The sequence below is a fragment of the Lutjanus erythropterus genome, chromosome 22 (assembly GCF_056507025.1).
Source record: "Lutjanus erythropterus isolate fLutEry1 chromosome 22, fLutEry1.hap2, whole genome shotgun sequence".
Classification (NCBI taxonomy): Eukaryota; Metazoa; Chordata; class Actinopteri; order Lutjaniformes; family Lutjanidae; genus Lutjanus; species Lutjanus erythropterus.
This window is the reverse complement of record NC_139338.1, coordinates 3,082,268-3,140,599: the sequence shown is the minus strand read 5'-3', so window position 1 is coordinate 3,140,599 and position 58,332 is coordinate 3,082,268. Positions and strand designations below refer to the sequence as shown.

The 58,332-nt window shown below is 39.5% G+C and overlaps 1 protein-coding gene across 1 annotated transcript; it reads left to right on the top strand.

Moving 5' to 3' along the window:
- The first annotated feature begins 1,661 nt into the window (after positions 1-1,661).
- LOC146306398 (protein bicaudal D homolog 1-like) lies at positions 1,662-57,356 on the top strand. The gene is made up of 11 exons (XM_084711021.1): positions 1,662-1,945; positions 41,137-41,349; positions 41,477-41,629; positions 42,790-43,094; positions 46,249-46,423; positions 48,986-49,483; positions 49,960-50,138; positions 51,296-51,686; positions 51,942-52,136; positions 54,280-54,431; positions 55,488-57,356. The coding sequence occupies exons 1-11, from the start codon at positions 1,721-1,723 to the stop codon at positions 56,521-56,523; spliced, it is 3,522 nt and encodes a 1,173-aa protein (XP_084567147.1). The 5' UTR covers positions 1,662-1,720; the 3' UTR covers positions 56,524-57,356.
- Positions 57,357-58,332: the final 976 nt, after the last annotated feature.

The following is a 58,332-nucleotide window of genomic DNA, read 5'->3' as shown; positions in this document are numbered from 1 at the left end:
TTTGTCAGGACAGGATTATATACTAACCCTGTTAAATTGTTTTGAAGCATACTACAAAGATTTCATAACAAGTTAACAATCACTTGTACTTTATGTACATATGTGTATGTATGTGTTTTGTGTTAGTCATGTTTATTGTAAATTTGTGGTTATATTTTATGTTTGTAAAGCAAGATACACTTGCTACTTATCTTGTGTTCAATAATAAAAAAAAAACATTTCACGACAAAATGCATCTGTAGAGATACTGTAGAGGTCTACTATGATAGAGGATTAAAACATTTTTTTTTTTTTCATTTTAAAACAGAGATGATTACAACAGCACATTTTTATACCTGTGTCATCCGTATTGTTAGTTTTAGATTTTGAAGATTTTTAACACATTTTTAAATTGTTTGAAGTTGTGAATTCTTGTCTCAGATAATATAGCTGTGATTGGCCAATATGGGCCAATAATATCAACTGATCAGGCTTTAGAGATAATCCAATCATTAATTGAGTGGTTTATTACAGGCCATTTCGCCAAAGACTGTTTTTCATCGTTGGTGTAAGGCAGTAGATATAATATCATAATCAACTTTTTTATATTTGTTATCAGTATTGTTAGTTTTAGATTTTGAAGACTTTAAACACATTTTTTAATTGTTTGAAGTTGTAAATTCTTGTCTTAGGCAAATGTGTTTTCTGGCACAGAGCAGGTTTAGACTTTTTCAAAAAATTAAACTAACCAAAACATTTCATAAACTGCATATATTTTATATACATAAATAATAAAATAATACATTTTCTACAAAAAAAACAAAAAAAAAAACAAACTAGAGTGTTGGTATTAATCCTTTAAAAATTGTTTTTGGGGTGATAAATATACTTTATTTTTGCATTACACCAAAGAAAAGTATCACGTTATAACGTGAAAAGTTCGTTGTTATAATGAGACGTTTTTTATGTCATAACAAGACATACTAAACTATAATGAAAATAATGGTTAATCGTGTCCCGTGTGAGACCAAAAGTCAATGTTGACTTAATGTTTTAAAGGGACAGTTCACCCCAAAATCAAATTCAATAGGACATCCAATCCTCAAAACTGGCTGAAATGGTTAAATGTTAAAAACTTTGAAACACTTTAAAAATATATTTTTGTGAATGTTTTAGAATAAAGTAAAGAGCAGAGTGTAGGAGATGTTGTGAGTAGTGATGGGAGTGTGATCTCCAGAGGGCGCAGACTGCAGCTCTGTGGACTCAGTAAGTGATGCGGAGCAGAGCTGCTCTCTCATCACACTGACGAGGATCCACCGTGTGAGAGAGGAGGCTGCAGCAGCAGGATGACAGAGAGCCTGCTCGGACAGGCTGCCTTGCTTCACGGCTGCGGGCAGAGATGGCGTCCTGATGCCGGTGAATAAGCAGAAAAACAAGAAGCAGCAGCAGCAGCAGAGGGAGGGGAGAGGAAGAAGAGAAGCTGCATCACTGACACCATCACATGGCTGAAGATGATGACACATCTGTGGATCTATTTTACGGATGTTTCTTCTTGTTGTTTGTTCCATGAGATTTAAAGCAGCAGAGATTTAAAGATTCCTCGGTGGAGGAGAAGAGGAGGAGGTGGTGGTGGTGGGGGTTTGTTGTCTACCTCAGCTGTTTCTCCCTCCGGCCGGCGGGGCTCGGCGCTCGGCCGACGCAGGGCGGAGGAGGAGAGGGCAGAGGGAGGGACAGAGGGGCGATGGCCGCCGGCGGAGGCGCAGCAGGGTGCGGGGACACGGTGGAGCAGTACCGGCTGGAGGTGGAGCGCCTGACCCGGGAGCTGGCGGAGGCCAACCGGGAGAAGGTCCGAGCGGCGGAGTGCGGGCTGGTGGTGCTGGAGGAGAACCAGAGCCTGAAGCAGCAGTACGCGGACCTGGAGGCCGAGCAGGAGGCGCTGAGGCTGGAGCTGGAGCAGCTGCAGGAGGTGGGCTCAGCAGGGGTAGGGCTCATTACTCCACAAAGTAAAGCTGTACTTTGGTATGAGTCATGTCACAAGTAGGTTAATGTCATTACTGACGCCTGGACCAACAGTTTGTTTCTGTTCTGTCAGGACACGAGATGTTCTCACCACACAAACAAGTTCTGATCATATAAATACATCACTTCATACTGTTTTCCTGCACCTCTGTGCTGTAATGATTCACCAGGTTACCTGTAGTTCCACCTGCTGGACAAAGAACAATACACAGAGCCGTCATAACATGACATAGAGCCAGTGCAGCCACTTTATAAATGTTATAACATATGCTGAGGCTACTTACCATAACTGTCATAAAAATATCTTCCTACAGTCAGGTTTACAGGGCGACTTTAAAAATGTATTCTGATACTGTTACTAATTACCTGTTAAAAATGTAACTACTTATGTAACTGCTCAATATAAAATACTGTTTTTAGGACTGCAACTAACGATTATTTTCATCATCAATTAATGTTTATCGATTATTTTCTAATAAATCTATCAGTGGTTTGGTCCATAGAATGTCAGAAAATGGTGAAACATGTTGATCCAGTCTCAAGATGACGTCCTCAAATGTCTTGTTTTGTTCACAACTCAAAGATATTCAGTTTACTGTCAGAGAGGAGGAAAGAAACCAGAAAATATTCATATTTAAGAAACAGAAATCAGAGAATTTGGGATTTTTGTTCTGAAAAAAGACTCTAAACAATTATTTGATCATCAAAATAGATGCAGATTAATTTAATAGTCAATTAACAATAAATTAATCATTGCAGGTTTAAGTGTTTTGTTTGCTGTTAGATTTGTCCAGCTGTTCCTTCCTTTGTTGTGATCAAGACAAAAAAAGTTGAAATTTCCACCCACTGAAGGATGTTTTTTCACTAGAGGTCATGATAATGAATTGGCAGTAAGTGTATCTGTAATCTGATTACTTCCTTTTTATCTGTAACTGTACCTTTTTGTATCCAGATGACATAATCCTGTTACATGTAATTCATTACATTGGTTGTAATGATTCTGTAGTTCCACCTGCAGGACAGAGAACAATAGACAGACATAGAGCCAATACAGACACTTTATAAAGATTATATTATTTACTGAGGCTACTGTGGAAAACCATACTGTCTCAAAACAAACTACAGATGGTTGTTTTTACTGTCCTCTTCCTCAGCCTAGGGCAGTGGTTCTCAACCTGGGGGTTGGGGTCCCCAAAAGGGTCGCAAAATATTTTCTGTCGCCTGATGGTTGCGGAGAATAAAATAAATAGAATATTGTGGCAAGCAGGACAGAATGAGAGCCAGGAATCAGCTCTCAGCAGCGGCAGCCGCTGACGTTGCCCTTACGTGGCATAAAGGAGTGTTTCTGCAATTATACAGACATCCTTAAAGGGATAGCTCACCCCAAAATAAAAACTGAGTCATTATCTACTCACCCTCATGCCAATTAAAGTATGGCTTGATGATTTTTAAGAAATATTTAATTGCATAACTCAGTCTATGTTTGTAATACTATAATAAGTCTTAAAAAAAACTCATAAGGCCTTTATTGTCATTCTTATAAGGGCTTATAAATATTTTATAATCTAAATATCATTCATTCTGTCTCCTTGTGTGGACGTCCCCTCTGACACTCGCCTTGCTGCTCTCTTTAGACCATAGATTCTCAAACTGTGGTAGCTCCCTCTAGTGGTACACCGAGGAATCTCTTAAATTTTTTAAAAGGAAATCAATTAATTTAAAACATATTATCAAAATCTGACAAAATTTCAAATGAAAATACTTAAACTAATTGTGATTAAAAAGTTTTGTCTTTCCTGTAATATTTTAGTTTCAGTATCAGCCTGCTTCACAGTCACATTCACGTGAGTGTACGCATGCTTCATCCTCGACCACTTACAAGCTAAACTGTGGTGGAAATATAGTAAGCAGAGGTAAAACTGAATGTGTAAACTGAATGTGTGTGTGTGTGTGAGTGTGTGTGTGTGAGGGGCTTGTCATGCTTCTCCATATTACAGTGTGTGTCTGTGTCTGATAACAGTCAACAATAAATATGAGCGATAAAACCGTCTGCTGTGTGAACAGGGCAGATCTACACTGCTGTATTTTAACATCAGTCATAATGATGGTACTTAGAGAGCTTAATATGTTCTGAGGTGGAACACAGTGTACAAAGAGAAACCCTGCTGTAGACCATGTGAGGAAGCTGAGCCTATATTTGTCTTTCTGTTGCACTGCTTTGCCACCTTGTCTTGACTAGAATAAACAAACTTTAATTAAGATACAGGACTGATAACTTTAACAATGCAGTTTTCCCTCTGGTTTGTTTCTCCCCTACGTGATATGGTCTATGGTGGTCTATCTTGTTATATTTATAAATTGCATATGTTCTCATTAGAACTTATAATAGTAACGTGTCCTAGGGCTGGGCGATATATCAATATTATATTGTATGGCAATATGATACTAGATATGGTGATGTTGGATATTGTTATATCAACTTTTCTAACTGTTTTATTATTAATCTGAAGATTATTTATAAAGAAATCTTGCTGGGTAATATTTTGTGAAAGCACCAAACATCCTTACAATATTGTCACAACATTGAGGCATTTGCTCAAAAATCTAAATATTGGGATTTTTACTAAGTTGATCACCACAGCTGCTTCCAGCCCTTGTAGTATACAACATGTAGTCAGTCACAATCTACATGATCAATAATTATCAATATCGAACAGTATGAACCTTCACTATCGTGATAGGTTTTTCTGCTATATCGCTCAGGCCTAATTTGTCTTTTCTTAGAAAATAGCATATGAATAATAAAACACAGGTCCTGTGACCAATGTCATGATTATGAGACACCAGTAAGAACTGTAGTTTCTTTGGCTTTCACAAGTCCCTTTGTTGGGAATAGACTTCTCCCTTTTGGTTAAACATCATGAAGAAGTCTTGGTTTTCATTACTCTAAAAAGTCACGCTATGATTCATTTAAAAGTAACATCAGTTCATCAGAGTTTAGGGCCGTCCACACCAAGAACTATACCTGTAACTACAGTGTAACTAAAACTAAGTGGATGATGGAGTCCAAACCATAGCTACAGTAGAAATCTACAGTCCTAACACCTTCATCTACTTAAGTTAGAACAATTGTCAGACAGTGCTGTCATTTTGAGAATTTACCAGACTGTTCCAGCTGATCTATTATTTGCCTTTACTCACTTAGGCATTATATCCACATTACTGATGATTATTTATCAAATAATCTCACACTTTGTGAAAGCACCAATAGTCAACCCTGTAATATATAATACAACAAACTTATTTTATCCCCTCAGCCACTTCCACCCTTTGGAGTACACAACATCTTACATGATCAATAATTATCGATATCGACCGAAATGAAACTTCACTATCAGTATGTTCACCAGCTAGTCTCTGACTGTCTGCCTGCTGTTTAGGACTGAACAGGTAGTGTACAGGGGATTTATCAGACCTCTTTCATTGAAAACAGCTGCGTTGATTATAGCAGAGTTTCTGGTCCAAACACTAAAAGAATGAGCTGAAACTATGAACAGGTTCTATTATATTACACATAGAGTCATTTGATCCACTGTTCATCTAAACGTTAAAGATGTGCTGATCCACTTTTATCCAGATAATTTCTCTGGAATCCTTTTTGTCTTCCTGTTGTCTGCCTCAAATTATTGTGTCTCTGAAAAGCATCAGTGAGTGTCTGCTGTCTGGAGTTGTCTTCTTGGTTGTTGGCTGATGTTCACTCACACAGATCTTTAATTCTGTTGGTAATGCTTCCTTTTATATGTTTTCAAGACTAAAATATTTCGAATGTTTGGGCACTACGGGGTAAAAAATTGACTTGGGCAAGTAGATTTCTGCACTTTTCCAACTAGGCAAGTAAAAAAATCATTAACATTGAATGGTGTATTAGATATCTATTATTCATAAAAACAGACTATGGAATATGGATCGACACATGGATCAGTGACATCAGTCTGACATCCAAAAATAAGTGGATTATGTCAGTACTGGTACCCTATACTGTTATCTGATCAGCTCAGTCCCGTCTCTAATAAAAGTATTGATCAGTGCAGCTTTAAGCACCAGTCATTCATACAGAGATGTACAGTCACCACACACACTGTGTGTTCATGTATGTTAGGATGGTTGCTTGATGTTTGGTCACTATTTGTAGCTGTTGTGAGCTGGTTTATGACACAGCACTTTAACAGCATTAAACTCTTGATTCTTATAAGTAAAAGCAACATAATGAAAGCTTGGCTGTGTTCATAAGCCCTCCACACATATAGCATATTCTACTGTATGTGGTGACGTCGTTCATCTAAATCTGCACAGTATTCTGTTTCACCTCTGGCCTGAGGAGGTGATTTATCTCCAGTCTGATACTCAATCTGAGCTAATGAGCTGCTTCAGCCTCACTTGTGATCAACTCATTTTTCTGATCGATATGAATCAGAGCAGCGTTTTCCAGCATGTCAGCTGATGTACGGCAGCACTCACCCACCAGTTTGTTAGCTGTAATACACATAGATCGGGGGGGTGGTGAATGCTGACTGTGCAGTTCCACCCTGAAGGTCAGTGTGTGTGTATGTGTGTGTGTGTGTGTGCGAAGCAGGCAGGAGTACCAGTTCATCCATATGATGTGTCAACAGTATGTTATTTTTAACACTTATTTAAAGAGTCATTTATGAACAGGTTTTTTATTGACAGCAGTGCTTTGTGGGAGTTGGTGGCAGCCAGAACAAACTCACAGTTGGAAGCTTCCCAGTAACCACAGTGCTGTTGGCCTCTGGCAGCTCAGGTGGAGAAGTTACGTGTTCAGTGATCAGTCCCTCCAGGATTTCAAAGGCCTTTTTGGGATTGTTGTGGCCTGAAATGCCTGATTTCACTGCAGCTTTTCTAATAAATTGTGATGCATGTTGCAATGCTTTTAGACATTTTTTGCAATGAAATTGCAGGACCAAGTGAAAATTGACATTCACATAGGTAACTTGCTTCAAGAAGAACAAAACTGCACTCTGTTCTTAGTGTTCTAAGTAGCCTCACCAAAAAGGCTCAGAGGTACAAAAACTATAAAAAAAATCTTTGTAAATGAAGAAGTGCAGAAGTGTGGTATGCAACAAAGAAGCAGAATCTTTGAGAATATCAAATTCAGTCAAAACAGCACAAACTGATAAAATAAAAGCTCACAGAGGATTGATAAATGTCAATAACAATGACAAATGTTCTTTTCAGCACCTGTGACAAAATAAAAAAAATCGTGAATAATAAAATAAAACATTGAGTTGGTTCATGTACGACGTTGGCACAGGGGGCTGCTGTGATTGGTGGAAATCGCAGATGACTGGTCAAATTTGCTGAAAAGTTGCAGAGTTTGGACAAAATCACAAGGTTGCACAGAATTGACAGGGATTGGTTGAATTTGTGTGATTTTTTGTGATCACAACATCACAACTTCCTGGAGGATATGACTTACTGATTGACATATTGTAATTCTGCTTTATTACATTTCAGGTCTTATATTTTTAGTCATGAACATCAGTTCTATCAGTAATTATAACATTGTACTCACTGTGCTAATCTCTGAGATTTGGGGACACATCAGCATCACTACAGCAAAGTCTGATGAGGCCCAGAGGCCAAAGACAATCTTGTTTTATCATTTTATTCTATTTTTACCTCAAGATAAAGTGATTTAAATAATCTGTCTGAGCAGCTGGCTCGTTGAGGGCTGCAAGTAATATTGTTGTTACAGATTAATGTACGGCATGTCGCTGGCAATCGACCTGTTCTGTTGCTTAAGCCAGTGAGCCCTGGACTGACCTCTCTGTCTCTGTCTCTGCTTGATGACCACATGTTGACACTGACAGACAAGTGATGCTACAACAACAGAAGTGGCTACATGGATGGTGTTACACCATGGAGGAATTAAAAGAACAGAATCATGTCCATGTTGGATTTGTGTAAAGAAATATAGTGCTAGCTTCAGGCCCCCAAGAGCAAATAATAAGGACAAATGTAGTGTAAAGTGAGCCTTTTACACAGGAGACCAGGTTTCACTTCCTGTGTGAGACCAATGGTCAGTTTTGATTGTTTTTAAGGAATAGTTATTATAATCCAAACTGTGACCTTTCCTAAACCTAACCAAGTACAACCTCAATTCCTGAAAAAGATGGGACATTGTGTGAAATCTAAATAAAAACTGAATACAAATATGTGCAAAAACTTTTTGACCTACATCCAATTGCATAGAGTATAAAGACAAGATATCTAATGTTCAAACTGATTAACTTCCTTGTTTTTGATTAATTTGATATCTGCATATATGACTTCAGATGCTCAACAGTCCGGGGTCTCTGTTGTTGTATTTTGTGCTTCATATTGTACCACACATTTTCATTGGGAGACAGGTCTGGACTGTAGGCAGGTCACTCTAGTACCTGAACTCTTTTACTATGAAGACACTGTGGAACATGTGTCTTTGCATTGTCTCACTGAAATAAGCAATGTGTGAGTGAAAAAGACGTCGTCTGGATGGCAGCGTATGTTGCACCAAAACCTTTATGTACCTTTCAGCATTAATAGGGCCTTCACAGATGAGACAGTTACCCATGATGCTATGGGTGCTAACACACCCCCATACCATTGTGAGGCATAAGTGAACTAAGCACCAGGGGGCCCCCAAAAAAAGCTTGAATTGTTGTTTTGTTGTGGTGTAGTATTGTCTGTGGTAATCATACAAAAAATTATAGAAAAACACAACACCTGGCTAGTTAATAATAGCTAATACTGTCACATTCTTGACCACAGTGAAGGCCTGTTACTGTGAGTATTAAAGTGCAAATCAACACCAGTCCTGTGAGTTTGCTCCTTTTTAAGATTAAAAACCATAAAACGGTAAAAACATTTGTGTGATGTAAAAAACAGAGCTACAAGGAATAAAACTGATCATGGGTGTGTTACATTTACAGCAGGTGTGTGAATGATCAAATATTAACAATAGTCAATAGTAGTGGCAGCATTGAGGCAGTGGGGGGCCCATAAATGAAAGACTGCTCAGGGCCCCATAAAAGCTTGGGCCGGCCCTGACAAAGATGCCTAAATCCTGTGTTGAATCATAATTGTAGGTGCTCTCTGTGGAACACTGAGCTGCTCTGAACCTTCTTACTCCCAGCAGAGTGGAGAAGAGGCTCACTGTACAAATCAGTGTGATGGACTCCTGTTGAGCTAATTAGCAAAGAACTGTGGCGACTTCTTTACAGCCTGCTGATGCAGTCATCTGAGGCCTCGTCCTGCTGTTAGAGCCATGATTATTACATTAAAGCAGACACACCACATCACCCAATTACATAACACACATGACAACCACTAAACAACTGAGAGTGAAAACATATGACCTTATTTACTGCGTTTTAGCTGTCCTATATTTATAAATCTTGCCATTGAGACTGGCTGGCATCTTGGACTAGCACTGATCAACATTTTTCACCATTTCCAGACAGTTTATGGAGCAAACATTTAACTGATTAATAGAGGAAATGCTCAGATTAATCAATACTAAAATAATCATTACAGGAAAGACCTGTCTGGACCTATGATGTCTGGAAGTTTGTGATCATTTTTATTTGCCAAAAACTGAATCAGTCCTGATAAAAACTACAGTCTGAGTGTCAGTGTGCAGTTCTGACTGTCACACTGTATTTTAATGCTACTTCAACAAGCCACAGTATCAGACATTTGTAATCCTTTTTTATATTGTATATAGTGATGATGCACTAATCCTTATTTGAACAGTGGATCTAGTGAGTGTGTGTAATGTGATAAGTGTCTCTTGTAGTGATGAGCCCACAGAGCCAAAATTAGAAGATGAATACACTGTAAAACTGCATGCTCAGACTAATGAGTTGATTCATAAGCAGTGAAAACTTGAAATTAGTTTGGAAATCCTAATCTAACTTAAAGATGTTGAGCTCCAGAAGCATTTTCTTTTTTGTGGTTATTAAACTAACATTTTTGATTGATATGAAATATAATATACTTAACTGAACAGGAAATAATGAGTTTTTATACTTAAAATTATTAAGTTCTGAACGAGGGCTGAGCCATTTTGAAGAAATATCTAATTGTGATTATTTTGGCTGATTATGATATGATTTGCAGTATTAGAAGAATTGCATTATTGTACAGCCTTATTCTGCACTGCAAAAAAAAGTTTAAAGAAACTCTCCAGAGGCAATTTAAAGCCAAATGTGTTCACTAGATTTTTGAGTTTTAAATCAAACTCAAACTCCAGTTTTGCTATGCTATAATCTTTTGTTGAAATAGTTAACTTTTCTTTTTTAAACTTGAATTCTTGAGTTTGAGAAACTGTTCACAGTGAGCTGTGACCTTGATTTGTCATTATTCGTCTGCCTGAAAATAAAATGGTTGCATGTGAAAATTAATGGTTGAAATAAGTATTCACTTTTACTTAGTTTACTCAAACTTTTTGACAAGTGTAGGGGGGTTGTAAAACTCAACAGTTTGAGTTGGGCTTAAAACTCAAAAATCTATTGAAGTAATTAACTGTTGAGTGTTTAAAGTGTGTTAACTTGTTGCAGTGAGAGAGATAAATTAAAATTCTGAGTTACATGAACTAAAGATATTTGAGTTGGCTTTATCAATCATTTTAATTGAACTGTAATGAAAAAGTACATCTAACACTAACTATATTTACTCTCTGACAGCCTCCAATGTTTGAGTTTATCAGCTCAAAAATATTGTGTCAACTGATTGACTCAGTTTTTTTTTCTGAGTTATTCAGTTTTACAGTGTATGTGACCCCTGGAGCTACACCACAGCTGATGTGCAGCTCCTTAAAAATGTATCTAGATTGAAGCTACAGCAGCTATGGAGATTTGTTGGACCGCTGGTGTTTCCTGTTCTGTTGACCACTATCTATCACAAGGACAAGAAAGAAAGAACGTCATGAACAGAGACTGTCTCACATACAGTAGTGAGACTTATTGGTTGTTGGACACAGTGACTGACACAGACAGTAGGTCCACATTAGATTGTGAATAGTTCTTGAGTTGCTTGCATGTCCATGAAATAGTAATGTTTCTGTGGAGCAAACGCTCAGCCAGTGTAGAAAGCATGCAACAGTGAATCATTTATAGAAGAAACCGTTTATATAACCTTAGATCTGCACTCCATGACCTAACAGTCAACTGTGCTCAGAGTCAAGATTGTGCTCTGATGAAACAGAAAATCATTTCTGGTTTCTTATTTTCACTTCAAATGTAAATCCAAGGTAGAAAAACTCTCAAAACTTGAAATGTTGGTTTTAATCTGCGTTTGAATTGGAACATAACAGTTGCAGGTACTGTCTGAACCAGCAGCTACAGCATGTGGTGTTTATTTAGAGCACATAACCTACTATGTCTTCTGTACAAACCATTTCTGTAGTACTGTTGTACTCTGAGTTTGAACTTTAATGTATACTGTAATATATGCTCATATGCAGTGTTCCTGTGTACACAGATGTATTTTGAGTTATACAGGTGTACAGGCTCTGGAGATGACAGTGTTGGTCAGTCCACATCTTTATTTCTAGAAAAATATTTTTCTAAAGTTTTACAAAAATACCCATGAGTAAAAGTACAAAGTATTCTTCTAAAAAACTACTCAGAGTATTAGTTGCTTTTTAACTGTGATATTTAAAGCATTATCAATAGTAGCATTGCATGTCCAAATCTTCTGTCTAAATTACTCTCAAATTTTGTGCATTTTCCTTGACTGATGAAAACACTAACAATCAATCAATTATTCATATTTCTTTTAGATAAAAGAAAAAAATGCATGTTTTTTTTTTGTAATTCTCTTTTTCAGTTTTTTTTTTTTTTTTGTAATTTTCAAAGTTTAAGTTTCTTTATTCAACAAATGGCTCCTTCAGAAAAAAACAATGATAAATGAGGTACAATTACTGCCATTTCCAGTATATTGATTAAATATCAATTAATACATTAATACATTAATAATACAGTTCTTAATGGCTTTTAATTGATTAATAATTAATCATTAACATCCTTACTCCAAACCTGTGCTGCTGAAGCTAAGCCTGTTTTTTTTTTTTTTATCCATATGTCCTGGTTTTCATTGGCCTGTTTATGATCAGATCACCTTATTTGGACAAGTACAAGTAAAAGTACAAAGTTGAAAATCTACTCATAAAAGTACAAGTACCCCCAAAAAGTACTTTATTACAATAATTTGAATTTTTGTAATTAGTTACTTCCACCCCTGCCCCTCATGATATGATTTGATAAGGGCTGATTATATTTTTTACACTTTTACGTAGTTATATGAAAGCACAACAAAAGAGGAAAGTAAGAGAGATATGAGACATGTCAGTGCAAACTAATGTAAAAAACCAGCAAGGACACACAAGGGAAGATATACCAAAATAAAAGAGGAAGTGACTATGAAAAACACAAACTACTACATTAAGAGTTCTACATTGTTATAGAAGAATAAATAAAGAAAATGAAGAGATAGAGCCACTGGTGTAGCTCCATCATCAGGTCAACATTGGAATGTGTCCATTACTTTGGTTTATGTCCAAATACCTGCAAAACTGGTGACATTGTTTAGTGCTAATTAGCTATTTTAATTGTTTCATTTGGCATGCTGGATTCATTATTAGGACATTTTCCCCCGTGTTGATATTAATTTGTTAATTTTTTTTTGTCAAACACATCAACTGTAGTACCCCAGCAGCAGTAACAGTGATTTGAATTTCCCCATTAAAGGAGCTATATGTAGCAATTAATGTGCAAAAATGAGTACAGCATCCAAACAGTGAGTTGGAGTCATAGACTGTATATTAAATAATCCTATTTAATATACGATCTGTGGTTGAAGTGAGCTGTTTCCCCCCACCTCCTCCTCTCCAGACTCAGGGAAGCTCTGCAGGCTGCAGGAGCTCTGCAGGAGTTCTGCAGGAGTTCTGCAGGATGTAAGCAACATTGTGAAGTGACAATAACATGTGAGGACGAGTCCTCCACTGTAAGTTGATTAGCTGTTTATAACTGGCACTTGTCTGTCAATGTAAATTAAGCCTGTTTTCCTGAAAACAAAAACCCACTGTTCAGAAATAACACACTCTGGACTTGGAGTTAAGTCCAGTTAGGCTGTTTATCTCACTGCTGCCAAACTCCATTAACATTTTGCTCAATTTATCTATTATAAAAATCTACACCTTCTTCAAGATCATTAATGATTTCTTATCACTCATAAACGGACAGTTATTCATTCTGCAAACATACAGCATTAATTTGAACTTTGATTAATGTGAAACAGGCAAATCAAAAATTATTCAAAGTAGAAATTTCAAAGGGGGGGCATTGTTGTCAGAGTAGTGAGTATTTCATGTTTCCTCAATCTCTGATGATACATCATGGTCATTTTATGATTTATTACAGTAACTGTATGACAGATTTCACCTTTAAAAACAGCTGGCATTGGTCAATCCATCACAGAGAGGTAGGAGCAAAGACTGGTGGGCGTGTCAACCCACTGTTACCTGCATCATTAATAAAAATCAAAAGCACAATATTGTGCAAAGTTGACAGTTTCACTTTTGAAGAGGCTGCACTTTGGTGTCCTACACAAGGTGCTGTGCAAATGACTGCACACTGTAGGAACATCTTCAAGTGTAAATGATATGCCAGAGTACACACACACACACACACACACACGCACTCATGCACGTGCACGCACGCACACACACACACACACACACACACACACACACACACACACACACACACACACACACACACACACACACACACAGAGGATGTTCATTTTCAGCCTTTTAATTAATCCCATTTACTTTTTCTTCAGTTCATTCTCAGTACAGGCTGATATGTCAGATAGTTTCTCTGTTCAGACTGTCACAGTTCACATCAAAGTGTCATACAGATTATAATTCTGCCATTTGTCTTTCACAGAAACTAATAATGAGAAAAAAACTAATAATAAATGAGGTATTAGTCCTGTCACATCACAGAGCTGTTTTCCTCAGGCAGTCGGCCTCTGACAGAGAGGATCGATATCAGTCCAATGAGCTGAAATGAGCTGGAATGAGATGAAATGAGAGGTATTGAGTTAGGGGGGCTGGATGGAGACTAGATGAAGACTAGTGCTGATGGATGCAGTGTGTGGGAGAGAGTTTATTAAAGGTGAAGATGGTCAAGGATGGAGGGGATCTTCTGGAAACACAATTCCTGCTGTGTTAGCCTCAAAATGTGCCACCGTATTAAGCTGAGATGACCTCAGTAAGGACTGATATTAGGACACGAAGCAACAACAGCCTGATGTTAGAGAGACAAGAGGTCACTGGTCAAATTTTGTTAGTGGTGTGGAGCCTCAGTGAAGCCTCTGTGATGACCAATCACTTCATTCAGATGAAATGAAATGATTGGAAGGTGTCATGTCACCATGTGCACCTTTACTTTAAAATTGTCCACAGGACACAGGAATTCATCATTCCAGGATCCCTCTTTCTTCTTGATTCTTTCTTTCTTGATTCTTCCTCTTCATTCCTCTCACACATGAGATGTGAGGATGAGTGTATTAGGGGGAACCCGATATTAAGTTATCCTCTCCTGTGTTATGTTCAGCTGTGTTGTTGTAAAGCAAGAAACAGTTTGTGATCATGAACAACAGGTGTGCAAATTTGTCCAAATAGGGAGGAAAACTGGACAAGTGTGACCCTGAGAGGAAAATGGGAGAGATCGATGAAAAATGGGTCTCCCCTGGGAAAACTGTGAGGGTTGTCATACATGTGTCATGTTTGTTACATGAGTCATGTGACATAAACTCTTATACACTGTGACACAGTGACAGTGTGATTAGTTTTAGACAACAGTATTACATGGTTGGGTTGAAGATAAGATCAGTGTTTGCACTTAGATAGGTATGTTACATTACATAACAACAACTCACATTAAAACCATCTAGATGGATAAATAGTACAGGTAAGATGAAATATATGTATTAAATAAGTCAACACTGACTTTTGGTTTCAGACAGGACAGGAACAAGGCTGCAACTAATTTTCATTACAGTTTAATCAATAGTCTCTTGTCATAACATGAAAAATGTCACATTATAACAATAAAACTTTTCATGTTATAAGTTGATACTTTTTTGGTGTAGCATAAATATAAACATATAAACATATCTATCATTTTTAGAATTTGGACAAATCATGTCCTACCAAAAAACTTAAAATAATATATAAATTTCAGTACTTTAACTCTAATTATGAAATGTTTTGGTTTGCTTTATTTTCTAAACTTGCTCTATGCCAGACAGCCCCTTATCCCTGACAAGATTTTTTTTTTAAATTGCAACAATTTAAAAAAGTGTTAAAAACCTGCAAAATCTAAAATGAATAATAATTAACTAAAGATAACATAGGTATGAAAATGTGTTATTATAATTATCTTTGTGTTAAAATCACTTTTGTTATTGAAAACACTGGTCTTTTAAAAGTTGTGCCCGGTTTCTGTCAACTCTGTCAGATTTGTACAAAAAACATGATTTAATCAGGCATAAAAAGGGTTAGCTATACTTTAAAGACCCCTGTCTCACTTCCTGGTTTAGAAAAGTCAGGGATACTGCTCAAGCACTGGTAAATTTTCTATTTTTAGACAAATTCATTCAACAATATTGCAATCAGATGTGTCTCAACCATAACATGTCAACTCTGTAGCCTTTCTAAGTCAAAAATAAAATGGCTGCTCTCTACGACTATGCTGTGAAATGAAAAATAAATAAATAAATAAATAAATATATAATAATATATATATTAAAATATATTTATACTGTATTTTTTTTCCAGCATAATTGAAGAGTAAACATCCCCCTCAAAATACAGTTTTGTCCCAATTCTCAAGAATGAATGTTATATATGAAATAACAGGGCTAGAAGGAAAAAGTGGATAAAAATAAATGTCAAATGTCATGTTCAAATGACGGAGTGAATCATGAATCATAATGTTGCTAACAGTTACAAAATTCCTAACACTGAATTAACTGCACACAGAGCAGAGAGAATCGTGTGTGTATGTATGTGTGTGTGATGACAGTGATGAAAAATGCAGTGAGAGCATCAGAGCAGCCGCCGAGGCTAAAAACAGAGCGGGACCGAGCGCCCCCCGGGGACGCTCTGTTACTCCTCTGTGATGTCACTCAACCAATGGGGCGCCTCCCTCGTCCTGTTGTTGTCACCGGACACCGACTGCCAGTCAGCCTCCTGCCTCCATCACCACCAGGGCTTAGGATGGAGCAGGTTCACGGAAAACAAACGTTAAGCAGAGGTTCAGCTCTGATTTTAAAGGTTGTTTTCAGCTTGTTGATTCAGTTTCATGGTGATTGTTGATGCTGTAGTGTGTATTTGTGTTATGTAAGTTGTATCAGATATCTGGTGCACTCCCTACAGTCTGTGAGCTTCAGACGAACTCTGGGTCTCTGCTCTCTGTTAGTTCTGAATGTGACAGCCACATGCTTAAAAGCACTTAAGAGCAGACCGGAGGCCTAAAAGATGCATGTCTGGAAAAGTGTGTATGTGCGCCCACACAAACACATACACACACACACACACATACACACACAGGCACACAGAGCAGAGAGGACGTGGTAAATTATTCATTAGCCATGAGGTCATGATGATTTCATGATGATTCCTGAACACAGAGCTCCATTTTTCACTGTTTCCTGTCTGTGAATGGAGCTTTTAATGAAGAGGAGGAAGCACAATTAAGCACAATTACAAATTTGTTGACCACCAGTGATTGGATGATGGGTTGGTGACTTCTGTGCCTCCATCAGATGACATGACATTATGTAAAATTTGGCATTTTTTGTGATTTAGCACCCCCTACAGTTTGAGCACAATTCTCTTACACCACTGTGATAAAAATACAACAACACAGGAAACAGCAAGAAGCTAATATTACGAACAGCAAAATGGGCAGCTCGCCATCTGTCTGTCAGACTTATTTCACCAAGCTCTCACCAACAATGCAAAAGCCACGCCCACACTCACTCTCTTTTTCTCCTCGTCAACATCGTCTTAAGTCTCTTCACGTCTGATATGATGTCAGCTAGGATCTGCTTTGTCAGTTGCACTCCAAAATTTCCATCTTTCCTGCTGGTGTTCCTGATTGGTGTATCATAGATTGGCTGGTTTGTGTGAAGGTTGATTAAATAAAGGAGAAATCTGTAATATATTTACTGTTAGAAAATGAACATGATGTGTCATCAGAGATCAAAGAAGTTGAAATATTCGCCTCACTTGACATGAATGCTGCAGCCGCGGTGTACTCCTTTCAAATTTGCATTCTGGACCCAAATACCTGTTCTGTATGTCTGTTTCACATGAATCAGAGTTCAAATCACTGCTGAATTTTCACAGAATGAGTAAGTGTGTGTTTATGAGTTGTAAGAAATGTTTGATAAGCTTGTAGAAGGTGCAGATGTTCATAACCGTTAATTTGCTGTTAATGGAGTTTGGCGGCAGTGAAACAGGAAGCCACTTAGCTCATCATCCAGAGTGTGTATTTTCAGAGCAGCTGGCTTTTGTTTTCAGGATAACAGGCTTAACTTTACATTGACAGACAACTGACAGTTATAAACAGCTGATCAACTTACAGTGGAGGGCTCCTTGTTGCTTGTTGTTTTCAGTTTACAAGGTTGTGCGCATCCTGCAGAGCTCCTGCAGAGCTCCTGCAGAGCTCCTGCAGAGCTCCTGCAGCCTGCTTGTCTCTGCTATGTCTGGGGAGGAGGGTGCAGGGGGAAACAAGTCACTTGAACCACAGATGGTATAGTTAACAGGATTACAACCTATTCAATATACAGTTTATGGCTCCAACTCACTATTTGGACTGCTATACTTATTTTTGCATGTGAAATGGCTACATATTGCTCCTTTAATTTAATTTCCATTGTGGATCAATCTGCTCATTATTGGAGAAGCGGATACCAGAGAATGTTTGGAAAGTGTCTAAAATGTTTAATTGATTATCAAAGTAGTTGCTTATTAAATTCCTGTTTCTTAAACAATTAATAGACTAGTCATTACACTTGTAGTACATGAAACCCTGTGACCCAGGAGACCAGGTTTCATGTTCCATGTGAAACCAAAAGTCAGTGTTGACCTATTTTTAACTTTGTAAATGACTACTAGTAATCAACCAATTAATCGACTATGACAGTAATTGTTAGTTGCAGCCCTACTCTGATGTAAATAAATAACACTGTTTACAAGGTGAAATCTAACTCTGGAAGGAAGGAAGGAAGTGAATAAGCTTATTTCCCAAAATGTTGTAATATTCCTGAAAAACTTAAGGTAGCTGAATACTAGAAATTATATTGTTTGTTGCCTTTCTGACCAGAAATACAGACGCTCAAACTATGTAGCAGTTTGATATAATGAAATTTATGGTTGTGTGATTTAGATTCTTTGTGATTCTTTTAATTTCGTTTTGATGTCTATAATACATAATTCACTGACAGGGTACTTTGTTTTTCCTGTCATTCTTTTCTTGGATGCAGTTGTGATGGATGTAAAGGTGGAGTCATAGAAGGAGGCAGCAGTGTAAATAAGAGAGGGATGAAATGATTGGATCAAAGTAAAACATAGGACCAGTGCCAAGGGAGTGGTACAGTACGAGGCACTATAAATGTGATTATCCCTCCTCCCTGTCCTCCGTCTCCTCCCCTCCCCCTCTCCTTCTCCTTCTTTTACTACATCCATCCATCCATCTCTCCCTTGGCAAGCTCTGTTGTTCTTTTCTACATCCTAAAATGAACAGATTGTAAAAGGAGGAGAGGAGAGGTTGTTGGACAGCTGCGTCGATGGGGTGAGAGAGGAAGGCATGGATGCAGCAGTCTGGCTATTTATTTCATTTCTTCTGTCCTGCTCTTCCCACAAGGATTACACAATCTTTACTGCATATGTGACGAGCGCTGCCACTCCCCACAGCTAACACACACACACACACACACACACACACACACACACACCTCTCACCTCGGCTGTGTTGACTAGAGAACAAAGAGGTGCAGAGTGAACTGAAGGAAGCCAGAGAGTAATATTGTGTTTCATTCCTTCTGCACTACAACACGACGCTGAACGCTGATCATTATGTTCTTTGCACATGTTGTCATAGAAGCTGCACTATACAGTAAATTTAGTAAAGAAGTATAGCTGCCTTCTTCTAGGATTCTTTGTATTTACTGAAGATTTGAGATATTTTCTTATCAGGACATCTTTTTCTGTTCTCCATAAAATCCCCTTTCAGACTATAGTTCTATATATCAGATATATAAAATATATATGTAGACCACTTCTAACTGTTTGGTTTAGCTGCCTGAGGTAGTTCCATTTAACAGGTGCAGAGAAGAAGCAGCAGAATGGTAACTTAGAGGACTGGGAAAAATCTTGTACAGTTTTGGGCTGCATCTTAGTGTTGTCACTGATACTGGATTTTGATATCTGACACCATTTTTGATACCACACGGAAAATCAACAAAATCAAAGGCATAAAATTTTTGATTCTCACAGGTCTGTGAGTAACAGCTGGTTCACACACTTGAGCAGCATGTGTGTGTGTGGCGTTACCTGTTGGTTTTCATTTTGGCGCCCGTATTAACTAGTTAGATCGTCCACACAGCCCACTTGAGCAGTGCGACTCATGCACTGGTCAGGCGCTGCTCTCGCCACACTTCATCTAGAGATCAGGAGGTTAGCACAAAGTCTCTTTACAATTTCAAAAATGTATTACAAAAGCAATTGATGAGATATGTTAATCAGATTTGTTCTATGTACTCAGTGGTCATCAGAGTTTTTAATCACATTCATGTTTCACACATGAAGCAAAAGGTCACTGATGCCATTGCAACCATTGATGAGGTGATGCTACAACGAACATGGCAAGAAATCGAGTACCGTCTTGATGTGCTTCGTGCAACTAATGGTGCCCATATAAAGGTGAATGAGGCAAAAAACGTCAGTATCTACTTTTCATTTTGTAATAATTTCCACAGATTTGTCTATTCATTTGCTTTTGTAATAAATTTGTTAAATTGTAAAGAGACTTTATGATGTATTATAGACCGAAGATTAAAACCGACAGAAGAGTGGGATGGAGAAAAAAGGTCGGTGTTAGAAATCAGTCTGCTACTTAAACACCCTGAACAGCTCCATGGATTTATCAACACAGCACAGTTAGTCTGCTGATATTTCAGAGCCACAGTCGGAACCTCAGATTCTAACTGTCACAAACCTCAGTCAGATACACAATCAATAAGTCAGACAGACTAGAGAGCCCCTGCACTCTCTCTTCTACTAGAGGATTGAGGGGGGTGGCTGGTTAACAAGGCAGATGCCCCCTCATCCTCCCTCAAATCACTGCTTGGCTAACAATGTTAAGCCTGTGTGCAGGCTGACAGATGGATGCACTCACACTTTCAGGCTGTCAACACATGCAAACACACATGCTGGACAGGTCACAAATCTAACTAGATTAAAGGCTCTCTCGTGTTTTCACTTAATCATTAGTTTTCCTGCTTAGTCATCAACCTCAAATAATCTGATCAGATAAAGTAAAGTTAAAATGGCTGTGACAAAATTATCCAGTAAACTTGATTAGGATTACAACAAATGATCACATGGCATGGTGGTGGACTGAGGCATGAAACAAAGAGGTGCAGTTCATTGTTGTGGCGGTTGGATGAAGATCAGGTTGGCTTTATGAACTGACAGACTATGCAGACATGGATAGAAATGTCGGCGTGGTATAAAAAACTTTGGTTGATCAAGCAGCATGCAGACTGGAGATTGTGTTACAGTAATAAACAGACTGATAGATCCCTGTTATATTCACTCTTCTCCTCCATCTCATCTCCCTCTTCATCTCTCTGCAGTTCTCATGTATTATGGGGCGTTCAATTTGCGCTGAAAAGTCAGAATTTCGAGTTCCCAAATGGAAATTTCAACAGTATGTTGATGGTCAAGTTTGCTGTGTTCTGTAATGTAAAACATTCAACATTGTTTGTGAACTGCTGTTAATAACTATAGATATGAGTAATTAAAACATTAATTAAAACATGAATATCATGCACCACTTAGTTTGTCATTATTATAAACCAGCATCCCTGGTAGAATGAGGCTCTACTTAAATTCAAATGTGAAAAACAACAACAACAACAACAAAAACAGAGGAAATGAACAGAAATTAGTTCATTTTTGGAACTGTGACCTTGGATCAAAATTCAAAAATGTGAAGTATGAATGTGAACTACATCATTTCAGTCTTTGTGAACTGAACTTTGAGCCAGAAATTGTGAAGTGTGAATTTGCACAGTAGTGTCAGCCCAGTGATTATCAGACAGGGCAGGAGGACGCAGAGAGACAGTGTGACTGAAGAGTCCTTGTAGGATGTGAAGTTACTTTTTCAACAACTTGAATGTATTTTTGTCAGAGCTGTGTCAGCTTAAAGCTCAGCAACGTTTTCCTCTTTGAGGTGGGCAACTCTGCCACATTTACTGTAACTCCTGGGCTTAAAATGAGACCCACTGCACCCCTGCTGAAAAGCATACAGCCACTAGCAAACCATTGCAGTAGAATGGATTGTACTGAAGAGCTCACTGACTGTAGTATGATTTGGTGATAAGTCAGTTTGTCAAATTTCTGCCCGTTTGCCCAGTCAACTGTGTGAGCTGGCATTAAGTACGTATTTAGAAGAATGCCACCTGTCTGAATGCAGAGTGCCAACTGTAAATATTGGTGGAGTAATGACTGATAGTCTGGGGCTGTTTGCCATGTGTTGGCCTTGGTTCCTTTGGTTCCAGTCCAAGTGGATTCTTACAATACTGCTATGATAGACAATAGTGCACATCCAGCACCTTTTGGGTGAACTGGAACACCAGCTGAGAACCAGACCTTATCGGTGTTGGAACTCACTAATGGGGCTTTTCCATTATCACTTTTGGCTGCAGTGAGTCAAACTGTGCCGTCCTGATTTGCATTTCCATTACCACTTTTAACGCACCGAGCTGTGCCAAGTCACACCTGAGATGGATCTTCTCTGTACTGGGGCCAAAAAACAAGCCCAGCCCATCTCCAAGTGGACTGTAGTGATGTCTCACTGACTGTGGCCAACCTGTGACGGATGTGTGTGCAGAAGAACAGAGAGAAAGATGTTTAGTTTAAGTTTCAAGTTTAGTTTCCTTTGTCGCTGTTTGTACTTTCAGATATCTGCTTTATTTTACTGCTTTATGTCCACTTTCAGCCGTACAGGAATTCGTATAGGACATTACTGCTGAGGAAAACCAAACATGTCCTGATTTAGCTGCTTTTGAAGAACAAAATAACAAGGAACTTTTACTGTGATGAATTTATAGGAAATTAAGTGTTTGACTCGAGCTAACTTGGCTTAGGTTAAAAGACACACCTTCAAGTGGGTAGCCCTTTTGGGTAAACACTCAAACATTCAACACTCAAGTGGATGACATGACTGCCAGATCGTCTGCAAAGTCAAGGTCTTCCATGTGTGTGAACAAGGTCCACTGGATTCCAGAAGGTGTATTGTTGTCTGATGCTTCACCCAGTCAATGGTGATCAGAAACAGGATTCCATAGCATGTTATTTTTGACATTGGGAGTAAAAAGTGATGACTGATCAGCCACAACACTGAGTCCTGACAACATCTGGATGACAGCATTTTAATTTTCTACATGTCTGGGTTAAACCTGTCTAACAGCAAGTGATGCAATGAATGTTTTGAATAACCTGAAGCCAAACTGGACAGTAAGCAGGATCTGTGAAAGCTTAGCAGATAAAGAAGGCGGTCCTACCATGGAAACTACATCAGACCATCTAAAGGAAAGCACTGACACGGAACAAAATATATTGCATATATCAGCTCTTCTTGGGTTTACGTAGATCCTCACTTCTATAAACTGAAATCTTTATCCACAAGTACACCTGTCTTGTACCTAGAATCTTATATCATGTCCTTTTCTCTCTGTCTTTCCTTGGCTCTCCTTCCCTCTCTGCAGCTGCCTTTGTCTGTCTTTGTCTCTTGGTCCCACATTAAAGCGGACAGTTCTCCCACGGCTGCAGGGCTTATATTGATCCATGCGTCTTCAAGCTGTTCACACAGATAACAGCTAATGTGGAAAGAAAGAGAAAAAGGATGGAGAGAAAGAAAGATCCTCGCTTGCAAATTAATGCTATAATTCTGCTTTTTTTCTTCAGGGGCTCACTGAGAAATCACACCACACAGGCTTCAATTATGTCATTTTGAAACAGAATTGCGAATATGCAGGACAACAAGGAGGAATTTTCATTTCATACTTTCATACACTCAAATAACCAAGAGGTGTATTTGTCAAAAGCAATCTGTCTTTAGGTATTTCACACAGGAATGGAGTGAGCCTTTCTTTTCAGGCTCAAGAGAGCAGGTATTCATAGCAAAGTTGTGAATATCTATGCAAGACAGCAGATAATTGTAACAAAGTTGTGAATATCTATACATAGGGAAAGAACTGGGGTCTCTCTGCACAGGTTCAGATCCTGCAGACAATGCCAAATTTCTGAAGTAAAATGTGTACTTCTGGTCACTTTTGTTCACTTTTATGAACAAAAGAATAAACTACTGGAGCCTCATTTGATCTTATTTGAATATATGAGTTTAATACAACACATATCGACGACAAAGATCTTGGAACAGTGTGTACACATGGATACAGTTCATACCAAAAGCTTAAGGATACAATAGAAACACTCAATTTTATACAATGTCTCACATCATACAGAATTATGTATCACCACAACTCAACTGGAGGGTATTATTTTAAGCTACAATGTCAATGTCACAAAAGCTATTAGGAATTTATCCAAGGCTCAAGATTTCTGTTACTCCAGACACCCAGAGTCTGCCATGAGTGAAGGACAGTAAAATTCTTCAACATACAGGTACAGCAAAAGCCGTAACAATTTCATGGATCATGATTGTAGTTTCTGGTTCAGGGCTGTAGTCTTTCTCTGTGGGACAAAGTCTGAAAGTCTGAAACTATGACTCATTGTGAATCATTGAACATACAGCAGTTCTACCAAGTGTATGTTCATGTAGTCCAAAAACAGGCAGACCTGGTTCTGTTTACACTAAATTTGGTGCATACACATGAGTTCACATGTTTGTCTGTATACACTTGGTCACAGGGCAGGGCAGATGAAAAATCTGTGTCAGGCAGACCTCTGTGGGCACACACATACGGAAAGTATCATTTGGGTTTTAGATCATATGTTGTCAGTATTTAAGCAGATTTTGGGAGATTATTTTTGAGCCTTTTCACACATATTGTGTGTGGGAAGCCAACTTAAGTCAGTCCCTGTATAGCTGTTTTTAGAATGCCTCTGCTAAAGGACAAAGTCACTACTCATCACCGTCTCCCAGTGGAGACTGGCTGGTTCTGTCTGGGACAATGCAACCTCATTGGACTGTTGGGCAGAGGACCAAGTCATTGTGTGCAAGTCACAAATAGGTCTCAGGTCTTTGCACATCAAGACATGCAAGTCCCAAGTCATAAACTTTTGGAGTTTTGAGTCCTGAACAAGTCATAATGTCTCCTCACCAGATGTAATACCATTTTAAGAACAGAACCTCAACTTAACATTCTTTATGCAACTTTAAATGTTGAATGAAGCTGGAAGTGTCTCTGTAATTTCTGACCTACACGTTTTGCATATTGCAGTTAGTTTATTTTTTTTATTTAGTTTTTTTTCTTTTGGTCTTTGTACACAAATAAAATGACCTTTGGTATAATTTTAATTGAACTGTGGAGTTAGACCATTAAGCTCTTGTTCATGATTTCAGTGTTCAGGATTTTTTGGGCGGACCTGAAACATGGCTTGGTGATGCGTCAGAGCAATGGTCCCCCACAAACCAACACATGAATGACACTGCCTTGCTCTCCCAAACAGTCAGTTACAAATGTACCTTCAATGACTCTCTCAGTCCAAATCAGCCCAGCAGTTCACTTCAGCTCACTTCAGTTCTAAGAACCTGACACAGAAGAAAAAAATACCATCCTGTCACCGTCCTCTGGCTCTGGTGGCTCAAACATGTGTAGACAATAAAGCTGCTAGACAGAGCATCCATGTCTCAGGTTGTTTTCAGGCTATAGTGGTGTTTGACACTGTGACAGTGAAGTGGACACACCCCCAGAGTTTCAGAGAAGAGAATACCAAATTTTAATACATAGCAATTTTTTTAATCATTCAAATTCGGCTGGGTTGTTAATAACACATGTTTCTGTGGCATGACAAACTTAGAACATACATTTATTGTTGCTCTACCATTTTTGTGTCATTGGTCCAAGTGAAATTGCACATTATTTAAAATTTTGTGAAATTGCATCTAAAGTCATCAACTTTGTGACTGGACTTGGAGTCATGTGACACGAGTCCACACCTCATCTGGGTGGATGAGTTGTAAAAATGTGCATACTTTTAAAATTTGCATTCTGTAGAAAAGTTGAATTAGAACAATAATGTGTTTCTCCTTTAACCTTGGGTCACCAAAGTACAACTTTTTGATTGTGTGAAAACCTGTTGGTGGAGGTGCCCGTGTGCGCAGTGTGTTCAGATGACAAAAAGAGGTGATAAAGGTCAGGAACGCTAGCTGTCTGCCTGCTTTTTAAATCAGACTCTCTGCATGGAGGCTGAGGCTTTAAATAATGTGTGCGTGTGTGTGAATATGTGTGTTTCACTTGCTTCTATTGCAGTATAATTGGCAGTGAACTGACCTTGATTCACAATACTGGCAGCATGTCTGCATTTACTCACCCAGCAGGGGTTGGACACACACATACACACACACACACACACACTGGCATCAACACAGTCCATAGTTACAGTAATCCAGCTGCCTGGCGGTGATATTTAGCATGCACTGACTATTGATCTGAGCAGACTCATGGTGGGATGACACAGCAGACTGCAGGAGAAAACACCTACACTCCTCCAACACATCGGTGTCGGGGTTTAGTCTGTGTTACTGTTGTCTCCGTCACATCTACACTGGTTATTATAAACAGGTACATAATCAGAGTGTGGAGCTGGACTGTTTGATTCTCCAGGCGGCTCATCTGCAGCTTCCACTGCTGCTACACTCTTGTGCCAAATACAACCATAAAGGGAGGTTTCACACAGAACCCGTGATAAGAAGCTCTAAAGAGAACCGATCTATGGTGTGCTGGTTCTATCCAGAACCTTTCCACCTTATAAGGATGCTAACAAGAACCCGCCCAAGCTGCTCTACCACAAACTTTTTAACATTCTCAAGATTTTATCTAGGCCTCACCAAGGGGCATCTAGGTTTTATCTAGAATCCACTAAGGGGTTCTACTGGGAACCTTTTTATCTTTTTTCCAACGGTTTTATCTAGAACCTATGATGGGGGTTCTACAGAGAACCTTGTTATATTCCAATAGTTAACCTAGAGCTCACCTAGGGGGTTCTAAGGGTTTTGTCTAGACCCGTTTCCAGACTTTTTTTTGACTGGGTGACCCAAATGGGCACTGACTTATTTTTATTTTATTTTTTTAAATTAAATTGAAAAAGTACTAATTTTGAACGCATTATTTAATTATAAAGGAGAACTGCGAGTTCTGTCACATCTGTCAGCACAGATGTTAACTCCAAATGGAGATGGCCTCTTACGGAGTTGATAAAATGTTACATTTTTTCATTTCACAGCATAGTTGTAGTTCTGTTTAGTCACGTTCACCAACTTCTGTCCTCACTCTGACATATACGATGTATCCTGTGTTTTTCTATAAGCTATAGCAAATACCAAGCAACACCTTGACACACCGTTATTTGATATGCATCTGGCATTTTTAGACATTTTCATGTGGAAATGTTACATAACATAGCTTTAAGTTAACATCAAGCACTACATGAGTAGAAGGCTGGTGGTTCTTCTGTTTCAGTATCTTCTCTTTCTTAGCTCCATCACCTTTAAGACAGTACACTTCTATCAGGAACAGAGCACACCCTCAGCCACATGAATATGACACCGTGGCTGGTATACATTCAACAGTTCATTGACCATTAAGTAAATGAATTTATAGTTGTGCAGGAGTCTACATACACAGCTGCCGTTGTTAAGTTGCAGACTACATTACTTCATATCACAAAGTGAATGGAATAATGTAAACACAGTTAGGGATCAACTAATCAACTTATGCCAACAGTGCTCTGCCTGAATGAACTCAGTGCTCCGTTTAATCCTCAATTCATTTCTTTGTTTGTGGCTGTTGTTTATGTTGTAAAAGTCAGACTTGAGTCATTAAGCCGATGACTTCAGACAACCCGACTTTGACTCGTCACTTTATTTGGATGTCAACGTTTTTACATGGAATGACTGGATATTAAAAAGTGTCATTTTCAGTCTTAGTCACAATTTCCTGACAACAACCATGTTGTGCGGACAGAAGGAGAGGTGTGTTTGTCAGAGCACACAGAACGACAGACAGATAATACCTCAGATATGACCGTTAAAAAAAGAACCTACCAAAATATAACTGATTATGTACTTGAAAATAATTTTTCAAAATGTCATTGTTAACTGTTACTAAGTGCAGAGTTAATGATTAATTAAACTGCTGCTCACACTCTAGATCCATCATCCCAAAATGCATAGTTTACTTTTGATAAGTGCATTATAAAGGATCAATTAACCTTAATATGCACTGTTCATTCTTTAGATCCAGTACTGACAAAATGCATACTGAGCTGTTAATAAGCACATAGTTAACTGTTAATAAGTGCATGATGAAGAATTAATTAATTAACCCTAATAAGCACTACTCACACAGTAGATCTGGTACTCCCCAAATGCATAGTTAACTGTTAATAAATGCTTAATAAAGTATTTAGAAATCTTACTAAAGCAGCAACAAAACACATAGGGCTTTTATTAAGCAGTCATAACATATTACACATTGCTTGTAGGTGCTTATAAATGTTTTATAATCTCACAATAAACATTCAGTCTAATTAATACATTAATGTTAATAAATATCTTATAAGTTCCTTATTACCTATCAACTAACGCTTCTTACTAGCACCTTAATATACTGAATATTACTGATAAGTGCAAAATTGTATTTGTACTCATTGTTTCTGTAAATGATTTTACTAACTATAAAATATGAAAGTGTTCAGCAGGTACTGTGAAAAAGTTCACAGTATGAAGGAGAAGAATATTTGAAGTATTGGAGTGTTTGCTGCTCACGTCTGTCTGCAGGATGATAACATCCTCTACCTCAGGGAGTAAAACAACCAAAGAATGAAGGAAATGGTGATAGACTGAGCATGTGAATGAGATAATTAGGAGGATGAGGCAGAAATACCAGCTAAAAACTGACTAACTGACTACCTTTGTCTGACTGAAGGTCAGAATATGTCTGTGCTGACTTGAATTACACAGAAGAGCTATGTGATGCATCGGTCTGCTACTAAGACAAATATCTGAGCAAATGAACATCATGTGAACCAAAAGACTACAACATATCACCACCTCTTCTTTCCTAAAAGCTGCTATGCAGAGAGTTTTGAAGCTTGAGCTTCTTGAAGGATAAATGAATGATCCCTGGTGTCTATCAAAGCAGGACAGTGTGGAATCTAAATATTTGGCCAGATTGTGCACCGTCAACCATTTTCCGAGAGCAGGTATCGCTTTTCACAGGGGGTGAATATTCCATTTTCAAAGCTAAACCCCAGCTCTGCTGCACCATAAACCCCCTGATGTCTGAGCCGTTCCCACAGCGTCACTCAGCCAAGGACAGTTTTATGGGAAAACCTTCAGTCCGGGTGCATTAGTATGCTGACAGAGCAGCCGAGCGAAGACACAGGCGGAGACAGACGGAGAGAAATGAGAGAGAAAGATAGAGTGAAAGGGGGAGGAGAAATAGATAAAGGTTCAGGAGGTGGAAAAATGAATAGTGTTTTTGTGGGTGTTCTTATGTACGTGAATCTCTTTTATTACTCTCATTGCTCATCTCTGTCCTGTGAGGCCAGTGTGTCCTGTCACAGTAGGCTAGTAGGACACCATTCTGCCTCTCCCTGTCCTCTCTCTCTCTCTCTGTCTGCTTTGTCCTCGTCCTTGTCTCATTCCGTCTGAGACAGGATGAAGTCAGAGTTGGCAGTAAGGCACTGTGTCAGCTAAGTAGGACACTGGTCTCAGAGCTACAGTGAAGCAGATTAATATACATCACCACTGGCCACATAGAATCTCCTCAAAATCACCTCCAACTCTTTAACATATGCTCATTTCGCTCTTGACCTACATACAGGATGGGTGATAACTGCTCAGGGGTTCTTATGCAAAAATGTTCCCTCCTGATAACCAGCTGGTCCTGCTCTTGTATGTGCACCAGGTTGTGTGTTGTTACTTCACTTGCTGCAGTCGTGTGCTCCTCAGATGGTGCCATTTCCCAGGTTGGGAAGTCAATCTCCAGACTTCTGTGTGTTCGTGATCTTTATGTTAAAACGTGAAAAAGACTAGGGCAGGGTCGTTGTTTTCTTGCTGCTTATTGTAGCAACTGCATGAGTCCTAGTGAAGATTCATGTGGTTGTCCCAGTAGAATCAAACAGTTTGAAGCTTTAGATTACAAATTGATTTTGTTTCAGACTTGTTGCTGCACCAGTGAATTCCCTAAAACCACAAAAATATGTCTTTGCCGGACTTGTTATCAGGAATAATTGTAATTAATAACTAATTAACAAACTAATCTAGGTCACTTTAAGTGGACAGCAGCAAACGTGAGCAAAAAATGTATACGCAACACATGAATTAATAAAAAAGTTTCTTACCATTTTTATTCTAACACATGAATGGAGGTTATGTGCCCAGAAAGAAATTTCAACTGAAATATGAAAAGTAGGGCTGCAACTGATCTGCCAGTTATTTTCATGATTAATTGCTTAGCTGATTTTGCAGAGCCCAAAGTGTGGTCTTCAGATTGCTTCTTTCGTGTGAATACAACTGAAAGACTCTTCATGTACTGCCAGAAATTACAAAGAAAAGCAGCAAATCTTTGCATTTAAAATTGTGCATACAAACAATGTTTGACAATTTCGCTTAAAAAATGAATGAAACAGTGAATTAATTTCAAAATAGTTGACAACTTATTTTCTTCTGATAGACTAAGTGATTAATTGACAAATGATTGCAGCTCTAAAATGTAAAAATAGCAGATTATTCAGCTTTTCTTTAACCCTCTTAATTTTGTCTCCACTCTCAACCATCTCACACTTGTAAGAAAAAAGGCATCCTAAGCTGACCAATCACAGTTCTGTGATTTTTGTTGTTTCCATAGCACTGATGTTTTTAGGCACATGCCCACTGCAGGGTAGCCTACGCCAGTGACAATGCTACAGTGGTGGAGGTTTAGCAGACAATGTTTACCATGTTTACCATCTTAGTTTAGCATGTTAGCATGCTAATATTTAGTATTTAGCGGCTTATGGGGATGTTGTTAGTTGTATTTGGCCATAGCAGAGATACCAAGTCATTGTTTTTCAAGTATTAAGTCTTTGCATTTAAGTTCCAAGTCAAGACAGGCAAGTCCCAAGTCCTAAGCTTTGATTTTTGAGTCATAAACAAGTCGTAATTTAACAGTGAGTTTCCAGCCTCATTGATTTCAAGTTACTTTGCTGTTAAGCATCAGCTGATGAACTATGATTATATTAGCCTCGACTTTGTGCAGCTTTAAATGTTCATCGGATGTTGAAGTTGTTGTGTCTTTGTGTGTAATTCTCAACCTGCACATTTTGCATGATGCAATTAATTTTTATGTTGACCACCTCATAGTTTTTGTATGAAAACAAAATGATCTTTGGTCTCAGTTTTTCCAGCTGGAGCTCAGTAACATAACATTAGTTCTAAATGACTCTCTCCTGCAAATTGATTGGATGCTGTCAGAGTGTTTCAAACAAAGTGGATCTGGGAATTAAGTGTCGACTTGCTGAGAATGAATAGTGTTAAAGTTATTGATTCAGGAAGTGACAGAAAATGAATTCACGGACTCAGTTTTTAAAGAACAGTCTTTTTCATGTTTGGGCTTGGGAGAAGGTTTCAGGTATTTTCAAATCAAAAGACTAAAGTCCAAACAAAGTCACGAGTCATTGGTGTTAAAAAAAAATGACTAGACTAAATGACTCACAGTGTTTCCAAAACAAAGTGATGGTAATACCTGCCGGTTTCATGAACAAGTCATTTAAGCACAAAGTAATGCTTTATTTTCATAAAAATCCCCTGCTTATCTGTCAGTTTCTTCAGCTTCAAACAACCAGGAACAATCTGCTCTTCACTACAAACAGATCTTTAAAATCCAAAATAGATCCTGAGGATACAGACTGGCCATGGTGCAACTGCAGAGTCTGTGATTGGCTCCTGTGAGAACATGTCTCCATCGTGTGGGCTCAGCATGCATGTAAATGTTTTCTCATGTGTTCAGTCTTGTTTAGTTTCCTCAGGGTCAGTGTAGGGCTGATGTTCGCCGCTGTCTTCATCAGAGGTGAGAACAGCTCTCAGTCTGCCTGCTTTCCAATAATACTGCTGACTCACTCAGGGCAATGAAGTGCTGCCTTTATTTATCTGTTGAAGGAAGGAATGATTCTCTAATCAAACAGTCAGTGATTTTCCACACTGAGCTCGATAAGACTCTCAATATTTGAATGTGATCAGAATAATATTTTTATTGTGATCCTGCTTATGAATTTATATTTTCATTCTGTCTTGGTCATTATTATTAAGTATACACAGTATTTAGTTGTTTTCATTGTTAATCTCAGTTACATTCTGGAGAACATCTTGTCAAACTTATCATTTTAACTTGACAGGATAGACACCGGACAGAACAAGAATTATGGTGATTTCCAGGATCATACAATAATCTGTGACAAAACATAAATAATACACAAATAAATAAATAAACCGAAAGATCCACTTACTAGCTTTTTTCTGAGCTTCTTTCAGTCGTCATTCATCTCATCATCTTCATTTAGCAAATGGAGACGAGGTTGTCATGACAACAGGTGATTGTCTAGCTGCTAACCCTTGTCTCTGTTCAAACATGGTCCCTGGTGTCAGCTGTTAATACCCTAGATTTTCTCCAGTTATCCCCTGACTCCTGGCTGATGACCTTTGGCCTCTTTTCAGTGGATTCTAAGTGGCTTTGATCTCATGGATCAGCTCGTTTTCACTCCCAGTTGTCAGATACCAATGTTTTGTCACACCCCGTGGTGTCTCATAGAGATGAACAAGATACCCTTTAGCGTCTGTAGAAGATGCACCAGGTCTTCAACTAACTTCAGTGTAAACTCATCTGTGTCAGGTAACGTAGTATAAAGAGTGAGGTCCACATATGGAGGAGTTGGGGGTGGATGGATGGGTCAAACAAACATGGAATTTTGACCCAGGAGACTGGGGTTCATGTCCTGTTTGAAACCAGAAAGTAACATTACATTGCAGGTGGAATGTAACATGAACAATGCAACACTATGCTTCCTCTACCTACCAACCTAACCCTGACTAATGCAATGAAATGCAATCTTCTACCTAACCCTACTGTAACACAATGCAGCACAACACAAACCTTTCTCTACCTGCCTACCCATAACCCTGATGCAATGAAATGCAACCCTCTACCTCTGCTTACCTACCTACCTAACCCTAACCTTAACAAAATGCAATGCAATGCAACACAACCCTCTACACCTACCAGCCCACCAAAACCTCTGTTCCATGTAATTTGTCATTCCCTAGCAAGGTAGCTAAGGTACAAATCCCTCAGATTGTGTTTAGAGCAAATAAAAGAGAGAGAGACTCAACGTAATCTAAAGTTACTTAATATTATGTGCATAACATAATACAGTGCGATGCAACACAACCCTCTTCCTCTACCTACCTACCTAACCCTAATCCTAATCCTAATGCAATGCAATGCAACGCATCGCAATGCAATGCATCGCAATGCAACGTAACGCAATGCAACGTAACGCAATGCAACATAACGCAATGCAACCTAACGCAATGCAACGTAATGCAATGCAACGTAATGCAATGCAACGTAACGCAATGCAACGTAATGCAATGTGATGCAATGCAACACAATGAAATGCAGCCTTCTACCTCTACCTACCTACCTAACCCTAATATAATGAAATGCAACACAACCATCTTCCTCTCTTTACCTAACTCTAATGTAATGCAATGCAATGAAATACAACCTTCTACTGACCTACCTAACCCTAACATAACGCAGTGGAACCCTTGTCCTCTACCTACCTAACCCTATCCCTGACACAATGCAACTCAGTGAAACCCAACACTTTTACCTACCTACCAAAACCTCTGGTCCATGTACCTTGTCACTCTTTAGCTAATTTGCTAAGGTACAAACCCCTCAGGAGACACTTATTAGTCTATAATAAAAGAGAGAGACTTGTGTGTGTCCATATGTGTGTGTTTTACTTGTGTTTCTGCTCTGTCTCCCTTGGTGTGAGCAGAATGTCTCCCTGTCACTTCTCTTTTTGCCAGCAGGAAATTGTCTGAGCAGCTTTCACCTCCACTTACAGCTCAGTGTCACAGACCACAACATTTAATATTTGTTTCATTTAAGTTCCTTCTTCCTGTGTGGAACCCTGTCTGATACCAGGACCAGTTTCTCCTCCACACTGATGTATGGCAGTTGGATGTGTGTGTTGGTCCTATATTTCACTGTGATGACATGTTGCAGCCTGAGGTTATTGCCTTGTGTATTGAATGTGTCGTTATGGTACCGTATGTTGACATGCACATATGGTTGTTCTGTGTGTGCTGTGTCAAATTAATGACTCGTATGGCAGAGCTGTGGCCATGAACAGATGGTTGCACTGCACTTGTCATTCATATCCAGCTTTTATTAGCTGTGGGATGTTACAGAGGGGGTTCTAGGGTAAAATCAATATTTTGCCCCTGATATGTTCCTCTGCTTCACTGCCTGCTGGCCTTTAAATGTTTCCAGTTGGATGCTGATGGAGCCTTTGGATGGATCTTTCTACGATCACAGCTCAGATGAGAGATGAAAATGTTCTAACAGCTGACAGGTTGAGATGTATGCTGATGATTTTGAGCTGCTGACAGCTTGAAACACAACAATTTCATCCAGTTATTGACTGTAAAATTATCCTACTCCTTTTTGTAAATGTTTGGAAGTGCAGCTCATCATTGCATCACGTTAGAAGTGGCACATTTTTTAGTCAGTGTTCTTATTAAAAACTTTTTATGTGGTTACAGCATATTCTTATTGTTCTGAAGGATCCTGTACATAGGGACTTTGAGGGCAGCACAACAAGCTGTCAACATTTATGTATTGTCACCTTATAAAGTTGATGTGGTGGAAATGCTAGCAAACAGTTCTAGCAGCTACAGAGCAACAGTTATCAATGTACAGTCCAATATTCACTCTCTTCTGGCTCAGTTTTTAGTCTCCACCACCATCTGAGGAAATAAGGGTATTTTCACATTAAGTACAATTGCTTCTTACTGTGCCTGAGAACAACTTGGCAATTATAGCTGAACAGTACACCTGAAATATGTGTCTAGAAACATTTTGCATGCGGTAACAGGATATTATGGCTGTCTGGTTAAGATCCTCTTGTATTACAGCTAAACAGTACACTAAAGCATGTTTCTCATACAGTGTTGGGCACGTTACTTTAAAAAAGTAATTAGTTATAGTTACTCACTACTTCTTCCAAAAAGTAACTGAGTTAGTAACTGAATTACTCTATAGTAAAAGTAACTAGTTACCAGGGAAAGTAACTATTTCCGTTACTTTAAAAAGAAGTTGTTGTATGTCAAAGAATTTGAAATTTTCTGAGCAGTATTCGAGTCAGTTGAATAGAGAAGAACAGACAGGTAGTTGTGTTATAGAACCTTGTAATATTTATTGCACCTCACCAGCAACAGATTTATCCTACACTTGAAGTGCAACAAAAATAAACAGTAAACAATATAATAAAATAACAATCAGCAGTAAACAATATAAAGTGAGTTTAATAAATTAAATCTAACTCTCACAACCTGAGACAACTGGTCAAGTAGACATAGCCTACTGTACTTCAAGTATTTTGTTCACAACAAAAGTCAATAGTAAAACAATATAAAGTGAGTTTCACTCTGTAGCATAAATCACAATCTCTAGTCAGACAACTGCTCAAGTAGACATATGCTACTGTACTTCAAGTATTTTCACACAACAAAAGTAAATTGGCTTACCATGACACATGACTCTAACCCTCAGCCAATCACAATCACTTCTATCGCATCTATCCAGGGGGTGCATTCTGGTAGCCTCGTCCCCCTCCTCCTCCTGTCAGCCTCAAAGCGTCTGCCGTCCTCAAGTTGGAAGCAGCATTCTTGCTGGCTGACAGTGGGGGATGGGAACGAGGCTAGCATTCAGGTGTAGCAAACACAGAAACGTTAGCAAGCTTTGGAAAGCATTGTCTAATTGAATGAGCAGGGACAAACAGCCTGGAGTCATAAGAAGTACGTGCGCTATTCTCGAACCTGAACGCACCCCAAGTCTTGGATGACAAATAAACAGAGCAGAGTAGACTCGCTACGGCTGGTAGTTTCTTCAATTTATTCAGAGTAAGTAACGCACCGCTTTTGACCGTCAGTAACGGTAACGGCGTTGTAACGGCGGAAAAAATAATTAGTTAGATTACCCCGTTAGTGAAAAAATAACGCCATTACGTAACGGCGTTATTTAGAACGGCGTTATTCCCAACACTGATCATAGACTATGGTACTTGCAGCTCTTTCTGACAGAATCTGTCAGAAAACTGTCATGCTGAAGAGAAAGCTTCAGGAGGCTTACTCCTTTTCTTTGTTTAGTACCTGGCAAAGAAAATGCTCCTTTCATAGTGTTCATAACATTGAAAGCACTGAAATAATTGTCCCCAATCATGTTGAAAACACCTATGGTGTGTGCAAAAGTGCATGTATGTGCGCGTGCATGAATGTATGCTTCATGTGTCATGCTTCATACACTTAACAGGTCTCATTTTGGGGGTTTGAATATAGTTACCCTACTTTAAACTAATCACAATTGTCTTGGGCGGAGCTAAGCCCAGTATGCAATGATAGCTCTCCTACAAAATGGGGTTGAAGCAACTTGTTTTGTTGGAACATTTGCATGTGAGGAGGTGAACCCTGGATTTAAAATGACTGAATTCTGACTACCAGCTGCTAACTTGCCATTTTCAGGGTGTAGGCCGCAAGCTTAGAGCTTGTTGGTTTTGCTGTTTAATGTAGAGACAGGCAGTTTGAAGAAGGTCACGCACATAAAGTGGGAAGGGAGGAGACTGCTGCTTGAAATAGACAGCCAATGGCAGGATTATAGCCACATTATTACGTGGCTTTGTGAAATACTTGATTCTGACTGCTCAGTTACAGTATTCTAAGGTCTGTTATTTCTGTATAACAGAACGTTGTTATGAAGAACAGACCATTGCCATGGAGGCAGTTCTGATCATAAACCCTGGAGGAACAGTAAAATTAACCTAAAACATTTTAAAAACAAAATATGGGTCAAAAAAAGGGTAATATTTTGTAAAATTGTGTTTTTATTTATTTATTTTATTTTATTTTTTTTGGTGGGTTTTTTTGTGTGTTTTTTTTGTGTGCAGTCGTAATGCGAGAATGGCTCAGTGAGCAGAGGGACAGAGAACAGTCAGGTCCCAGTGGACTGTGTTAAACTGTACTTACACTCTACTCCTGTGGGAAAATGCACATTTAGCTGATGTACACACAGTGATGCTGCAGTCATGCCTGTAAGCAAAATCACATATTGACTGAACCTTTCTCTGAGCCAATACATAAAAGAAGAGTGAGGGGAGTTTCCTATATATTATTTCCCTACCTCTCTCTACACTGTAAGCTCAGCCTTGCATGGTTGTATCACTGATTCTTAGTTCACTTCTCTCCTCAGTGTTCAGTGGAACAGGGCTGAGCTGTCCGTGTGGAACACCTCAGTGAGCATGAAACTGTCTCACCTGTCTTTACATGTTGGACCTCAGTGTCATCACGTGTCCTGTCACTCTTACAGAGCTGCATCCTCAGCTGTCGCTAACAAGGAACTTTTCAAGTTGTTGTACAGTCTGGACAAGAGCTCTGTCAATGTTTGTGTCATGGATGCAGGAGAAAGCCATATCGGATAAGAATGGCATTAAGAATCATAAGCTACAGCATGTTTGTTTAAATTCATATTCAGCAAACAGTGCATCACACTGACTATATTTTGATGTTTATATCAGATGCAAAAGGGGACATTCTTTTAACCAGACACATGGTAAATTAGTTTGTTGCGAAGTGAGTTTCTTAAACTTTCCTGGATCATAAAAAGATAGACAGATGGACAGATTGATACTTTTATTGTTATGAGCAACAAATTGAACTGAAATGCAGACTTAAAAGTTCAAAAGTTAGTTAAAAAAAATAAGTCTTTTATTGGAAAAGGCAGCAGGGTGACTGGTGCAATCCAGGGAAAGTGAGCTCTATAGCAGGTTTGGGTGGCAGACAAGAGCTGGCAGGCAAAGTTTTCAGAGCTGAACTGAAGGCAAAGACAAACCAAGAGTAGCACAATGATCCAGCAGCGACTGGTTGTTGGCGCTGACTTCATATACTGAGGAGGTGAGTGGTTGATGGCAGTCAGGTGTGATTCTTACCAGATCTGAGGCAAGAGATCCAAGCCAGGGACCAGGAGGGAGCTGCCCACAAACACACAGAACAAGCAGAGATAGATGGGAAGATCACTCTCATACAAACACAGACACAGGGAGACAGACAGGGGAACACTGGAAGACATAGGAGACACAAGAAAACTGGGGAGAAAACTGGGGCAGTGCACCGACCGTGACATTTATTGGCAGAACAAGTCTGTTGTCTATGATGTTGCAAATGGAGCTACCATGACACAGGACAAATTCCAAACATTATGATAAGAAACAGAATACACACGTTTAACATGACATTGCAATCACAAAAAATAAGACAGGAGACAAACAATACACTACATTTAACAATATAAAAACAGACAATAATGTCATAGAACCTGCACATTTACTTTTAAGATTGGCTGATGCATAAGATTTTCAGTTGAACTTTATTAAATCACATGTTGTTAGCCAGTCTTATGACAATATTATTGTAGCATGATTCACAGAGTTTCTCCAAATTTTGGCCTACAATCTTTGAGCAGATTTTCAAAAAGGTTGAGAAACAACATGGCTGGCAACATGACTGCTGTTAGAAGGGGAATCTGTAAAACCACGAGTAAAACAGCAATTAATTAATGACATATTTTACAGAGACTTATTGAGGATATGAGGATACACACTGTGATGCATGACTATTACACAGAAAATAAATGAATGATGCTTAATATTTAGTTGATAACTAACATTAATCAATACAGTAAATAACTGAAGGTCTGATTTTACCCAAAATTTCAATATACCTACCATAGAAATTTATGGTTCCTGTACACAAAATGACAACCATAAATCCATGTTTCAGTGCCTTGATTCCAGATATTTCTGTGAATTGCAGTGATCCATTAGCTTCTCGTTTCTTTGGCTTTTGGCAGTTTTTAGAAATATCATTCTGATCTCTTGTTGAATCTTGTTTGTTCAGTCAATCACATAACACCTCTGTTCCATTAGAGATGTTTTTTGGTGTTTTTGTGGCATTTACACCAGTCAATGCCTGTGTTTACACCAGGTGCACTGCGGCGCGTTGGAACTGCGTCCACGGAGAACACGCAGTAAGTCTATTTTTGACGGATGGCGCGTCAATTAGCACAGAGCAGGTCGAACGGGTAGGAAGTCAAGCATGGAAAAGGCAGGGAGAATCCGGTTAATTTTCAAAATAAAAGACCCCTTACAGACTCACAATCATAAAGACAGACAGAAAATACCTATTACTTTTTAACTATTTAACTATAACTATTTAACTACATAGCCTGCTTATCCATGGTAGAAGCACAAAGAGCAAGGAAAGAGGACTTAATCAACAAAATCAGAGCAAGTGAACATAATCAGACGGGCAAAACTCTCCGCTGCTGAAATGCTTCTGAAATGCTGCTGGTGGAAATTGCAGTTGCTCGTGTGACGGAACAAAACCGCGGCGCACATGCAATGTGACAAAGCTGCATCTGGTGTAAATTACGGGTAACGCTGCCACTCAGTAGTCTTTCTGCCACTCAGTGGAAGTAACCATGAAGTGACTCCGTCTACTGTGACATCACATGTATAGCCTCTGTATTAATATTATTTGAACTACTTTAGAAATCTCACACTGAAATGAAAGTGCTTTGCATGATGATGATGATGAATGTTGTTTACAAGGTTCATTGTTAGAAAGGTAAGCCAGCTCAATTTATGTGAATTATTAAAGATAAAATCCCCTCTGCTCCCAGCTGTCTTTAAATTTACAGACTGTTAAACCAAACTCCACTCTGAAAGCGGCTGTTTTATGGTGGGATCTCCTTTTTTCACAGTAAAAACTTGAGTTAGACCATCTCCTTAAGACTTTTTTGTGTGATTGACTTTGAACTACAGGCATAATCATGTCATTTCCTCATCATTAACTAACCTGTGTTGAAGTGTTTGTCACAGACGCTCACATATTGACTGGCCGGCTCTGTCTCACAGAAGACACACATCTCTTCTTTTACTGTCCTCTTTGGGGAAGTAAAGAAAACTGTAAACCTTTTTTTTTTTTTACTCTTTTATGTGCAGAATGCCTCACAGCAGCTTTTAGGCACGGTGCCACTAGTTTCTTCAATTTAGCAGCAGCACTTATACAGCGCTTGTTCCACCCAAAAGAGAAAGTGACATCTGCTCTGCAACAGATCAGACCACTGAGCAGATGACAACTTTCAAAAAGTCTTGTGTGAATAAGTGTGAATTGTTTCAAAAGCGGACTCAACTTCAATTTAATATATTTTCCAGAAACTTTTGGTTCTTCACTAGAAATTAAGTGACAACAAGAGGATTTGTCACAATAAGATTAGAAATATAATTATTATATACATTTACAGTTAGTAGAATAAATGAGAAATGGATTGATCAGGAAATAATGACATGACAGAAAACTTTTAGATGAAGGAAAATTCCCAACTCAGACACATTATTCTTCAGAAAAGGTGAACAGGAGTTTCATTCTTGTTGCAGTTGCTCATGTGTTCATGTTACTAAAACTTTTCAACAAAGTTTAGATCTTTACTTACAGGTCTGTTTGTTCTGTGTTAAAAGGACTGTGTTATTTTCTATGATAATGTATTAGTCTTTCTAATCTTTCCAATATTAAAGTGGTAAATTTATGAAACCTGAAAAATCTGAATATTATCTGATATTAGAATGTCACAAATTTATGAGAGAAACTAAAAGTAAATTAATTCTCAGAAAAGGTTTTCTTTTTTTAAAATTTGCAACTTTAATCTTGTAAAATATGGTTTTTGCTCAGAAATGTACAACTTCAGTCCTGGAAATATCCTTTTTCTTTTCTCAGAAATTTACATCTCCAATCTTGTAAAATCAGAAAAAAACAGAAAATATTCACTTTTGCTTCTTGTAAATGTACAAATGTAATGTCATAAAACAGTCTTTTTTCCTCTTAAATTTACAACTTTAATTTCATAAAATATTCAGTTTTTTCCCTCCTCAATTTACAACTTTAATCTCGTAAAATATTCTTTTTTTTCTCCTCCTAAATATACAACTTGAGTTTTTTCTCAGAATGTTATACCCTCATTCTGTGGCTTCTTGTTATTATAAGTTTTTACCTACAACGATCATAATGTACTGTTGTTTTTTCCAACACATACAGCATTTGGATGATGCCCTTTTGATCGAGAACATTTATTCTAACAGAAATATGAAAGACTTCATCTCTTAAAATATCTGGATGACTCTTCCTTCCCTCTGCTGTTCTGTTCCAGGCATTTGGCCAGGCCTACTCCACCCAGCGTAAGGTGGCAGAGGATGGAGAGACCAATGAGGAGACGCTGCTGCAGGAGTCTGCCACCAAGGAGGCCTACTACATGGGCCGCCTCCTGGAGCTCCAGTCAGAGCTGAAGCTCAGCCGGGCCGCCGCCTCCAGCGCGGCGGCTGACAGCGAACACCTGAGCACCGTGCTGCAGGAGCTGAGGGAGGTACGCTACATCATGTCATATCATGTCATGTCATATCATGTCATAACTCCCGTCTCTGTCATGTTTAGTTCTATGTATTATAAGCCCTATGCAGCTCCAGCTTTGGTCCTCTGACTTGTCTCAGCAGAGTAATGAGATGTTGGAGCTGCAGCGCAGTCGGATGCGGGAGGAGGTCAGGGAGTACAAGTTCCGAGAGGCGCGGCTGCTCCAGGACTACACCGAGCTGGAGGAGGAGAACATCTCCCTGCAGAAACTGGTGTCAACACTCAAACAGAACCAGGTACACAGCAGTCACACACGCATGGACACACACACTCTGGACCTGCAAGTGAGAAGGAATCAGACTTCATATGGGTCCTTTATTTGTTTTGATCACAAGAATGTTGTTATACATATTTTAGGTGGTTATATGTACAAGTGCAAATGAATTTCAATCGTGCATTTTTATTTCTGCCACATACATCTGCTCTGTAAATCACAGGAGGTAGTGATCAGGCATCAGTAATTGATGCATGTGACACTCCACACAGAAGTGGGGCTAAAGATGAAACACATAGTTACTGATGGAAACAGAAAGTGTTTCCATCTGTACACTGATTTAGTTTGTTGTTTAGAATGTCATCATCCACACCATCAGTTGCAGCACTGAGGATTGAGGAACAATAAAATAAAACAATCTTTAGTGTCAGTAAATATCAGTGCATCTGGAACTTCTAAAATTATTGTCCTGTGTTCTTCAGTGAGAAGACTGAACTGAAAATGTAGGAATTTATATTTCTGCCTCCAATTCTCAGTGAACTTCTTTGTGTGTAACCAATAAATTAAATTTAAACGTATTTACTTAAAGCAGAAATGTCAGCATTCTATCATAGCTAGAGCAGACAGTCATATCTATTTTTTTTTAGAAAACTGGGCAAACATTCTAGTGGTAACTAGATTTGAATTATTTGTATTGAGTTAAAGGTCATTTTACATTAAAAAATATAGTGAAATGTGGTTATTTTCTAACAAGAAGTGTATCAGCACAGACAAACAGGATGCTTACATTGGACCATGTGGCTCAGAGGGAACTGCAACACATGTTCATGTTAATTTTTAACAAACAACATAGAAATAACATTTATCTAAGTTTATATTCATAATCATCTAAACTACTGTTCATCCAAAAAGTTTACATGTGCAGATTCTAGCCTGATTCTGACTGGAGCAATTGAGTGTGTTCCAACTACCAGCTGTTACAATTTCCCCTGGTCTCCCCTACAGCTTTTAGTGTTTCCCCCGATAATACTGATCTTTTCTCATCTGTATTTTATTTTAACAACAGTAAACATTTGGGGATGTATATATGTAGAATTTGATGATTTGTGACAACTTTCTTTTGACTTTTAGTTGCAGTTGTTCTGTGGAGCAGTTTGTCTGTGATTCTGTCCGTGTCTTTAGGTGGAGTACGAAGGCTTGAAGCATGAGATCAAGGTCCTGGAGGAGGAGACGGAGCTGCTCAACAGCCAGCTACAGGACGCGCTGCGTTTGAAGGACATCTCGGACGCGCAGCTGGAGGAGGCGCTGGAGTCTCTGAAGAGCGAGCGCGAGCAGAAGAACCACCTGCGCAGGGAGCTGGTCCACCACCTCAGCATGTGTGACGTGGCCTACACCGGCAGCGCCCACCTGACGTTCACCTCGGCCCCGCCCAGCGGCAACGCAACCCCGACAACTCTGATGTCACCAAACACCGAGGAGCCAATGAGGTGGATATTTACACTGTTAGTGACCACAAGAGCAACACATTCTCTCTCCCAACTCATCAGATAACTTCAAACTACTTCCTTGTAGACCTTCAAAATAAAGGCACAAACACTACCTGGTTATGTTTAAAGAAAATATCTGGTTTGCATGAAAATCTTGCTGCCTTCAAATGGAATTTGTGAACTCATGCTTACAACCAAGGTTATTATAGTGAACTAAAACTAAACTAGGTGTAAAAAAGACCTGAACTGAACTGAAATAAAAATAAAAAGGAGACTTAAGAGTGAAAACTGAGACAATATTGTGTACTTACAAAACTAAAATACATGCATACAGGAAATGTCTTTAGTTTTAGTCTTTGTAAGTTTGCTTAAATTTGTCAACACAACAAGGAGGAGGACTCTGGAAACTTACTGAAACTGAATTGAGAACAAAAGTTAAAAATAAAATAAAAATAAAAACTAACGAAAAGTACAAAATTACAACAACCTGGTAAGTCGTGCACTATTCATGAAGTCTTTCTAGAGTTTCCAGAATATTTCCACGTTAGAGGTGAATACCACAAAAATGGTGGCATTCAAGGACTCTTATCATGAACATTGAAAACATGACCCCATTTAGAGAGAGAATAAATAACTTTGTTAAATAAGTTCACATACATAATGGAACTTATACGTGTTACCTAACTTACGCACATTATGCAACTTATGTACGTTACATAAGTCAAAACTGTAGTACGTAACATTTCTCCATTAAAATATAAAAACACTTGACATATGTCATATATTTTGTTGCATTGTAACTTTTTGTTTGTAATTTCTGGATACACAGAATATGTCGGATACATCAGAGAGAGATGATGTCAGGGAATGTAACTAAATGTAACATGAATAAAACTTTTATATTACCTCGTCTGTGAACATGATTTCTGCCTCAGTCACATCAGATAGATTTTCTTCAGCTGAGGTGGTTATTTAACAGTGAAGTTAAATAAGAAGAAGTCAACATTGACTTTTGGTTTCACACAGGACACAAACCCTGGTCTCCTAGGTGAAAATCCTGTTTGTTTGACCCAGTAATCCACCCCATCTCCTCCTATGTTGCACTTCTTACTCTTTATGCTACATCACCCAACTTCAACAGCACATCAGAACATCAGAAGGACCCCTCCAGACATGATGCTGGACGGGTTACCACAGTGTCATAGTTTGAAGCAAAGGGCCACTGACCAAGCTGTCTTGGGGAGTGAGAACGGGCTGCCTGGATCATGTACGAAGAGAATGTTTTTTCCAAAATGTCATTGGAAATAGAGCCTGTTGGATGGTTGGGCAAAATATACTCTGGACTTTGTCAATACCAGAAATCCACATGTTGTTAGGTTTAGGCTCCTAAAAAGATTTGTTAAAGTTAAAGAGAGGTGGTGGTTTTAGTGAACTACTGAACCAGTCAGTGCTTCCAGGATACGACTATCAATATTCTGCTAACAAATTCAATGAGTTAGTTCTTCTGTCAGCACTTTATGACTTCTCTACTGAAGGTTTTATCAAATGTCAATTCAAAAAGGAGCAAATAGTGCATTTGTTAGGGATTAAATCAAAATAAACTCCAATGTGAGTTGGTGATAAAGAAACAGCCAGTGTAACACTGTGATTACTGATGTGTTTGCAGTAGTGGTTGAGTAGACGACTAAAGAGGAAGAAGATACATAGTATGTATATCATATGATGTACATGAAGGACTGATTTTATTATTGTGTCATGCACACAAAGTGCCCAACTCTTCTGGCTTTACAAAACATCAAAAGTACTGTTGTTTGCTTCCTTTGATTACATTTGCTTTCATTACAAAATTACAGTTTTTTTATAGCTCAAGCTTGGCAGATCAGTTACAAGAAGATTCCCTTCCTGAAACATTTCTCATAATCATCCAGCCAAAGGAAATCAACATAAATTGAGGACATTTAATAAAAACTACATCCCTTGTATCATCTTAGGAAGGACAGCAAAAGAAAATAGAACTGCATTCTCAGTTTCAACAAACAAAAGTCTGTCCTCCTGAGGAGTGGCATTAAACCTGGTGGCCTGGAGGGCTGATGGTGACACTTCTGAGCTGTGCACACAGAGATCTTTGTCTTTCATTTAAATTATACTTCACACAAGGATGTAGACTGCAGCTATTCTTTATGGCGCAGTAAGTTTGTTTTTTTTTATGTTCATACCATATATCAACACACCATTTTTCTGTACACATGAGAAAATGTTTGGTCCTAATCTCCTTAATATCACCAAATAACCTGTTCTGGAAACTAAATGGCAAATCATTCAAATGGAATAAGGATTTCAACTCATTAACCTAGAAATGACCATGAAAAATGTCACATTTAAATATCTTTTTAATGACTCTCTGATCTGATATCTTCACAAGTCGAAGCATTTGACATTTATGTCTCATGTTTCCACTACTGGCTGAAACTGAATTAAATTTATAGGTTCCTTAAAATGACTGAATATCTCTATGATGCACAGTGTTGCAGCTATAATGTTCACACAAAAATCAAACACCAGAAACAGTCACACACATGAATTATAGAGCTGTGTATAAGTATGGGATATATCAGGCTCTGGATACACACACAGTCAGTGCTGGTTTGTCTTTGCACATGGGATTTGTTAACAGCAGGAAAAAAAGCCTGTGGATTAGAGCTGTACTCATTCTTTTTCTGCATTGCAGAAACAGATCCATAAAAACCTTAAATGATGCTTTCATTGCCAGGAGATTGTTGAATTGTACAAGATTTCACAGATGTGTTCCATATTAACATTCTGTTTTGGCAGTTAACTTTACATTCATTACATTTCCTATGAGACATATTTACTTCTACTACAATTGAATGCAGTGTTTAGGTGATAGGTTTGAAATTATGTGTTTTATTTTATATCTGAAAATGTGCACTGGGTGACTTTACACATCAGATAACAGAAAGCATCCACTGACTATGAGGATAGAGTGAATATCTGGGGAGGAAGAAACACTGTACTGTAAAAAATGTGTAAATGTTGGTGTGCATTTGTGCTGTTTATAAATCTCTCTTTTCTGTATTTATGTGTAAATCCTCATGATTTTAAAGATGCACTCTGATGTACCTTGCTGTCTCAGGTGTAATGGGCACCTCCAGAGTGGGACTGGAGCAGGGACGGCTGCAGGGTCGGCGTCCAGAGCTAACGGAGAGTACCGAGCGCCGGGGCGGAAAGCTGAGGGGACGGCATCATCGGACCTGTTCAGCGAGATGAACTTGACAGAGATCCAGAAGCTCAAACAGCAACTGATGACGGTGAGTCTGGTCAACAGGATCAATGGGAGCATGAATCCCACCTCCCGGAAACAGCAGAGACAGGCAGGCTGCAGGTGCTCTGCAGGAGCTCTGCAGGAATACAGGAATCGAGCAAACTCTGAAATTGACAGTAACAAGTGGGGACGAGTCCTCCACTGTAAGTTGATCAGCTGTTTATAACTGTCAATGGTCTGTCAATTTAAAGTTCAGCCTGATATCCTAAAAACAAAAGCCCGCTGCTCTGAAATAACACACTCTGGATGATGAGTTCAGTGACTTCCTGTCTCACTGCTGCCAAACTCCATTAACATTTTGCTTAATTTAAACACACATTTACTCATTTGGCGAACTTTCTGCATTAATTTGAACTCTGATTAGTGTGAAACGGAAGGAACATGCAGGAGCACAATGTAACTTTTACTTTATGATCCAAAGTAACAATAACAGTTGTATTGATAATGCGGACAATAATCGGAATAATGATAATAAAACCAATAGCAGTAATGTGTGTGTGCGTGAGTGTGTGTTTATGCATATTTGTTTTATTATATTCAAGACTTTACTGTTTAACTATTTGTAGTTTTTGTGCTTCTCTCCTTCAATAGTCTTCCACTTTGTCTTCTGAAGTGCTGTGCTTCGACATTTGTCTTGAAAAGTGCAAAATAAATGACAATTTCATTATTATCAATGTTAATTTGTGACAAATTTTGGTTGTGATAGAAAAATATGCCAGTTTTATTATTAATTAATTATTTTCATTGTACGCTGGGCTCAAAATCCAGCAGCAGACTGAGGCTTTTGAATAATTTACAGTGAAACCATGCTGCCATACAGTATCCCCATTGCGTACAGCACCCTGTCTCTCACTTCCTCCCTTTGTCTCCTCCTCTCACACACAGTCAGTCACACACTCAGTCTTCTTTTCTTTCCTAACACCTGTCTCTCATACGTTCCCGAGCTCTCAGGGCATTTCTCGAACATTACAATCAATTACTGAGTGCATCATACTCAAATCACCACATAGCTCATATTGTGTGTATAAACACACATCAATGTGTGTGTGCATGTGCCTCAGTTCCTGTAGGTGTGTAATCCCATCCATCCCTGCTCCCTGCAGCCTCTCTGATAGGCCGGGCTGCAGGAAGAGTTTATTTATATCTCAGCTGACACACTACACTATCGACCACTCTCCAGGAGATGGGTGGGTTTTACTGCTGCCTCTGCTGCTGTCCACGCTGCTCTTTAAATGTTAATGAAGCCACTTTGGTGCTACAGCATTGTTTCTTTTGGAACTTCAAGTATTTAAATGAGAAAAAGTGTCATCAAAGCTCTATGGGCTAATGTTTTAAAGAGATCTTTGTGGTATCATTCAGGTTTAAGAGATCTGAGAGTTTTTTTTATGGTTCAGTTGCATTTGAATCTTTACACAGCGGCTATTAAATGAATGACATAATATCTAATTATGGACTGGATTAATTGCAGACATACTTCAGTTACTCCAAGATAATAATACTGCACACCAGACAACATGTTTCAAGTTCTGCACATTATTACATATTTTAGAAATGATTAAAGGTACCTTGTGGAATTTTCTTGTATACAAAAAGCTATCTTTACTTAACCAAAACAAGACATTTTTTTCTTTAAATATTTTGAACCCCTCTTAGTTTACATGTGACATTTCCTTCCCTTTATGTTACATCTCTTGGTGCACTACTGTCACTAACTGTTGATCGGTGGTGTGGCATGAAAGTAACGAACTGTCATAATATTTCATAGACAGGTCCAGTCTTTGAGGTCAATGCCAGTGTCTCTACCAGCAGGAATATGATCATGTCCAAGGATGGATTACCGGGAGCAGACCCAAATGGTCAGGGGCAAAATGTAATTCAAACAGACACAATTGGACTACAAAGAGACACATAACAATCACAAGGAGACATGGAATGACCACAAAGAGATGCACAATGACTACAAAAGACACAAAAAGAACACAAAGAGATACAAAATAACCACAGAGACACAAATGACCACAAGGAGATGTGAAATTACTCCCAAGAGACACAAAATTAACACGAAGAGATGCAAAACAACTGCAAAGAGACAAAAAAGACCACAAAGGGACAAAAAAGACCACAAAGAGACATAAAACAACAATGAAGAGACATAAAATGACCACAAAAGGCACAAAACAACCACAAAGATGTAAACTAACTACAGAAAGACACAATATAATATTAGCGACCAAAATGATAACAAAGAGAAACAACAACCACATGCAAAATGATGAAGAGATACACAACATGACTGCAAGAAACCAAAAAACAAACACAAAAAGACCACAAAGAGACACAAAACATTATAAAGATCCACAAAAATACCACAGAGACACATTTGTGTGGTGGTCGATTTAAAGCTCTTCCCCTTTCATTCTCCTGTGCAATATTTCTTTTACTGGCTGCTGTCGGCTTGTTTGTGAGTAAACAAAGGGTTGAAAACATCGAGAATCATCTCATACATATTTGCTGTTCTTTTCCCTAATCTTGCTGCTGCCCCCTGCAGGTTGAACGTGAGAAAGTAGTCCTGATGACCAGCCTACAGGAGTCCCAGACTCAGCTCCAACACACTCAGGGGGCCCTCACTGAGCAGCATGAGAAGGCCCTCCGCCTTAGCCAGAAAGTCGTTGCCCTCCGCCGTCTTCATCGAAGGGCCCACCTCAACCAGGAGGCCCAGCTCAACCACGAGGCCTTGATGGAGTTGGACAAGGATGAGGAGGAGGCTGAAGAGGAAGGACGAACTGAGGACAATAAGAGTGAGACGCTGAACAAAAGTCAAGTATTTTCATACCAGACGCCAGGTCTGGAGATCCTGCAATGCAAGTACCGTGTGGCTGTGACAGAAGTGGTGGAGCTCAAGGCAGAGGTGAAAGCCCTCCATGACAGACTGGCTCAGAGTGTAGTAGGAGCAGGGGAGGAGAAGCCAAGGCAAAATAATCAGATCCAGAAGCTGGAAAGGCAGGTTGCCTCATTGGAGAAGAGCTGCCGTGAGGGACGGGAGAAGGTGAGCATGTCATACTGACTGTGTCTGTAGGAACAGAATAAGAGACAAGCCATGTTTCCACCACAGGAACTCTCCCCAGGGACTAGGAACCCTTGGAGGAACCAGGGTAGAAAATACATTCTGGAGACATTATTTTAACATCCTGCTCAGGGATAATACTTTCCAGAAGTACAGGAACTTTGGCATTTATTCTGAAATGAAAACCAGCAGGAATTGCAAATAGCGGTCCATGTGTTACACAAGTAATGATGCCTATGTGTTGCTTTTTATGGCATCTTTGTTGTTGTATAGTTGCACACAAAATGACTTGTAAAAATAGCTGTCACATTTTCAATTGTCAGCAGACCACGATTGAAACACAGATGACGACAGGCCTGGAAAAGTAGTTCCTGTGACAGAAAGATCTGGTACTTTAGGTGGAAATGTGACTATAGTTACAGAGATAAAGGATTTCCTCTCCTCTTCTCTTCTCTCAGATTTCTAGCTTGGAGTTGGAGTTGCAGTCAGCTCAGTCAGCAGCCAATGAGAGCAATGCGGCGTTGAATGCAGCTCAGGATGAGTTGGTGATGCTGAGCGAAGAACTTGCCCAGCTGTACCACCATGTCTGTCTGTGCAACAATGAGACGCCCAACCGCGTCATGCTGGACTACTACAGGTCTGACTGTTGTTTTATTAGTAGGACACATGCAACACCAAAAGATGAAGAAAGAATTCTTAAATTTACAGTGATTGAGGCCCTATTTGTGGTGCCTGCATTAGAGGGAGGGCAGCTTTTTTTTTTTTAAAGAATGCACCTATAAGGGCTTCTTAGAACCTCATTCTTAGAACCTTCAGAGCCCCAGGGTAAGAGAGCTGTTAGCCTCAGGCTAAGAAAACTTTTACATTGGCACAATCCTGGCACATTCCAAAGTGGGATATCCCCAACTTTTGCTCATAGCAAGGGCGAGTGTGTATTCTTTGAAAATTGACTAAAAATTGGGTTAAAAGGGTGTCACTGTAAAACAGGGCTAAAGACCGTTGAAGAGAAGACAAGAGAAGACAGTTAACCCAGAGCTAATAGTGCAGTGTGAAATTTTTAACCCTGGGCTGAGTTTAACCTTGGGCTGTTGGAATTCAAGTTCATCCATACAAAGCCAAGTATGAAGGTTGTTGAGCCTCTTGGAAAGGGATGAAAGAACAGAATTAAAAGTAATGTCATAGACCTCCTTCCCTGTTGATGGATGGTTCCCTTCTTCACTCCTCTTTCAAACCATCTGTCCCTGCCTCTCCCTATCCAAAAATTGACAACCAAGTCCAGTTGCCCTTAATTCAACCTTTCTTAAATAAGCATGATCCATAGAATATGCACATAAATCACATCTCAATCAGTTTTCAAATTAAGTGATCCATGGTCCCCATCTTCACCTGGCCCCCATCTGGTAAGGCACTAGATGCGTACACTTGTAGGAAGATGCATTATGAGCTGTGACTCCATATGGTAGCAGCCTCCTGTTGTTTTTTTTTTCAGTTTGGCAACTGGTAAGCTCCTGGGCCTGTTCTGTTAGTGGCTCTAGCTATATGCTCTCCTTTGAAACTGAGTCATAGAGCTGGTATCAACTTTTTCAGTGAGAGTCTGTGCTTTCTGCCTCTCTGGTACCATCCTTATTGTTCTAAAACACTGGACTTAGTGAAGAGGTTGTTTCATTTAATGCAGTGATGTTGTTGGTCTGAATCTGGCCTTAGTCTGTCTTCTTCTCTGGGACCAATATGACTTGAATGTCTCTTCTTGGAGTTATGGGGAAGGAAAGATAACTAACTTTGTTTTATTTCTAGACAAGGCAGAGGGCTCAGGGGCCTCAGTGCCAGTCTTAAAGCCATGTCTACAGACAACAGCAAAGTTCTCCTCACACCACGCCTCGCCAGGCGGCTGGCCTCTGTCGCCTCGACAACCTCAAGTCCTGGGGAGTCGCGAAGCCCCTCAGAGTCTCCATCCAAGGAGCCCCTATCTGGGGAGGGTGGAAGAGAGGAGAAGGAGGACAACAGGGAGGGCCTCCAGGTGCCATCTGAGCAGAGCCTGCCGCCCTGCACGCCTCCAACCCGCTCACCCAGCATCAGTGCCTCTTCATCATCGTCATCATCATCATCGCCTGCCCTGGAACCAGCTGGTGAGCTGCGCAGGGAGCCCATGAACATCTACAACCTCAACGCCATCATCAGAGACCAGGTAAAACACAGTTCTGGTGTCAGTATCTCCTTTTTTTCCTCTTGTGTCTTAAACTTTTTTTCCCTGCTTCCTTTTCTTCCCTTTTATTTACATTTCCTTCCTCTGTGTTTTCCCTCTCGTAATCTCTTCCCTAAGATATGACACCTACCCAAAACTATGCTCTGTTTTTTCTTACTGTATCAGCTGTATATCATCGTTTGGTCTCGTCCTGTCCTCACCTCCTATCTCCTCCATCTCTTTCCTCTCCTCCCCAAGGTGAAGCACCTCCAGCGGGCAGTAGACAGGTCTCTGCAGCTGTCCAGACAGAGAGCTGCAGCCAGGGAACTGGCCCCTCTCCTGGACAAGGACAAGGAAAGCTGCATGGAGGAGATCCTGAAGCTCAAGTCTCTGCTCAGCACCAAGAGAGAACAGATAGCAACCCTCAGACTTGTGCTCAAGGCCAACAAACAGGTGACACATGAGTTGTTCTGAGTGATGCTGACAAGTGTAATAATAATTAGGTCATGCAAATAATGTGGCATTGTTTTGGGTATGATTGTTGGCCCAACGTTTAAACAGAGGCAGGGTGGTACAGTAACAGAAAACAGCAACACCTATGTCACTGTGTCATTTGATGATGAACGGAAAGAAGCTCATGTAATGTACATAAGTTACATTATGTATAAGTTACATTTCGTACATGAACTTAGCTAACTAAGTTACTTATGTCAACCCAAACCTTAATTTTTTTCCCTAAATTAACCAACTAGTTTTGTTGCACGAACCTAACCTAAGTCACATATGTTATAATTCCTAACCTCGACCAAGAACTTTTTGTTGCCTGGAATTAACCAAATGGTTTTTGTGCCTATATTTGGAAAGTGTACTGAGACTTTGCATATTTATTGTTGCTTACTTGACTACAGAGCCACATGTGCAAAAGTGATGCCAAGGGGATACCTGCAGTGTCATAGTCATACCTGTTGACTTCAGAAACAGGACCAAAAATCAGAGTTTCAGAGATCTGGTTTCTTGCATTTTTCTGACCTTTAACGTCTGAAAATAATTTGCCCCTCTGGTGTGAACTTCTGTAAATATCAGGCATATAGTAAAATTCAGCAATTTCCTTTCATGCACTTGCTTTTTGCTCTGCCTATCAAAGAAAATTGATGTGCAGATTTTACAAAATGCATGCTCCTGTCCCTTAAAACTCCTTAAGTAATGGGAATTTGTCTGGTTTGGTGTTGCTATACTGTGTGGGTGGATACAATGGATGTTCAGAGTTGTAGAGAATATACATGCTGTACAGTGGCAGAAAAAGGTAGAAATACTGGACAATTGTGATCCTGGGAGGAAACAGGGACAGGGCAGTTCAAAATGGGGGGAAAAATGCCATTTTGAACAAGTTGGGAACGAGAACATGATGGAAATAACCATGCATGGTCTATGTTGCATCTGACTTCCTCGTGATGTTTTTGGTGTAGACCAAGATTCCTACCTAATCAAATTCTTGTCAAATGAAGGATGATGACCAAACAATTGCAATGAAGTCAGATGAGACAATGGTTCTTTTTCCTGCCCAAACTATGGATTTTCACAGACATTTTGTTTATGGGCAGTGGCTTTTCTCAACAAGGTCAAATCCAAGATATTTTTTTCAGTTTTAAAATAAACTATATCATCACATCCTTATCTAGTCACAGAAAGAACACTTTTTCTTATTCTGCAGTTAAGTTACCGATAATACATACACAATGTCCAGTTAGAGTTTCAAAATAAACTTTGCTGAGAAGTATTTCAACTGAAGTATTTCAGTTTCACCAGAAACTACTTGGTTTGGTTTAGGAAATCATGCTTAACTGACAATCAGTGTTGACTATTGGTCACACAGGAACTGAACACCTGTCTCCCATGTGCCCTTTGCACTTTTCAGGCCTAAATGAAGAAAAAAGTGACACTGACACAATATCTTCTAGTGGATTTTACAAGCTTGCAATGCTTTGTGGTTGGCTGGAACACTCTAACCAGACACGAAGAAAGAAGGAAATGATAAGACAGCCGGTGCTGGATTTAACAATGCCTTTAGGGAATGAATCCAGCATTTTATAGTCCTGTTTACTGGCCTATGCTTCTCTGAAACAACCAGTACTGTTGATTGAAAGGCTGTCCCAAACCCCTACCCCTTTGCTATTAGTTTAAATTGCCTATTTTATATGGCCTCTCCCCAAGGAACATGTGCATCAGTGATACAATGCAGAGGCTACAGCTAACATTACCCACTGTCTGTCCATTTAATAAAACAGAACTCTTGACAGAACACAGAGTACAAATATACTTATAAAACCTGTGCAGCCTGAATTACTGTGGCAGTGTGCTTCTGATTTTCTAAGTTGCTTCCTCTGTAGGGTACTTAAGACTCACTTGAAGAGCTGTTGTTGTTCGCACCAGCTGCACTGTAAGAACTCTTTATTATAGCAGCAAATTTGCACAGTGTAGTCTTCATTTTGTTCAATGTCATAGTGGGAAATATAAACTGCAGTGGTCACAGAGAATGTGAAATCAAAAAGACAGAAAACAGAATTTATGATCTGTATGTGCATGTGTTTTAATCCAGACAGCAGAGGGGGCTCTGGCCAACCTGAAGAGTAAGTATGAGGCAGAGAAGACAATGGTGACCGACACCATGATGAAGCTGAGGAACGAGCTGAAGGCCCTGAAGGAGGACGCCGCTACATTCTCCTCTCTGCGGGCCATGTTTGCCACCAGGTCAGAGATAAAACAGGGGATTACTATTTTAGATGACTAATGACAATGTGAAAACATGTTGCTTGCAGTGAAGAAGCTACAGAGCAGATCCCCTCAGCTCTGGTTTGGGGCCTAAGTTGACATTTTGGGAAATAAGAATATTTGCCTTCATGGCTGAGAATTTTACGCCTGTGACTCATGACTTCAGTTGGACTTAAGCCTTCCCCTAAGTCTGTTACTTAAAATGTGCGAATCCATGAATAAATTCATTTCTCTTCATTTCCTGAATTAACTAATGTTAACACTAGTTATTCTCAGCAAGTCTGCAAATAATTCCTCAGATCCAATTGAACCAATCCAGTAGCATCCAATCAAGTTCCAGGAGAGAACCATTAATAACTAGCTAATACCTAATTGGGAAAAAATTAAACCAAAGATAATTTTACATTTGGGTACAAAAACTATGCGGTGTTCAATAAGAAAGTAATTGCAGTAGGCAAAACATATGGGTTGAAAATTACAGATGAAGATTGACAACTGTTGGCTTCATTCATCATTTGAAGGAATGGTCACTTGAGGCTAATATTAACATAGTTAGCAAGCTAATGCCCAGCTAACATTATCTTAACAGCTAAGGAACTTTGTAAATCAATAAGACTTGAGACCTACTTGTAAGTGCTACCCCTCTTGTGTATGGATGGTAAATATGTATCCACTGGCTGGCTTAGCTTAGCACAATGACTGGAAACAGGCTAGCTAGACTGGCTCTGTCTTAAGGTACAAAATCCACCTACATAAAAACTTAAAAAGTTAAGTATAAAAGCAACACCTCTTGCACAGGGTTCTAGAACCTTGTTCTTTGCTTGTTCAAGAAACACACAGAATGGTATCAGTTTTCTCCAGAAACTAGAAAGCATAATATATAAAAATAAATGAGTAATTTCCCCAAACATCTAACTATTCATTTAACTAATTCCTATAAACTTTATAGTCTTTTCTACATTTGTATCTGCTCCTTTTTTTAACCCTCTTTCATTGTGTTTCTCTTTCAACCTGTTGAACCCTTGTTCTCTTCAGGTGTGATGAGTATGTGACCCAGCTGGATGAGATGCAGAGGCAGCTTGCTGCAGCCGAGGATGAGAAGAAGACTCTGAACTCCCTCCTGCGGATGGCCATCCAGCAGAAACTGGCCCTCACCCAGCGCCTGGAGGATCTGGCCTTCGATCAAGAGCAGACCCACCGCACCCGCGGGGGAAGGCTGACTCGCAGGAAGACCAGCACCCCCAAAGTAAGTCCCCCAGCCTCCGCTTCGGCCTCCAACCTAGCTCAAGACTCTGCTTCAGCTTTGGCCCCAGTCAAGTCCCCTTTAGACCTTACTAGTCCTACATCAGTTCTTCCTGATGATCCGTCTGTGCCCCTTAGTCCATCTCTGGTCAGTGCAGCTGCTGCAGCTCTGGCCTCAGCTCTCACCTCCCCTACGTCACACATACTCCCTCGCAGTCCTTCATCGCCAGCGGTCGCCTCATTGGCTGGCCCTCCGGTGCCAGAGAGCCCTCCATCTCTGGAGGCCCCTTCCTCTCCCTCAGCGCGGACCCCACCCTCAACCCCTCTGAGGCTGGCTTCCCAGTGGACTCTGGGGGTGCGGACGTTTGTGGTTGACTCCCACAGTTTTAGTGTCAACATCTCCCCAACTCTGTCCCGTAGCTCTGGCCTCTCCAGGCACTACACCCCCGACTCTCATACCTCTACTCCATCCACCACTACCACCACAACTTCCAGGCCCACCCAGGCAGGATCTGCTCCCTCCTCCCCATACCGCTCCCCTATTCTTGGGCTCAGGCGCTCCACATGGAGCCCCTCACCCCGAACTCGGCCTTTGTCCACCCTGACACGCTCCTCTGTCCTTCACACTCCTTCTTCGTCCTCCCCTTATTCCTCTACCCACTCCCCTTCTTCCTCCCATGGCTATTCCTCTTCCTTCTACAGCTCCTCTTCTGCTTTCACCCCCTCTAGCTCCTACCTCACATCTGGCACCTCCACCTCCTACAGCCACTCCACCCACTACACGCCCCTCTACCCAAGATACTACAGTTCTTACCGGCCCCGCCACTGATGCCCTACTCTAAGCCCTTTACTGTAAGCCTTTTGAAGGCTTTTCCACCAGGCTCCTTATCGACACTAAAACTGCAACTCCCATCATCCTTCTCTTCTTGTCACCTGAGAGAGTGTGGGCTCACAGAGAGGAGGACAGAGTGGTTTCCTGTTTCCCAATTACTTTTTTCCTGTGCCTAAGCTTTGGCCGATGGGTTCTGAATGTTCAGTGACTTTGCTCAGGGATTTGACATAAGGAGCACAAGCAGCCCCGCCTTCCTTTTATTCTGAGGCTGCTGATTGGTCCACAGGAGGACGTTAATAGAGACTTTTTAATGAGAGTTTTTAGCGTTTTAGGTCCTTCAGGTTGAGACCACACATGCATGAAGTGATTAAAACACAGAGACATTCAGACATTGACTGAACACTTGGTGGACACTTTCATAAGTTTGAATGAGGGCCATGACACATTAAATGCTGTCCTCTATATTCAATGTAATATCCACTCTGTTTTAAATGCTAGTGAGTCTCATATACTGTATACACAAACACTGTAAACCACATCTTTCAGTGCAAGCATTCTCCTTTGTTGATGAGGTATTGGGATGTTTAGGGGTTCAGTATGATTCACACGAAATATATTATCCAAAGTTTTATCTAAACAAGGCAAAAGCTGTTTTGGGTGGCCACACTCAAAGGTAGAGCTCTTCACGGGTCTAAAAATTCATACCCAAACCCAAACACTTACTGGAACCCCTTAACGTTTTGAACCTGGTTGGGAGACAGACCTGGTCAGTATCAGTTTCATAGGTGATTGCTATTAATAAGTTAGTATTATTTTTTAAGTTGTCACAACATAACCTTGTGTCTTATTTAATGCAACATATAATCCATCCTCTACGCTGAGAATTAGTGCCACAGAAGACAATAAATTACGTTCAGGTTTTTTGCAGTTCCTGTTTTGTTAATTGCTAATCCACTTGTTAATGTTCCAAGTAACAATACTATAAACATAGAGTACTTCTGAACCCGTTTGTGTTCCGGGTCAGGTCTTGGGGCCTAGGGTTTGGGTGGACTCTTGAAGCCCTCTACTCAAAGGTAGGGTCAGATGTTTCTTGTCCTAGACAGGGTTAAAAAACATGGTGATCTCACAGCAGTCTGTGATGGTAGCACTTGTAATAGAGGTCTTCATGGGTCCAAAAATTCTTGCCCAAACCTGTAACTAATCTGTACCCATATTTTATTTGAAAGCTTGGGTCTGGGTCCATGCAAAACCGACAAATGCTGAAACCCACACCCAAAGTGACCCGATCTATAATTTGAAAGCTGAAACTAGAGGTCTTTTGATGTGCAAAAGTTAGTATCTGGATCCTCTCCCAAAAAATGTACTACCTGAAACCAAACTGGACCCCTCTATTATTTGAAAGCTGGTACTAGGACCCATGCAGAACTGACAAATGCCAGACCTAGACTCAGAGACACAGACGCAATTGGTATCAATTTCTTTGCTGATTGTTATTAACAAATTAATGTTAATTTGCAAGTTGCCAAAACAGAACTCTGTGTCTTATGTAACGTTAGCAGTCTTCTCCCCTGTGTCTGGCCATGACACATACAATGTGTGTATATATTTGGTGAAATACATTAATTATAACTAACGCTATCTGATCATGGTCATCTCAGATCCACTTGGGTATTGCACATAAGGTTGAACAGATAATAGAAGATTAGGGACTTGACCTGGCCCTGATTGACCAAGGTGGATACAAAGCTGTTGCAGGTGGGATCTTGGGTTCTAGGGTTCAGGTGGCCCATGAAGACCTCTAACTTA

What these genes read in the sequence shown, in the direction of transcription:
- LOC146306398 (XM_084711021.1), top strand. Translation starts at nt 1,721, where the DNA reads ATGGCCGCCGGCGGAGGCGCAGCAGGGTGCGGGGACACGGTGGAGCAG. An exon ending in TCAAACAGCAACTGATGACG is followed by an intron (nt 46,424 to 48,985) that starts GTGAGTCTGGTC and finishes TGCCCCCTGCAG; the next exon opens with GTTGAACGTGAGAAAGTAGT. An exon ending in CGGGCCATGTTTGCCACCAG is followed by an intron (nt 54,432 to 55,487) that starts GTCAGAGATAAA and finishes TGTTCTCTTCAG; the next exon opens with GTGTGATGAGTATGTGACCC.